The 60,948-nt window shown below is 38.3% G+C and overlaps 1 protein-coding gene across 2 annotated transcripts; it reads right to left on the reverse strand.

The window, feature by feature from the left end:
• Positions 1–30,195: 30,195 nt before the first annotated feature.
• On the reverse strand, positions 30,196–60,467 carry UPRT (uracil phosphoribosyltransferase homolog). 2 transcript variants are annotated; one of them, XM_070365887.1, is made up of 8 exons: positions 59,964–60,467; positions 42,823–42,873; positions 42,669–42,711; positions 38,478–38,547; positions 37,097–37,159; positions 34,952–35,113; positions 34,173–34,271; positions 30,196–31,391 (listed from the first exon to the last, which is right to left on the reverse strand). In XM_070365887.1, exons 1-8 carry the CDS (start codon positions 60,338–60,340, stop codon positions 31,285–31,287), a joined length of 972 nt encoding a protein of 323 aa, XP_070221988.1. In that variant the 5' UTR covers positions 60,341–60,467; the 3' UTR covers positions 30,196–31,284. The 2 variants fall into 2 exon arrangements, with proteins under 2 accessions (XP_070221988.1, XP_014332929.1); XM_014477443.2 differs by lacking the exon at positions 42,823–42,873.
• Positions 60,468–60,948: the final 481 nt, after the last annotated feature.

Raw genomic sequence — 60,948 nt, forward strand, 5'->3', positions numbered from 1 at the left:
TATACCTGAAAAAGAATTCAGAATACTGATAGTAAAAAATGACCCCAAATATTGAAAACAAAATGGAGTTACAGATAAATAGTATGGGGACAAGGATGGAGAAGATGCAACTTAAGTTTAACAAAGACCTAGAAGAAAAAAAAAAAGAGTCAATCAATATTGCAGTATTGATTGACTGCAATAACTGAGATCAAAAGAAACTGGAGAGAGCCAAAGGTAGAATAACTGAGGCAGAAGACAGGATAAGTGAGGTGGAAGATAAAGGGTAGAAATAAATGAAGGAGAGAGGAAAAAGGAAAAAAGAATTAAAAGAAATGAGGACAACCTCAGGGACCCCTGGGACAATGTTAAACACCCCACCATTCGAATCATAGGAGTCCCAGAAGAAGAAGACAAAAAGAAAGGCCATGAGAAAATACTTGAGGAGATAATAGTTGAAAACTTCCTTAAAATGGGGAAGGAAATAGTCACCCAAGTCCAAGAAACCCAGAGAATCCCAAACAGGATAAACCCAAGGTGAAACACCCAAGACACATATTAATCAAATTAACAAAGATCAAACACAAAGAACAAATATTAAAAACAACAAGGGAAAAACAAAAAATAACACACAAGGGGATTCCCATAAGGATAACAGCTGATCTTTCAATAGAAACTCTTCAGGCCAGAAAGGAATGGCAGGACATACTTAAAGGGATGAAAGAGAAAATCTACAGCCCAGATTACTGTACCCAGAAAGGATATCATTCAAATATGAAGGAGAAATCAAAAGCTTTACAGACAAGCAAAAGCTGAGAGAATTCAGCACCACCAAACCAGCTCTCCAACAAATACTAAAGGATATTCTCTAGACAGGAAACACAGAAAAGGTTTATGAATGCAAGCCCAAAACAACAAAGTAAATGGCAACTGGATCATACTTAGCAATAATTACCTTAAATGTAAATGGGTTAAATGCCCCAACCAAAAGACAAAGACTGGCTGAATGGATACAAAAACAAGACCCTTATATATGTTGTCTACAAGAGACCCACCTCAAACCTAGGGACACATACAGACTGAAAGTGAAGGGCAGGAAAAAGATATTTCATGCAAATGGAGACCAAAAGAAAGCAGGAGTAACAATACTCATATCAGACAAAATAGACTTTGAAATAAAGGCCGTGAAAAGAGACAAAGAAGGATGCTACATAATGATCAAAGGATCAATCCAAGAAGATATAACAATTATAAATATATATGCACCCAACATAGGAGCACCACAATATGTAACACAAATGCTAACAAGTATAAAAGGGGAAATTAACAGTAACACAATAATAGTTGGAGACTTTAATACCCCACTCACACCTATGGATAGATCAACTAAACAGAAAATTAACAAGGAAGCACAAACTTTAAATGATACAATGGACCAGTTAGACCTAATTGATATCTATAGGTCATTTCACCCTAAAATAATGAATTTTACCTTTTTCTCAAGTGCATACAGAACCTTCTCCAGGATAGATCACATCTTGGGGCATAAAATTAGCCTTGGTAAATTCAGAAAAAATGAAATCATTCCAACCGTCTTTTCTGATCACAATGCAGTAAGATTAGATGTCAACTACAGGAAAAAATTATTAAAAATACAAACATATGGAGGCTAAACAACATGATTCTAAATAACGAACAAATCACGGAAGAAATACAAATATGCATATAAACAAATGAAAATGAAAACACAACAACCCCAAACCTAAGGGATACAGTAAAAGCAGTGTGAAGAGGAAGGTTCATAGCAATACAAGCCTACCTCAAGAAACTGGAGAAAAATCAAATAAATAACCTAACTCTACACCTAAAGCAACTAGAAAAAGAAGAAATGAAGCACCCCAGGGTTAGTAAAAGAAAAGAAATAATAAAAATTAGGGCAGAAATAAATGCAAAAGAAACAAAGGAGACTATAGATAAAATCAACAAAGCTAAAAGCTGCTTCTTTGAGAAGATAAATAAAATTGACAAGCCATTAGCCAGACTCAACAAGAAAAAAAGGGAGTAGAATCAAATCAACAAAATTAGAAATGAAAATGGAGAAATCAAAACAGACAACACACAAATATAAAGGAGCATAAGAGACTACTATCAGCAGCTATATGCCAATAAAATCCACAACATGGAAGAAATGGACAAATTCTTAGAAAAGTATAACTTTCCAAAACTGAACCAGGAAGAAATACAAAGTCTTAACAGACCTATCACAAGCACAGAAATCGAAACTGTAATCAGAAATCTTCCAAACTAACAAATTACAGAACCAGATGGCTTCACAGCTGAATTCTACCAAAAATCTAGAGAAGAGCTAACATCTATCTTACTCAAACTCTTCCATTACTGTAATACCAAAACGCAGACAAAGATGCCACACAAAAAAGAGAACTACAGGCCAATATCACTGATGAACATAGATGCAAAAATCCTTAACAAAATACTAGCAAACAGAATCCACCAACATATTTAAAAGATCAAACATCATGACCAAGTGGGCTTTATCCCAGGGATGCAAAGATTCCTCAATATTCACAAATCAATCAATGTGATACACAACATTAACAAATTGAAAGATAAAAACCATATGGTTGTCTCAATAGATGCAGAGAAAGCCTTTGTCAGAATTCAATATCCATTTATGATAAAAAAAAAAAAACCCCATAAAGCAGGCATAGAAGGAACATACCTCAACATATTAAAAGCCATATATGATAAACCCACAGCAAACATTATCCTCAATGGTAAAAATTGAAAGCATTTCCCTAAAGTCAGGAACAAGACAAGGATGCACACTCTCACCACTACTATTCAACATAGTTTTGGAAGTTTTAGGCACAGCAATCAGAGAAGAAAAAGAAATAAAAGGAATCCAGGTTGGAAAAAAAGAAGTAAAACTCTCAGTTTGAAGATGACATGATCCTCTACATAGAAAACCCTAAAGACTCCACCAGGAAATTACTAGAGCTAATCAATGAATATAGTAAAGTTGCAGGATATAAAATTAACACACAGAAATCCCTTGCATCCCTATAAACCAACAAAGAGAAAACAGAAAGAGAAATTAAGGAAACAATTCCATTCACCATTGCAATGAAAAGAATAAAATACTTAGGAATATATCTACCTAAAGAAACAAAAGACCTATATATAAAAAACTATAAAACACTGGTGAAAGAAATCAAAGAGGACTCAAATAGATGGAGAAATATACCATGTTCATGGGTTGGAAGAATCAATACAGTGAAAATCAGTATACTACACAAAGCAATCTATAGATTCAATGCAATCCCTATCAAGCTACCAATGGTATTTTTCAGAGAACTAGAACAAATAATTTCATAATTTGTATGGAAATACAAAAAACCTCAAATAGCCAAAGCAATCTTGAGAAAGAAGAATGGAACTGGAGGAATCAAACTGCCTGATTTCAGGCTATACTACAAAGCTACAGTCATCAAGACAGTATGAGACTGGCACAAAGACAGAAACAGATCAATGGAACAAAATAGAAAGCCCAGAGATAAATCCACACACCTATGAACACCTTATCTTTGACAAAGGAGGCAAGAATACACAATGGAGAAAAGACAATCTCATTAACAAGTGGGGGAACCACTTGTAGAAGAATGAAACTAGAACACTTTCTGACACCATACACAGAAATAAAATCAAAATAGATTAAAGATCTAAACATAAGACCAGAAACTATAAAATTCCTAGAGGAAAACATAGGCAATACACTCTCTGATGTAAATCACAGCAGGATCCTCTAAGACCCACCTCCCAGAGTAATGGAAATAAAAGCAAAAATAAGCAAATGGGACCTAATTTAAAAAAGCTTTTGCACAACGAAGGAAACTATAAGCAAGGTGAAAAGACAGCCTTCAGAATGGGAGAAAATAATAGCAAATGAAGCAACTGACAAAGAATTAATCTCAAAAATATAAAAGCAACTCCTGCAGCTCTATTCCAGAAAAATAAGTGACCCAATCAAAAAATGGGCCAAAGAACTAAACAGACATTTCTCCAAAGAAGACATACAAATGGCTAACAAACACATGAAAAGATGCTCAACATCACTCCTTATCAGAGAAATGCAAATCAAAACCACAATGAGGTACCATCTCATGCCAGTCAGAATGGCTGCTAACAAAAAGTCTACAAACAATAAATGCTGGAGTGGGTGCAGAGATAAAGGAACCCTCTTACACTGTTGTTGGGAGTGCAAACTAGTACAGCCACTATGGAGAATAGTGTGGAGATTCCTTAAGAAAACTGGAAATAGAACGGCCATATGACCCAGCAATCCCACTGCTAGGCATACACACTGAGGAAACCAGAATTGAAAAAGACATGTGTACCCCCATATTCATCACCACACTGTTTAGAATAGCCAGGACATGGGTGCAACCTAGATGTCCTACAAATGGATAGGAAAGCTGTGGTACATGTACACAATGGAATATTACTCAGCTACTAAAAAGAATGCATTTGAATCAGTTCTAATGAGGTGGATGAAACTGGAGCCTATTATACAGAGCGAAGTAAGTCAGAAAGAAAAACACCAATACAGTATACTAACGCATATATATGGAATTTAGAAAGATGGCAATGATGACCCTATATGCAAGGCAGCAAAAGAGACACAGATGTAAAGAACAGCCTTTTGGATTATGTTGGAGAAGGCGAGGGTGGGATGATTTGAGAGAATAGCATTGAAACATGTATATTATCATATGTGAAATAGATTACCAGTCCAGGTTCAATGCATGAAACAGGGTGCTCACGGCTGGTGCACTGGGATAACCCTGAGGGATGGGATGGGGAGGGAGGTGGGAGGGTGGGTCAGGATGGGGAGCACATGTACGCCCATGGCTGATTTGTGTGAATGTATGGTAAAAGCCACCACAATATTGTAAAGTAATTAGCCTCCAATTAAAATAAATTAAAAAAAAAAACTCAACATTCAAAAAATAAAGAACATGGCATCTGGTCCCATCACTTCATGGCAAATAGATGAGGAAACAATGGAAACAATGACAGGCTTTATCTTCTTGGGCTCCAAAATCACTGCAGATGGTGACTGCAGTCATGAAATTAAAAGACCTTTACCTCTTGGAAGAAAAGTTATGGCCAACCTAGACAATATATTAAAAAGCAGAGAGGTTACTTTGCCAACAAAGGTCTGTCTAGTCAAACCTATGGTTTTTCCAGTAGTCATGTATGTATGTGAAAGTTGGACCGTAAAGAAAGCTGAGTGCTGAGGAATTGATGGTTTTGAACTGTGGTGTTGGAGAAGACTCTTGAGAGTCCCTTGGACAGCAAGGAGATCAAACCAGTCAATCCTAAAGGAAATCAGTCCTGAATATTCATTGGAAGGACTGATGCTGAAGCTGAAGCTCCAATACTTTGGCCACCAAAAGACGCTGCTGGGAAAGATTGAAGGCAGGAGGAGAAGACGACAGAGGATGAAATGGTTGGATGACATCATTGACTCGATGGATATGAGTTTGAGCAAGCTCCAGAAGTTGTTGACGGACAGGGAAGCCTGGGATGCTGCAGTCCATGGGGTTGCAAAGAGTCGGACATGACTGAGTGAATGAACTGAACTGAACTGATGTCTTCTTTGGGGAAATGTCTATTTATGTCTTCCATCCATTTTTGACTGGGTTTGTTGGGGGTTTTTTTTGTTTGTTTGTTTTTTTATATTGAGTTTTATGAGATGTTTATTCTGGATATTAACCCTTTATTGGACATATCATTTACAAATATTTCCTCCCGTTTAATAGGTTGCCTCCTTGACTTGCTTTATGCAGCCAGAAACACAAAAATCACCCTGCAGCCTCTGGCCTGGAATACATATGACTGTGGAAGGGAGGTGAGGTCAAATACTCTGGATTCCCCTCCCCCTTCCTTATTACTTTGTGGTCAAAGCAGGGACTTAAGTACCCTTTTGGTAGCCAGCTGGTACTTGTTTTTACATGGTAGGTTAGACTTTATGTTTAGGGTGTTTTCATTTGGAAAGGCCCTCTTTGTCCAGCCTGGCATTCCAGTGTCGATCAGGTTCACTATCCCCAGGGCCTTTCATGGAGCCCTTAGGAAGTCTGAGAACGTTTTACAAGTTCCCAGAGTTTAGGGGTTGATTTGCTAACTGTAGTAGAGGCGAAATTGCTAAGGAACCATCCTTGGTGTGAACCTTCACTGATAGGCAGATGCTGAGGAAAATAGGCTGGGGCTTTTTTATACCGTTACTCTTTGGGTATTTCTAGGAATGAACTCGAGCGACTTCACTTCACTTCAGGAATGAACTCTGGAGGTTGAATAGAAGAAGAAAAGGGTTTTTTTGTTGTTTTTTGGGGGTTTTTTTGTTTGTTTGTCTTTAAGAAGAAAGAAATCTTTTATTTCCTAGGTGCAGCCCAAGTTGGGCTATTTGAGCCAGCACAGACTGGCAATGCCATTTTTCCTTTGTGGATGGGGATGTTGAGCTAAAATTACTTTTTTCTGCAACACTTGTTAATTTTTCATTTTTTAAAAAAATTATGCAAATGTGTATGTATATATATATTTAATTGTTTTTTTCAAGAGACACTCTTTATTAGATGTGACCCTCCATCCTAGGTGCTGTTGGAGACATTGTTTTGCTGTTAGTTGGGTTAAAGGGTTAACCCTGCATAAATTTCAGTTCAATTCAGTTCAGTTGCTCAGTCATGTCTGACTCTTTGTGACCCCATGGACTGCAGCATGCCAGGCTTCCCTGTTCATCACCAACTCCCAGAGCTTGCTCAAACTCATGTCCATTAAGTTGGTGATATCCAACCATCTCATCCTCTGTCATTCCCTTCTCCTCCTGCCTTCAATCTTTCCCTCCTGCCTTCTCTTTTCTAAGGAGTCAGTTCTTCACATCAGGTGGCCAAATTATTGGAGCTTCAGCTTCAGCATCAGTCCTTCCAATGAATATTCAGAACTGATTTCCTTTAGGATTGACTGGCTTGATCTCCCTGCTGTCCAAGGGACTCTCGAGTCTTTTCCAACACCACAGTTCAAAACTATCAATTGTTCAGTGCTCAGCTTTCTTTATGGTCCAACTCTCACATCTATATATGACTACTGGAAAAACCATAGCATTGACTAGATGAATCTTTTTTGGCAAAGTAATGTCTCTGCTTTTTAATATGCTGCCTAGGTATGTCATAGCTTTTCTTCCAAGGAACAAGTGTCTTTTAATTTCATGACTGCAGTCACCATCTGCAGTGATATTGGAACCCAAGAAAAGAAAGTCTCTCATTGTTTACATTGTTTCCCCATCTATTTGCAATGATGTGATGGGGCCAAATGCCATGATATTAGTTTTTTGAATGTTGAGTTTTAAGCCAGCTTTTTGACTCTCCTCTTTCACTTTCATCAAGAGGTGCTTGAGTTCCTCTTCACTTTCTGCCATTAGGGTGGTGTCATCTGCATATCTAAGGCTATTGATATTTCTCCTGGCAATCTTGATTCCAGTTTGTGCTTCATCCAGCCCGGCATTTTGCATGATGTACTCTGCATATAAATTAAATAAGAAAGGTGACAATATACAGCCTTGTCGTATTCCTTTCCCAATTTGAACCCAATCCATTGTTTCATGTCTAGTTCTACCTGTTGCTTCTTGACCTGCATATAGATTTCTCAGGAGGCAGGTAAGATTAGTAAGTTTGGTAATAGATTTTTGAAGGTTAAAAAAAATTGGCAGAAGATCTGTATAGGAAATTTTTCCCAAGAAGACATGCAGATTAGCAAATGGTACATGAAAATATGTTCTACACAATTATTTATTAGTGAAACACAAATCAATACCACAATGAGATTTTACCTCATTCTATTAGAATGTAGGAAAGTGGTCAAAATGTACAAACTTCCTGTTTAAGTTGAATAAGTACAAGAGATGTCATGTAAAACATGATGCCTCTAGTTAACACTGATTTATGATATAGAGGAAACTTAAGAGAATAAATTCTAAGAGTTTCATCACAAGGAGAATTTTTTTCGTTTCTTTTTGCTGTATCTATATGAGATGACACAGATGACCTATGTTAACTAAACCTATTGTGGTAATCATTTCACAATATATGTAAATCAAACCATCATGTTGTATATATTAAACATATAGAGTTATGCATGTAAATTATTTCTCAAAATAGGAATAAAATAAGAAATGAAAGCCATTACCATCAACTTTATAGAAATTTAAAGGATTATAAGAGACTACTATGAAGAACTGTACACCAACTAATCAGATAACCTAGATAAAATGGACACATTCCTAGAAACACAAAAATTATCTTCACTGTATTAGAAATTCTAGCCAGAGCAATTAGACAAGAAAAAGAAATAAAAGTCATGATTTCCCTGTGCTTTCAATGCATGGTGTGCAGTTTTGATCCCTGGTCAGAGAAATAAGATCCCACATGCCAGGCAGGGTGACCAAAAAAGAAAAGAAATAAAAATCATTCAAGCTGGAATGTAAAAAGTAAAACTCCCCATATTTATAGATAACAGTATCCTGTATAGAGAAAACTGCAAAGAATCCATAGGAAAGCCACAAAAGCTAATAAATAATTTTAATGAAGATGTAGGGTACAAGAACAATACATACAAATAAGTTTGGTTTAAATAAATCAGCAGTTAATAATCTGAAAAAAGAAATAAATAGAGCAATTCCATTTATAATGCATCTAAAAGAATAATGAGGAGTAAATTTAACCTAGGAGATGAAAGACTTGTATACTGAAAAACTATAAAACACTACTGATAGAAATAAAGAAAACCTAAATAAATGAAGAGACATCAAGTTTTTACTGACAGAAATACTTAATATTGTCAAGACATTCATACTACTCAAAACAATCTATAGATTTAATACAATTTCTAGCAATATTTGAACAGCTTAATTGGTAGATATGGAATATTGATCCTCAAATTCATATGGAATTGCAAAGGGCCCCAAATAGCCAAAATAATCTTTAAAAAAGCAGAACAAATTAAGAAGACACACACTTCTTAATATCAAACCTTACTACTAAGCTACAGTAATCAAAACAGTGACAGCATGATGCTAACATAAGGACTGACCTATAGACAGTGCAATAGAAATGTTCAGTCACCATGTCATGTCAAACTCTTTGTGACCCCATGGACTGCAGCATGCCAGGCATCCCTGTCTCTCACCATGTCCCTGAGTTTGCCCAAGTTCATGCCCATTGGATCAGTGCTGCTATCCAACCATCTCATCCTCTGTTGCCCTTTTCTCCTTCTGCTTTGAATCTTTCCCAGAATCAGGGACTTTTCCAATAGAAATGAGAAGCCAGAAATAAACCCATATGCCTATGGTCAGTTGATTTTTCACAAGTGTGTTAAGTCCATTAAATGAGAGGAGGGGCCATGTCCTGTGGCAGAGTGTTGCTCTCTGTCAGGAGAGTGACATGCCATGTTCTTGGACCTGAAGGCATGGATTGATCATCAAGCGAGGGTTCTTGGTTTCATGATGAAGGAAAGAATCCTAGAGCCAGACAAAGAAAAGTTAAGAGAAGAGGAAACAGGTCTAAAAATACAAAGAGGAGATTGGTTCAAGATGACAGAGTAGAAGGACATGTATTCATCTTTTCCTGTGAGAACACCAAAACTGTAACTAGCTACTGAAAAACCATCAACAGGAGGACACTGGAACCCATGAAAAAAGATACCTGACATCCAAGGACAAAGGAGAAGCTACAGTAGGATAGCAGGAGGTGTGCAATCACAAAGGTATTCCATGCAAATAGAATTCATAAGAAAGCTGGAGTAACAAAACTCATTTCATACAAAATAGACTTTAAAACAAAGATTATTATAAGAGACAAAGAAGGACACTACATAATGATCAAGGGCTCAATCTAAGAAGCAGATATTACAATTATAAATATATATTCACCCAATATAGGAGCACCTCGATATGTAAGGCAAATACTAACACACATAAAGAGAGAATCAATCCAGTAATACAATAATAGTGGGGGAAGTTAATACTCCACTTTTATCAACGGACAGATCATCCAGATAGACAACTAATATGGAAACACAGGCCTTAAATGACACTTTAGATGAATTGGACTATACATTCTTCTCAAGTGCACACAGAACATTCTCCAGGATTGGCCACATGCTGGACCACAAGGCAAGTCTTGATAAATTTAAGAAAATTGAAATTATATCAAACATCTTTTCTGATCACAATGCTATGCAATTAGAAATAAACAACAAGAAAAAAACTCTAAAAAACACAAATACGTGGTGGCTAAACAATATGCTATTCAACAACCATTGGATCACTGAAGAAATAAAAAAGGAAATAAAAAATACCTAGAGACAAATGAAAACCAAGACACACACACACACAAAAAAAAACCAAGACACAATGGTCCAAAACTTATGGGACGAAGCAAAAGCAATTATAAGAGGAAATTTAATAGTAATACAATCTTACCTCAAGAAACAAGAAATAATCTCAGATAAACAAGCCAATCTTACACCTGAAGCAATGAAAGAAGGACAAACAAGACTGAAAGTTAGTAGAAGGAAGGAAATCATAAATATCAGAGCATAAATAAATGAAATAGAGACAAAGAAAACAATTCCAAAGATCAATGATACTAAAAGCTGGATCTTTGAAAAGATAAACAAAATTGATAAACCTTTAATCAGACTCACAAAGAAGAAATGTGAGAGTACTCAAATCAATAAAATTAGAAATGAAAAAGGAGACGTTACAACTGACTCCACAGAAATACCAAGAATCAGAGACTACGATAAATAACTGTATGCCAATAAAATGGATACTCTGAAAGAAATGGACAAATTCTTAGAAAGGTAGTCTCCCTAGAGTGAACCAGGAAGAAATAGAAAATATGAACAGACCAATCCCAAGCACTGAAATTGAAATTGTGATTAAAAACATCCCAACAAATGAATGGGGGTATAGCTTAGTGGCAGATTACATGCTTAGCATGTATGAAGCCCTGGGTTAGGTCCCCAGTACTTCCATCTTTATGAGCTTCCTTGATGGCTCAGATGGTAAAGAATCTTCCTGCAATATAAGAGACCTGGGTTTGATCCCATGGAGATGGGAATGGCTACCTGCTCCAGTATTCTTGCCTGGAGAAGTTTATGGACAGAGGAGCCTGGTGGGCTACAGTCTGTGGAGTCACAAAGAGTCAGACATGACTGACTGACTAACACAACAAATGAAAAGTCCAGGACTTCACAGCATCGCAGGTCAATTTTATCAAATATTTAAAGAATAGTTATATCCTTCTGAAATAGTTCCAAAAAATTGAAGAGGAAGGAAGATTTCCAAATTCATTTTATGAGGCCACCATCACCCCGATGCAAAGCACTGACTCATTGGAAAAGACACTGATGCTGGGAAAGATTGAAGGCAGGAGGAGAAGGGAATGACAGGATGAGATGGTTGGATTGCATCACTGACTTGATGGACGTGAGTTTGAGCAAGCTCCGGGAGTTGGTAATGGACAAGGAAGCCTGGTGTGCTGCAGTCCATGGGGTCACAAAGAGTCAGACATGATTGACTGACTGAACTGAACTTGAGAAGATAAACAAAACTGACAAACGATTATCCAGACTCATCAAGTAAAAATGGGGAAGACTCAAATCAATAAAATTGGAAATGAGTATTGAGAAGCTACAACATACCTCATGGAAATACAAAGGATAATAAGAGACTACTACAAGCAACTATATGCCAATAAAATTGACAACCTGGAAGAAATGGACAAATTCTTAGAAAAGTACAACCTTCCATGACTGAAACAGACAGAAATAGAAAATATGAACAGACCAAACATTAATGCTGACATCAAAATTGTGATAAAAAATCGTCCAACAAACAAAAGTCCAAGGCCAGATGGTTTCACAGGTTAATTTTACCAAATGTTTAGAGAAGAGCTAATGCCTATCCTGCTCAAACTCTTCCAGAAAATTGTAGAGAAAGGAAAACTCCTAAACTCATTTTACTAGATCTCTATCATCCTGATACCAAAATGAGACAGAGATATCACACTCAAAAAAGAAAATTACAGGCCAGTATCACTGATGAACATATATACAAAAATCCTCAACAAAATTCTAGCAAGTAGACTCCAATAACACATTAAAATGATCAGACACCATGATCAAGTTGGTTTTATCCCAGGGATCAAGGATTCTTCAATATATGCAAATCAATCAATGTGATACACCATATTAACAAATTGGAACATAAAAACCATATGATCATCTCAATAGATGCAGAGAAAGCTTTCAACAAAATTCAACACCCATTTATGATAAAAACTCTCCTAAAGTAGGCATAGAAGGAACCTACTTCAACATACTAAAGGCCATATACAACAACAAACCGATAGCAAACCTTATTCTCAATGGTGAAAAACTTAAAGCATTTCCTCTAAGATCCACAATAAGAAAAGAGTGCCCAGTCACCACCATTATCCCACATAGTTTTGGAAGTCCTAGCCATGGGAATCAGAGGGAGAAAAAAGAAATAAAAACAATCCAGATTGGAAAAGAAGTAAAATCTATTTGCACATGACATGATCCTCTACATAGAAAACCCTAATGATGCCCCAAGAAAATTACTAATCAATTAATATAGTAAAATCAAAAGATATAAAATTAATACACAGAAATCCTTTGCATTCCTATACACTAACAATAAAAAATCAGAAGGAGAAATCAACAATCCCATTTATCATTGCAACAAAAAGAATAAAATCCCTAGGAGTAAATCCACCTAAAGAGACAAAAGATCTGTATGCAGAAAAGTACAAGATAATGATGAAAGAAATAAAAGATGACACAAACAGATGGAGAGATAGACCATGATCTTGGAGAAAATCAATACTTGGAGAATCAATATTGTGAAATGACTATACTATCCAAAACAATCTACATTTTCAGTGCAACCCCTATCAAACTAGCAATGCCATTTTTCACAGAACTAAAAGAAAAAGTTTCGCAATTTGCATGGAGACACAAAAGACCCCAAAGAGCCAAAGCAATCTTGAGAAAGAAAAATGGACCTGGAGGAATCAACCTTTCTGATTTCAGACTATACTGAAAGGCCATAGTCATCAAGATAGTATGGTACTGGCAGAAAAATCAGAAATATAGACCAATGGAACAAGATACAAAGCCCATAGATAAACTCAAATCCACAGGGGCACCTTTTATTTGACAAAGGAGGCAAACATGTACAATGGAGAAAACACAGTCTCTTCAATGAGTGGTGCTAGGAAAACTGGACAGCTACATGTAAAACAATGAAACTAGAACACTTCTGAACACCATACACAAAAATAAACTTAAGATGGATTAAAGACTTATATGTAAGACCAGAAACTGTAAAGCTCTTAGAGGAAAACATAGGCAATACACTCTGACAAATCACAGCAAGATCTTTTTTGATCACCTCCTAGAGTAATGGAAATAAAAACAATTTTTTTTTAAAGTGGGACCTAAATATACTTTAAAACTTCTGCAAAGGAAACAATAAACAAGATTGAAAGACAACCCTCAGAATTGGATAAAATAATTGCAAATGAAACAACTGAAAAACAGTTCATAAAGCTCAAAATCAGAAAAACAAAAAGCCCAATCAAAAAATGGCAGAAGACCTAAACAGACATTTCTCCAAAGAAGACATACAGACGGCCAACAAACACATGAAGATGCTCAGCCACCACCAAGTATTAGAGAAATGCAAATCAAAAGTACAATGATGTATCACCTCACACAATTCAGAATGGCCATCATCAAAAAATCTACAAATAAATGCTGGAGAGGATGTGGAGAAAATGAACCTTCTTAAACTGTTGATGGGAATATAAACTGATGCAGACATTATGGAGAACAATATGGAGATTCTGTAAAAAACGAAAAATAAATCTACTATGTGACCCAGAAATACCACTACTGGGCTATACCCTGAGAAAATAACAATTCTAAAAAACACATGTACCCCAATGTTCATGCAGTACTATTTACAATAGCCAGGACATAGTGGCTACCTAGCCTGTCCAAAGAAAGGCAATGCCACAGAAGTCTTAAACTACTGCACAAATGCACTCATTTCACATGCTAGTAAAGTAATGCTCAAAATTCTCCAAGCCAGCTTCAACAGTACATGAACCATGAACTTCCCCTTCAATCTGGATTTGGAAAAGGCAGAGGAACCAGAGACAAATTGCCAACATCCATTGGATCATCGAGAAAGCAAGAGAGTTCCAGAAAAACATCTACTTCTGCTTTACTGACTATGCCAAAGCCTTTGACTGTGTGGACCACAACAAACTGTGGAAATTCTTAAAGAAATGGGAATACCAGACCACCTGACCTGCCTCTTGAGAAATCTGTATGTAGGTCAGGAACCAAAAGTTAATACTGGACATGGAACCACAGACTGGTTCCAAATAGGGAAAGGAGTACGTCCAGGCTGAATATTGTCACCCTGCTTATTTAACTTATATGCAGAGTACATCATGAGAAATGCTGAGCTGGATGAATCACAAGCTGGAATCAAACTTGTCGGGAGAAATATCAATAACCTCAGATATGCAAATGACACCACCCTTATGGCAAAATCGAAGAAGAACTAGAGAGCCTCTTGATGAAAGTGAAAGAGGAGAGTGAAAAAGTTGGGTTAAAACTCAACATTCAGAAAACTAAGATCATGGCATCCGGTCCCATCACTTCATGGCAAGTAGATGGGGAAACTGTGGAAACAGTGACAGACTTTATTTTGGAGGGCTCAAAAATCACTGCAGATGGTGACTGCAGTGGTGAAATTAAAAGACGCTTGCTCCTTAGAAGAAAAGCTATGACCAACCTAGGCAGTATATTAAAAAGCAGAGATATTACTTTACCAACAAAAGTCCATCCAGTCAAATCTATGGTTTTTCCAGTGGTCATGTATGGATGTGGGAGTTGGACTACAAAGAAAACCGAGCACTGAAGAACTGATGGTTTTGAACTGTGATGTTGGAGAAGACTCGAGAGTCCCTTGGATGACTGCAAGGAGATCCAACCAGTCCATCTTAAAGGAAATCAGTGCTGAATATTCATCGGAAGGACTGATGCTGAAGCTGAAATTCCAATACTCTGGCCACCTAATGTGAAGAACTGACTCACTGGAAAAGACCCTGATGCTGGGAAAGATTGAAGGCAGAAGAAAGGGACAACAGAGGCTGAGATGGTTGAATGGCATCACCGATTCAATGGACATGAGTTTGAGTAAACTCTGGGAGTTGGTGATGGACAGGGAGGCCTGGCGTGCTGCAGTCCATGTGGTCGCAAAGAGTTGGACACGACTGAGCAACTAAACTGACTGACTGAAACTGTCCATTGACAGATGAATGAATAAACATGTGGTACATATATACAATGGAATATTGCTCAGCCATAAAAAATAATGAATTTGAGTCAGTTCTAGTGAGGTGGATGATCCTAGAGCCTGTTATAAAAAGTGATATATGTCAGAAAGAGAAGAGCAAATATCATATATTAACATTATATATAGAATCTAGAAAAATGGTACTGATGAACCTACTTGCAGGGAAGGAATGGAGATGCAGACATAGAGAAAGAACTTGTGGACACAGAGGGGGAAGGAGAGAGTGGGGCAAATGGAGAAAGTAGCATCAACATATTAATATATACAGTATAAAACAGATAGCTGTTGAGAAGTTTCGATATAACACAGGGTGACAAGCCAGGTGCTCTGTGATCACCTAGAGGGATCATGGGATGGAGGCAGGAGAGGCAGGCTCAAGAGGGAGGTGATATATGTATAATTATGGCTGATTCGCATTGTTGTACAGCAGAAGCCAACACAACATTGTAAAGCAATTTTTGTCCAGTTATAAAATAAGCTTTAAAAATGGGCAAAGAACATGTGTACACCCGTGGTAGATTCATGTTGATGTATGGCAAAACCAATACAATATTGTAAAGTAATTAACCTCCAATTAAAATAAATAAATTTATATTTTTAAAAAAAGAAAAAAAATTGACCTTTATTCTGAGAATGAAGTAAAAATCAAAAAAAATTTTAAAAATTAAAATGGGCAAAGAACTAAAATAGACAGTTCTGCAAAGAAGATTCCAAATGGACAATAAGCACAGGAGAAAATGATCAAAATCTTTAGTCATCAGGATAATTTAAATAAAAACTACAAAGAGGTATTACTTCATATCCATTAGTGTATCTATTATGTATGTAATTACAAGTGTTAGTGAGAATGTAGAGAAAGTAGAGGAGAAGGCACTGGCGACCCACTTCAATACTCTTGCCTGGAAAATCCCATGGATGGAGGAGCCTGGTAGGCTGCAGTCCATGGGATGGTGAAGAGTCGGACATGACTGAGCGACTTCACTTTCACTTTTCACTTTCATGCACTGGAGAAGGAAATGGCAACCCACTCCAGTATTCTTGCCTGGAGAATCCCAGGGACAGGGGAGCCTGGTGGGCTGCTGTCTCTGGGGTGGCACAGAGTCAGACATGACTGAAGTGACTTGGCAGCAGCAGCAGCAGAGAAAGTAGAACTATTGTACATTGCTATTGAAAATGTAAAGTGGTACAGCTGCTGTGAAAAAATTTACCAACTTCTCAGAAAGCTAAACACAGAATTACCATGACCCAGCAATTCCATCCCCACATACATACTAAAAATTGAAAACAGAGACTCAGATACTTATATGTTAATGCTCATTGCAGCTTTATCACAATACCTGAAAGGCAGAAACAACCCAAGTGTCCATCATCAGATGAATAAACAAATATTAGTATATACATACAATGGAATATCATTCTGCCTTAGAGGAATGACTTTCTGATACATGCTAAAATATGAGTGAACCTTGAAAAATTATGCATGCCAGACACAAAAGCATATATACTATATGACTCCACTTAACATGAAATATCTAGATTCAGCAAATTCATAGAGAGAGAAAGAAGATATAAGGACACCAGGGTATGGAGTGAGAGGAGAATGGGAAACCATTGCTTAATGGTTAGAGAGTTTCTGTTCCAGACAATAAAAAATGAAATAAATAGTGGTATGGTTGTACAACACTGTAAATATAATTAATGCCACTGACATGTGTACTTAAAATTATTAAAATGGCAAATTTTACATTATGTGTATTTTACCATGAAAAATAAAAACAGAGAAAAACATTCTTGGATAAATAAGAAATGAGAGAATATGATGCTAGAAGCTCTGCCTAATAAGAAATATGATAGAAGTTTCTTTGGTATGAAAATAAGTAACCTCAGGCCACTAATTCAAATTCACACACACAAAGAGTATCAGTAAAGCATATATTGATTCATAATATAATTATAAATGAATATATAAATGCACATTTCTTTCCTTTTTGCTTTAATAAAAGCAATTGTCCAAAATAATCTGCATATAATGTAACATATAATACTATCATATACTAGGAGGGAGCAAAGCCATATCAGAGTAAGGAAATGATACAAGATAGTTAAGTTGAATCTACACAAAATAATGGGGAAAAAAGAAATGATAAATAGGAAGGTTAATATAACAAACTCTATGACTATACTTTTGTTCTTTTCTAAGTTTCTTTAAAAGACATAAAATTATACAAAGCAGAGGAACCCCATGAGATCAAATTGCCAACATCCATTGGATCATTGAAAAAGCAATGATCTTTTTCCAGATGTAGATGTTCCAGTAATGTTCCAGAAAAACATCTACTTCTGCTTTATTGCCTATGCCAAAGCCTTTGATTGTGTGGATCACAACAAACTGTGGAAAATTTTTAAAGAGATGGGAATACCATGCCACCTTACCTGCCTCCTGAGAAATATGTATGCAGGTCAAAAAGCAACAGTTAGAATCTGACATGAAACAGTGGACTGGTTTCAAACTGGGAAAGGAGTACGTCAAGGCTGTATATTGTTACCCTGCTTATTTAACTTATATGCAAAATACATCAAGCGAAATAACAGGCTGGATGAAGCACAAGCTGGAATCAACATTGTTGGGAGAAATATCAATAACCTCAGATACGCAGATGACACCACCTTTATGGCAGAAACTGAAGAACTAAAGAGCCTCTTGATGAAAGTAAAAGAGGAGAGTGAAAAAGTTGTCTTCCTTCAAAAAAAAAAAAAAAAAACTCAACCTTCAAAAAACAAAGATCCTAGCATCCAGTCCCATCACTTCATGGCAAATAGATGGGGAAATAATGGAAACAGTGAGAGACTTTATTTTGGGGGGCTCCAAAATCACTGCAGATGATGACTGCAACCATGAAATTAAAAGACGCTTGCTCCTTGGAAGAAAAGTTATGACCAACCTAGACAGCATGTTAAAAAGCAGTGACATTACTTTGCAGACAAAGATCCATCAAGTGAAAGGTATGGCTTTTCCAGTAGTCATGTATGGATGTTAGAGTTGGACTATAAAGAAAGCTGAGTGCCAAAGAATTGATGCTTTTGAACTGTGGTGTTGGAGAAGACTCTTGACAATCCCTTGGACTGCAAGGAGATCCAACCAGTCCGTCCTAAAAGAAACCAGTCCTGAATATTCATTGGAAGGACTGATGCTGAAGCTGAAACTCCAATACTTTGGCCACCTGACGCAAAAAACTGACTCACTGGAGAAGACCCTGATGCTGGGAAAGACTGAAGGTTGGAGGAGAAGGGGATGACAGAGGATGAGATGGTTGGATGGTATCACCAATTCAATGGACATGAGTTTGAGGAAGCTCTGGGAGTTGGTGATGGGCAAAGGAAGCCTGGGGTGCTATAGTCCATGCGGTCTCAGAGTCAGATACAACTGAGCGACTGAACTGAACTGAATTATAACAATGAACTGTTGGGTTTGTAACATTTAGATGTAATACACATATAACAATAACAAAGAAGGGGAAGAAAGAATAGAGCTATACAGGAGTAACATTTCTGTTATTGGAATTAAGTCAGTATGAATCTAAACTAGATTCTGGTAAACTGAGATGTATATGGTAAGCCCTGCAGTCTAAAGTAACCAATAAGTAAATAACTCAAAAATATAGTGAACAATAACTAAAGTGTGATATTATAAAACTTAATACAAAAGAAAGTAGGGAAGGGAGAATGGAGGCACAAGAAAGATACACAACATACAGAAATGAAAAAGTAAAATGGCAGACATAAACTCAAGTACATCAATAATAATATTAAATGTGAATGAATTAATCAATACAATCAAAAGGCAGAAATAAAATGGATAAAATAATATCTAACTACATGACGTTTATAGCAGAGAGTTTAGATTCAAAAATAAAAGTAGGCTGAAAGTAAAGATAAATCATGCAAAGAGCAGAGAGGGTGGGACAAATTAAGAGAGTAGCATTGATATATATACATTACCATGTGTAAAATAGGTAGTAGGAAACTGCTATATAACACAGTGAACACAGTTCAGTGCTGTGATGACCTAGAGAGGAGGGATGGGGGTGTGGTGGGAAGGAGGCTCAGCAGGGGGTAATATATGTATACACATGGCCGATTCACATTGTTGTATGGCAAAAACCTGCATAACATTGTAAAGCAATTATCCTCCAATTAAAAAAACAGAGTATGGGAAAATAGGAGTATTTGTTCCTTGAGAGATCAACTTGTGTCATTAAGTGGTGAGTGGGAACAGACTCAAAGAAAGAAAATTATATCTGTCCATATTGTATGCATTAATTTGTACAATAAACTAATAAAGATGTATTTTAAAATTATGCAGAAAAAAGAATAAAGTCCAAAACTTTCCTTACAATATACATGTAAATCGACTGAAAAATGGATTATATATAATTACATTTATATCAAATGTTCGGCATCAGTTAAGTTCAGTTGCTCAGTCGTGTCCAACTCTTTGCGACCCCATGAAGCATGCCAGGCCTCCCTGTCCATCACCAACTCTCGGAGTTCACCCAAACTCATGTCCATCGAGTCGGTGATGCCATCCAGCCATCTCATCCTCTGTCATCCCCTTCTCCTCCTGCCCCCAATCCCTCCCAGCATCAGAGTCTTTTCCAATGAGTCAACTCTTCGCATCAGGTGGCCAAAGTACTGGAGTTTCAGCTTTAGCATCATTCCTTCCAAAGAAATCCCAGGGCTGATCTCTTTCAGAATGGACTGGTTGGATCTCCTTGCAGTCCAAGGGACTCTCAAGAATCTTCTCCAACACCACAGTTCAAAAGCATCAGTTCTTCCGCACTCAGCTTTCTTCACAGTCCAACTTTCACATCCATACATGACTATTGGAAAAACCATAGCCTTGACTAGATGGACCTTTGTTGACAAAGTAATGTCTCTGCTTTTGAATATGCTATCTAGGTTGGTCATAACTTTCCTTCTAAGGAGTAAGCATCTTTTAATTTCATGGCTGAAATGTTCAGCATAGGCCAATCCAAAAAAGTAAGAAGTAGTTTAGTGGTTTCTAGGGACTGGTGGAAGGAAAATAGAGTGACTACTAATAAATACAGGATTTCATATTAGGTTGATGAAAATGTTCTGGCATTAGATTGTGGTGGTTGCTCAATTTTATGAATATACTAAAAACCATTGAATTAAATGTTTTAAGGGTTATTTCATGGTATGTGAATTATTTCTCAATAAAAAGTTGGCAGAAGACAAAGGCATGAAATCTTACATACATTTATGAATGTGTGCTCATGTGCCAACATGAAGGCAACCAAAGAATTACTCCCCGCTAGACTCCTCTACTTTTGTAGGGAATCTATGGAAGTAAGAGTAGGGAGGATACTGTAAAACTATACAACCCTTCCCCACATCACTTCAACTTTCCTTTTTCCTACTTAATCCAGTGATTTCAGGACCAGGACTACAGTAGTACTTGCCAGAACCATGATGATCCCTAAGCAAGAAACTCTTGTTTAAACCTTCAAAACTATATGCCAGAATTTATCAGGCCCTTTTGGGATAGATTATACTTTTGAGAGAGTCAATTCCTAGGCAGGTTGATAAGAAGTCTAGAGGTCCCCAAGGAGAGAGGGGTCTGGAATTCTCAAGGAGGAGGAAAGGGCAAACTTTTTTTCTCACTCTACCTTCTTATAGACTGTCTTAGTCACATAAAATGTTTATTTTTTTTTTTCCTTTAAGCCTGGAACTGATGATTATACAACAAACAACTCAGTTTAAACTCTGTACTAGGGATTCTATAACAACAATGTATCCTGCTCGAGGACAGTTTCTCCTTTCTGAAAACCTTCTGACTAATCCTATCTTAGAATGTATATTACATTGGGTCTGGGAATGGGTCTGGTAGGATCTTTCTATTGTTAAATTCTAATCCTGTTGTCCTAAAATGTAAATTGTGGGAGTGGGTCTGGTAAAATTTTTACAACCTTGAGACATTCTTTAGATTAATTGTAATAACCAATTTAAAAAAGTATATAACTCCCTTGCTAACACTAGCAAAGGAGGCACTCTCCATCCCCCTTGTGATGTTTATGTCAGAAGCTTTCTCTGTCCCTTTTCTTACTTTAATAAAACTCTGCTACACAAAAGCTGTTGAGTGATCAAGCCTGATCCCTGGTCCTGAAGCTAAATCTTCTTCAGAGATCACGAATCCGACACCATTCACCATAACCTATCACTTTCAACCCCCTACTGCAAAACTGGAATTGACAATGACTGCAGCTGTATTGCCTAGTGGCCAAGATAGCCCACTAGTTCTTTATCTGTGTAACCCTACTCTGTATGAATGGAAATGGACTGAAAGGAAAGCATTTGCTAGACTTACTGTTGTTGCTAGCAATTTGAACCAACACTATCACTGAATCTAACCTTCCTTCCAAAGATGGGAAGGTTTGGTTTAAAATCAATAACAAATACACTGGGACGACCCAGAGGGATGGTATGGGGAAGGAGGAGGGAGGAGGGTTCAGGATGGGGAGCACATGTATACCTGTGATGGATTCATTTTGATATTTGCAAAACTAATACAATTATGTAAAGTTTAAAAATAAAATAAAATGAAAAAAAAATAAAAATAAAATCAATAACAAATACAAAGAAGGAAAAAATAGCAACTGAAGGTAAAAGAATGAATAAATGGCTTAATGGAACAAGAGGGGTCCAACATTACACTGGTTCTTCAAGAGAGGTTCAGAGGAAGAGAAAAATATTTATGCACACAGACTGGTATAATTATACAGATGCCTGACACAGGATGAAGCTGTATATGTGCCCAGACCAGTCCCATTTTGGACCTTAACATGGTTAAATAGAAGCCTGCAAGTGTGAATGGTATTACTCTGAGAGACATTCTGGTCATGTGCTATGATGATGAACAAGATCAACTGTTAATGGCTGAATGGAACTCTATTAATGTACCATTATCTTTTGATTTATAAACAATATCATTTAGGAAGAAACTTCTAATAATTATGCTCTACTAAACTATCAAATCATGCACCATACAGCTACTGGAAAACTGATCATTGTGTTGACTGTAAGCTTTGGTCACCTAATATTTATGTTCCTGGCTATTATGGAGAGAATATGCATGAGAATATGCTGCATGCCTATGATGCTAAAATGTGCTGTGCATATCCTAGTTTCTGTGGGTGTAAAGCTACTAAATAAAATAGAAACAATGGGTTTTTGATAGGAATAAGGTAGTAGGCATCGTAGTGTTAGCTTGTGTCCCCACAGGAAATGACCCTACCTTGAGGCAAGGAGGGCTTGGGGAGGCCTTTATGGCATACTTGGAAAAGGAAATGGCAACCACTCCAGTACTTTTGCCAAGAAAATCCCATGAACAGAGGAGCCTGGTAGGCTACAGTCCATGGGGTTGTGAAGAGTCAGACACGACTGAGCGACTTCACTTTCACTTTTCACTTTCATGCATTGGAGAAGGAAATGGCAACCCACTCCAGTATTCTTGCCTGGAGAGTCCCAGGGACAGAGGAGCCAGTGGGCTGCCATCTATGGGGTCGCACAGAGTCGGACATGACTGAAGTGACTTAGCAGCAGAAGCAGAGTAAATTACATCTAGGTGTAACTACTATCCATATAACCTTAGTAAGAAGGACCCAACACTTTCGGGTACAAAATGTGTATCCTAGTCACACTCAGGCAATTAGTATACAACGGCAACAACATGCCTGGTAGACTGTTCCATAAGATAGCAGACATTGGTCATGATATAGAAGAGAGCTGTAGGAGAGACAGGTGCCAGTTTAAGCATCAAAAGACAAACTCATCTCATTTTTAATGAGTGGCAAACAGAAGAAAAAGTTGTGTTAGTGAGAACAGACTAATCAGCAGTGATACTCTTTCAGAAGAAAAGAAAAGAATGGGAATCAGCGTGGGGAGATGATGGAGCTTTAGTGAACTAGAGCGGGCAGATTCAATGAATAGCGCTGTGCAATGCTAGGCCTCAAGGTTGGGAAAAGCCTTGCACTCTAATCCTCAACAGGGTCTCTTGACAATTTAAAAACAGACTGAGCCTGAATCAGCAATGGGTCATTGACTCCAGCTAGGGCACATTTCTGGAAACATTTTAGACCTTCAGACTTATGGAAGTTCTCTGGGGGCAAAGAGTTATTTGCATTGATGTAACTCTGCTACCCTTCATCCCAAGAATGGATCAAAATAAGATATACCCTGTAGTGTAGTTATAGCAGGAATCAGAACTATACCGAATCACACTCTTCTACTTGCTGTAAGAAAGAGATAGGCCACGCTACACAACAGCACACAATGGAGACAGTCTCAGTAAAATCATGGGAACTACAAAGAGATGACTAGCTTTGTTTCCATATTAGGGACAAAATTCATATGTTGACCCTAACCTCCAGTAACTCAGAATGTGACTGTATAGGAGACAGGGCCTCTAAAGAGGTGATTAAGTTAAAATCAGGCCATTAGCATAGCCCTTCCCAAGTGGCACTAGTGGTAAAGATGTAAGAGATGTGGGTTCGACCTCTGGGTCAGGAAGGTCCTCTGGAGGTGGGCATGGCAACCCACTCCAGTATTTTTGCCTGGAGAATCCTATAAACAGAGGAGCCTGGTGGGCTACAGTCCATAGTGTCTCAAAGTGTCAGACATGACTGAAGCAACTTAGCATGTATGTATTATGACTGGCATCCTTATAAGAAATGAGAGCATGCAAGTGGAGACATGGGATGTGTACACACAGAGGAAAGACCATGTGAGGATAGAGGAGGCAGCTATCTGCAAGCCAAGAAGAGTCCTCAGAAGAAACTAAACCTGCCAACACCTTTATCTTGGACTTCTAGACTACAGAACTAAGAAAATAAATTTCTACTGTTTAAGTCACTCAGTCTATGGTATTTTGTTATGGCAACACTAGCAAATTAATACACATATAACTTAGAACCTGGAAATTACCAAAATCCTGGCCAGTTGCAACAATCAGTTCAGTTCAGTTCAGTCACTCAGTCATGTCCGACTCTGCAACCCCATGAATCGCAGCACACCAGGCCTCCCTATCCATCACCAACTCCCGGAGTTCCATCGAGTCAGTAATGCCATCCAGCCATCTCATCCTCTGTCATCCCCTTCTCCTCCTGCCCCCAATCCCTCCCAGCATCAGAGTCTTTTCCAATGAGTCAACTCTTCGCATGAGGTGGCCAAAGTACTGGAGTTTCAGCTTTAGCATCATTCCTTCCAAAGAAATCCCAGGGCTGATCTCCTTCAGAATGGACTGGTTGGATCTCCTTGCAGTCCATGGGACTCTCAAGAGTCTTCTCCAAACAATAGTCACACATAATAACATCTTGTAAGTGGATAAAGGCCAGTTATGCTGGAAAGTATAATAGATAACCTCTCTGATTTTTACTGGCATGTGGAAAGAAACAAAACTGGACTATAACCATAGTGTGAAAGAGTTTAATATTAGCATTGCTGGTAAGATTCTATTACCTCATACAAATATTGATAAGTTTATGTATTGGGAAATTAAATTAAAGACTCCTTAGAATGTGGTATCAATGGAAACTGGTTGGTGTTAAAAGGAACTAGATGTAGTTAACATCAGTTAATTAATGTGATTCAATGAAGTTAATTAATGTGATTCTACACAAGTTTATCATAAGGTACAAATAACTATCAGCCAAAGACAAAGTAATACAAAAATATGGAGATGTATATAATGGTTTTATAGGATGGACTAGTTGTTTCTTCATGTCTATCAGTACCTCCATGCTGGGCATATTCATGTTAATATATTACTGTATATTTTATATAAATGCTATACTAAATACAGGTACTAAGAAAAATACCATCATTTTCCTGTAAGTGAGCCAAAGATCAAAAGGGCAAATTTTGCAGGAAAGAGTTAACTTAGCAGGTCTTAGGTGCTCAAAATTTGCACACTCCCTAAAGAGTTTATTTTCATTAAAGGCTCTTGTCCAACTACTAGGAATTGAGCTCTTAGAATGTTTTAACTCATAGAACTGTTTCTGTACACTCGGAGCTTTGAAACACACTATACCAATATGTCTAGGTGGTCTGTGTAAGTAATGTGATTTACGGTGAACATTTGCTTTCCTTAGGTGATCTGTTTTGCAAACTGATCAATCATGCAGGCACTGGGTACCTATGTGACCAAATCCCAATTAAAAACTCTGGAGTCTTAAGCAAATGAACTTCCCTGGTAGACTACACTTTGCACACATTATTCCATCTATAGATAGAGGAATTAAGTGTATCCTGTGCAGTTCTACCAGAAGAGGACTCTTGGAAGCCTGTACCTGATTTTCTTCAGACTTTATCCCATGCACCTTGATGATTGTGCTTCATATTCTTTTGCTGTAATAAATCATAAACATAATGAATTCTGATTCCTAATGAGTTCTGCAAGTGGTCTGGGGGATCCTTGACATAAGCACACATCAGTTCAGTTCAGCATAGAAATACCCAATTAACATAAAAGAAAGTAGTAATGGAGGAATAGACAAACAAAATAAGATATATAACACATATAGAAAACAAATAGCAAAATGGCAGATGTAAACCCTACTGGCACCCCACTCCAGTACTCTTGCCTGGAAAATCCCATGGACGGAGGAGCCTGGTAGGCTGCAGTCCATGGGGTCGCTAAAAGTTGGACACAACTGGGTGACTTCACTTTCACTTTTCACTTTCATGCACTGGAGGAGGAAATGGCAACCCACTCCAGTGTTCTTGCCTGGAGAATCCCAGGGACGGTGGGGCCTAGAGGGCTTCCGTCTATGGAGTCGCACAGAGTTGGACACGACTGAAGTAACTTAGCAGCAGCAGCAGCAAACCCTGCTTTATTACTAATTGCATTAAATATAAATGGAAGAATAACAGCAGATGATTAATAACATGCAAGAAAGATGGTGAAGCAACATCTTCATGCTACTGAAAGAAAAAAAAAAAAAAAACTGCCAACCTAAAATTCCACACTGGCGAAATATCTTTCAAAGCAGAGGTGAAGGAACTCCCCTTGGCCATCCAATGGTTAAAATGCCACACTTCCACTGCAGCAGGACATAGATTAGATCCCTGGTTGGTGAAGTAAGATCCTGCATGCTGCATGGCACAGCCAAAGAGTGAAAACAAAAAAAAAGCAGAGGTGAAATGAAGACTTTCTCAAACACCCAAAAGCTGAAAGACTCTCTTACTAGGAGACCTGCACTATAAGAAATATTAAAGGAAGTCTTTTGTGTAGAAAGAAAAATAATATGTGAAACCTGAATCTATACAAATAAATGGAAAGCACCCAATATGGATAAATTAAAATGACTTTTCCCCTTATTTCTTCTTACATAGTTTTAAAAGATAACTGTTGAGAGCAAAAAATAATAATAACACATTGCAGAGTTGAACATATGTAGAAGCAAAATGTATGACAATAACAGCACAAAGGCTGGGGAAGGGGGAATGGAAGCATTTTAAGTTCTGAAAGGTGAAATAGATTGTGATAAGTTAAAGGTATATATACTATAAACCCTAAAGAAACCACTAAAAAAGCATTATATCTAATAAACCATTAAAAAAGACAAAATAGAATCATAAATATTCAATTAATCCAAAGAAGGTCAAAAAGAAGACAAAGCAAATAAAGAACAAATGGGACTTAACAGAAGGCAAATAGCAAAATGGCAGATTAAAACCAAGCATATCAATAATCATGTTAATTAAAATGATCTAAACACACCAATTAAAAAAGAGATTGTTGAACTGGATTACAGAAAGAAAGATCTAACACCAGGCTTCCTGAAGGGTTAAATATAAAAACACAATAAGTTAAAAGTAAAAGAATGAGAAAAAATATACCATATATATATATATATATACCATATACTATCAAAAGAAAGCTGGAATGTTTATATTAATAACAGCCAAGTAGATTTCAGAACAAAGAATATTACCATGGATAAAAGGAGACATTTCATAATGACAGAGTGTCAATCCATCAAGAGGACAAAACAATCTCAAAAGTTCATGCACTTAACAACATAGCTTCAAAACATATGAAGGAAAAACTGATAGAATTGAAAAGAGAAACAGATGAATCCAAAATTTGTCCGAGATTTCAACACCACCTCTCAATAATTGATGGAAGGAATAGACAGAAAATTTGTAAATAAATCAAAGACCTGAGCAACACTCAATCAACATAACCTAATTGACATTTATAGAACACTCCATGCAACAACAGTCGTTATACACATACTTCTAAAGCACACAGGGAAGATTTACCAAGAGAGACTATATTATGAGCCATAAAACAAATAATTTAAAATTGAAAAGGATTCAAATCATATGAAATGTATTCTCTGAATTAAATTAGGAGTCAATATTGAAAAGGAATCTAGAAAATCCAATAAATATTTGAAAATTATATAGCACATTTCTAAACAGCCTTAGGTCAAAGAAATCAAAAGGGAAATGAAAAAGTATTTTGACCCAAATGAAATGAAAACACATTTCAAAATTTGTGGGGTGTAACTAAACCAGTATGTATAGGGAAATTTGTACCATTAAATGCTTACATAAGAAGAAATGTCTGAAAAAAAAAAGGAATGTCTGAAATCAAGTTGTGGCCATCAGACCAGCAACATGGGTATCACCAAGGAATTCACATATGCAAGTCCTTGGGCCCTACTTCAGACCTACTGAACCAGAAACTCCAGGCGTGAGGCCCAGCCATCTGTGGCCCTCCAAGTGATTCTGCAGGACGTTCAACTTTTGAGAAACACTGATGTATACTGCTTCTTGTTTTTATTGTGTTAGGATTTCTTCAACACGGAGTCTACAGTTTATACTGTGGTAAAGTTCATGTCATTAAAAACAATATAGTTTTGGATAGTCTGCTAATTTTTTGTCATTTAGAAATCTTCCTGGATTCAAAGAGTCCTGGCAAGTGATTGTGCTGTGCTTAGTCATTCAGTTGTATCCAACTCTTTGCAACCCCAAGGACTTCTCTATCATGGGGATTCTGCAAGCAAGAATACTGGAGTGGGTTGCCATGCCTTCTCAACCCAGGGATTGAACCCGGGTCTCCCGCATTACAGGTGGATTCTTTACCGTCAAGCCACCAGGGAAGCCACCAGGCAAGTGATTAATTCTACAAATAATGCTTCATTTGTTAAAATGATCCAAACTTCAGAAGACATAGTTACAACTGTTTTTGAAATCTCCAGGGGAAATGTAACACCACTGAACAATTCCTACTGCCTATAGTAGGAATTCTCTTCATGTGGGAACCAAATATAATCAATTACCAATCATGCATAGTGAAGAAAAGGAATAAAGACATATTAAATTTAAATAGCTGATAATATAAAATTAATTTGCTTGAAATATGGTTTTATAACTATACTCAAATATGAATTTGTCTCATGTTCTAGAAAGTCACTTCTAACAAAATATTGAAACCCTAATATAAGCACTACCTCAGAAGCACTGATGCCTACAGTGGTAGACATCATCTTTCCAACTAATTCAATGCATCAACCTAAAGAAGATCTGGTCTCTATCTAAATTTGCTGACTCACATCTTTCCTGGGATAAGGAGAGAAAGATTTTGGTTTCAATTTGCTTCAGTTACAGCTTCTGCTAATCAGGACAAAAGGAAATCCACATTGTATCAAAATATTTAACTGACAAGTATAGATGATAAGAATATGAAAGCAACATTTGCCTTGGAAGAATTGTAATATGGGTAATCTATTAATCTTGGTTTGTTATGACAGTATTCAAAAATAAAGGGAAAAATATAGTGAAGTGCTTCTAGACTCCAAAGGGAAAATGTAATCCATCCTATACCAGTTTTTCTTCCTTTTCCCAAATCTTTGCTGCCTTCTATCAGCTTTGGTTTTCTGTGAGTATGGTTTCAGTGTGTCTGCCCTCTGATGCCCTCTGGCAACACCTACCATCTTACTTGGGTTTCTCTTACCTTGGACGTGGGGTATTTCTTCACGGCTACTCCAGCAAAGCGCAGCCACTGCTCCTTACCTTGGACGAGGGGTATCTCCTCACCACCGCCCTTCCTGACTTCCAACATGGGATAGCGCCTCTAGGCCCTCCTGCGCCCGCGCAGCCACCACTCCTTGGACATGGGGTTGGTCCTCCCGGCCGCCGCCCCTGACCTCGGATGTGGGGTAGTTCCTCTCGGCCTCCGCCTCTGACCTCGGACTTGGGTAGCTCTTCTCTGCCGTTCCTGCGCCATTGCAGCCTGGCACTCTCGGCCGCTGCCCCTTACCTCGGACGTGGGGTAACTCCTCTTGGCCACCGCCCTTCGGGCATGGGTTCCCTCGGCTTCTGCCCCTGAGCTCGGACTGGGGTAGCTCCTCTCGGCCACGCTGAGTGCGCGCTGGTCACAGCTGCCGTCGCGCTTAGTGCTGAGATTCATGGGGTGGCCAAGAGTCGGACACGACTGAGCGACTGAAGTGAACTGAACTGATCTGCTTTGGTTCTTTTTAAGAAACTGCCTGCTACTCTTTTCGGTTTTTTTTGTTTGTTTGTTTTAAACAGAAGCCACAACAGCTGCCTATGGGACTATGGGAGTATAATTAATCAAGTAATCAACCAGCCACCACTGTTAAAGTGTTTTAATATCAATGTAAAATGAGATCAGGATTCTACAAGCAAGTTTCAGAATGTGAACAGCGATTTCTAAGATGATTTCTCTTCTTTTCAGGAGCCTAATATAAACACATATAAATCTTAGGATTTTTTTAATATCAAGTATTTTTCTCATTTTAATACAACTATAATTGACAAACATGCAAAATAACTAAGCTCCAAATCAAAGACTTTTAGTAGAAACATCCAAGTGAAAAATGAAGCATTTTAATTTACTTATTGGCCATAAACTCAGCAAGAAACCATCTTTCCTCCCATATCTCAGAAAAACCACCACCAACTAATTTATTTCTAGTGCATCAATACCATTAACACTATTTAGCCCTCCTTTGTCAGCATCCAGATATCCCTGGTTCAAACTAAGTAAATTAATGTCACAGTTCCAGTGCTGGAAATGCCCTACTATCCTCTTCACTGCATTACACTGACAAGGCACCTACCAACAATGCATAGGGTAGGAAACGAGCCACGAAGAACATAATGGCTTAACTGAAGAGTGCCAATTGAGTGAGGATATTAGTGGAAATGTAAAATTCTAGGAGGTATTCTTTTTTCATTCTCTCCAAGTTACCAACATGTATAGTACCACAAAGTAAAGAGTAGGGGAAGGTAACAACAGCCACATACATGAAATCTCCCTAGAACTAAAAGCAAACTAAACAAAATGCAAACTATAGTGGGCCAATGAACTGACTTCCATTTGGGTTTTATTTGTGGCTGCAAGCAACCTCTAAACTGAGATTCATAAATTAGGGAACAGTTTCAATGCACTGAGGAATCAGCAATTTGTATAAGAGCATTATTAAAGCATTTTCAGAGTTGTATGTGCTTCATTGTTGAATTTGGTACCAACAGTCAAGAAATAACTAAATAATAATAAAAAAACTCAAGTATTTCCTTTTTACTATACCTACTTCCAAACATTATAAAGTATCTTTAACACAATTTTCTATGTCATCCCTTAAGTGAATTAGCCAAACAGGTAGAAACTCAAAACATAACTGTAATATTACACAGAAGAATAATTTTCCTTCAATAACTTAGTCTGTTCCAAAGTATTTCTGTCCGAAATGTGTAGGTGCAACAGGATGAACTTCAGTAGTTAAAATTGTGATCTCCGGAAACTCTTGAATGATTGATTTGGCACCTTCAAAAATAAAAGAAAAATTGTCATTATGGTGGGATTTTTTTTAATAACATTACCTAGAATTCAGTAATTTTATGGTCAGTCAATAGGTCTACTACTGACAGAAGACAGAGAGCAATAACCTTTGGACAAACAGTTAGACTTGGTTAATCTCTTATTTATATAATTTCTGATACCTGAAAAGTTTTTATAGTAGTCAGACTATGTTTCCACCCATTCACTAATAAATTCTTAGAATCAAACTGTTTTGTATTCAATACATGAAAAATATATTCAGTTATAGCAACTTTTCCCCTAATGAGTCATTTGTTTTATTTTAAAGGCAGCTGATAGAGAGAATACAGTCCTTCTGGAAACAGGATCATACATTAGATGATGGTTTCTCAATTGGAACACGTTGAAACAAGTGCAAAGACTTTTTTATTATATCACAGAAAGCTACTTTTTGAGAATTTATAACTCTAGCCTGGGCGGGGAGGAGGTGGAGGAGGAAAAGACAGGGACTAGCTTGGATCCCAGTCAAACTAAAAAGCCATAGCAAGGATGCTACAGAGGAAGATTTTTTCATCTATAATGTCAAAGAATGAGTATCCTATTCTACTAACGCATATCTATGGAATTTAGAAAAATGGTAACAATAACCCTGTATGCGAGACAGCAAAAGAGACACAGATGTATAGAACAGTCTTTTGGACTCTGTGGGAGAGGGCGAGGGTGGAATGATTTGGGAGAGTGGCATTGAAACATGTAAATTATCATATGTGAAACGAATCACCAGTGCAGGTTCGTTGCATGATACAGGGTGCTCGGGGCTGGTGTACTGGGATGACCCAGAGGGATGGGATGGGGAGGGAGGTGGGAGGGGGGTTCAGGATGGGGAACACATGTACACCCATGGTGGATTCATGTCATTGTATGGCAAAACCAATACAATATTATAAAGTTAAAAAATTTTTAAAAAAAATTTAAAAAAAGAACTAACACAGTTACTTTTCTACTCCCAAAGACAGAAAACCCAATAATTATTTGGTGATCTCAAAATTTACAATGCTACCTCTGTTATATAGACAGATGACCAAGCAAATCAGCCTTTGTAACCATCAACATTTGAACTACAGGTAATTTTTCATTATGAAACAGCAAAATAATCAATGGCCTACTAAGTGTGACTCTCTCAAGTGGTTTTTCTGTAGCCTCTTCATGGTTGACTGAGATACGGAACCTTTGGAAATGAGGAAATGCTCTAACTAGAAGCAACACATTTCTCTTATGAAACAAATACAAATTCACTGTAGAACATTTGGAAAATAAAAAAAAGCTTAAAAAATAACATAAGTCACTTAGAATTCCACCACCCTAAGACAACCACTATTAATTTAAAATAAAAATTGAATTAGTATTGTGCATCTGTCTAGCCTCTCATGTTGAGGAAAGACTTATTAGGTTTCATGTTAAACCCAAGTCAGATTTTGGTAGTCATAATAATTTGTATTAGTCATCTCTAAATTTGGTGATGACATTTTATCCTATTCTAATGCTGTTGTGTTTCTGTTGTTTTGACTGACCAAATTTTTTTATTGTTGCAATGATGTCAAAACGTATCAAATTTTACATTTTAAATATGTGATATATTGTATGTCTATTATATCTCAATAAAGTTGCTAAAAATAGATTGATCAAACGTGAGGAAAACTGTAAGCAGGTCCTGGATATGACCTTCGTATATGCAAGGCTAAAGTCACTCCTTTTCTAACTCTTAAAAAAGTCTGCAGCCTAACTCATTGTTCTGAAAGTCAACAGAAGATTGTGGTGATGGCTGAGTGGTCAGCCTCACTAAAGCTATCGTTCATTCTGCTTTTACATTTAGATTTTCTGACATCATTAAATATTTTTTCAAAAACACGATTTAACAGTTTTATATTACATACAGTTGATCCTTGAACAACATGGAGCCTAATCCACATATAACTTATAGTCAGCCCTCTGTATCTGTAGTTCCTCTACATACATGAATTCAACCAACCATGGATTGTGTTGTACTGAAAAATATCCACATATAAGTGGATCCACGCAGTTCAAACCCACATTGTTCAAGGGTCAACTGTATATTTATTTAACTATTTCCAAGTAAGTCACTTATATACTTTCAAATTTTTTCTTACATGAAAATGATAGTCTCTTCAATGACTATCCTAAACACTGAATTTCTACATGCCTTTATGATTTTTTTTTAGGATACTTTCATAATTGTCTTATGGCAAAGAAACCCAGTGTCTTAAATTAGGCTTACCTCTCTCAGTAAATGAAGAACACAAGTTCTTTCATCATGCCCTTTGAGCAGAAGTCTAAGTTTAAAAACTTCTGCTCTTTGCTTCATACTACAAAGCTTACTTCAGAAAGACCACAGGGCTAGCTAGAACCTTGATTTTCTTGCTGTTTGAGAGCATTTCTCAGGCTCAGGTGGGAAGCCAGAGAAATAGGGACCTTTCAGCCACCAGCAAGCTCTACTCAAACACGGCCACCATGAAAACAACTGCAATTCCCTTCAGTGTGGTTAGTTCATACTTTTCCATTTGAATTTGAACATTAGAGTGGTTGAATGGTGTAAAGTATTACAACTAAGCTTAGAGATGACAAACACAGGTTATAATTATCAAAATTCAGTTAGGAATTAATGTGAAAGCAAATGAACTTTTCTTCAGGATGAATGGTTGGACAGATGCACACTTAACCACTCCATGACCATCCAGAGCCCCAGATGCTGCCTCTTGTTGAACTCACCATGAGGAGTGGAGAACAGACTGAGTAGGATAATAACACTAGGTTGAACTCCATGTTCTATGAGAACCTTTACAGCTTCAATTACAGTATTTCCAGTACCTGAAATCAAATGAAAATCAAATGCATTGGAAACTTTAACATTCATCTCAAAATACCTTTGAAGTTGCTTCAAAGTAAAAGCAGTTTAGTAATCTAACATAAGATACTCCTAGATAAAGCTTCATTTGAAGATGCCCATTTTTTATAAATGATGTTATTTTCAACAACAGACATAACCCATGTACTTTTCAGCTTTCAAATGCACAAGCCCTAAATTCATTCAGTATTTGAGATATCAAATGTAATACCCACCTGCTACCCCCAACTCTAGGATCTGAGCAAGCATAGGAAAAGACTAGAATAGGAGAAAAAAATATTACCTCCAAAGAGAATAAATCCTTGAGAAAACCATTGCTATACTCTGAGCTAGAAAAGGGACATATTTTAATATATATTCCGTGTTCTATATATTTTGCCTCATTAAATATTTTGCTTCAATCTGTTAATCTTAAAATAGAAGCTTTTTGGAGCTAATAAAGTTTGACTAATGTGTATTTTCTTATTACACAATAAAAATTCCCCAGAGAACTGCCCAGGGCAACTTCAAATCCAACTGAGAAAAACAAAAAAAGAACACATTTAGAAACAGTTTCATTTTTAAAGAAGGGTACCTAGAAGGTAGGCACTAAGCTGAATTTTAACCCTAATCAAAGGTTACAAATTAAATGCAAACAACTCACTGAGAATTGGATACATCAGAAGGACTTTTCTTCTGTAAATGTCTGGGGGGAACTTGGCATAATATACTTTGGCTCTTTGTGTCTCCTCATCACTCTGAATCAGGATCTTTCCAATTCGTATGGATCTACAGCAGTCTCGTAAACCTTGTTCCATGGCCTCACCTTGAAGTAGGAAATAAAAAAGAAAGAGTGATTAAGAGTAGATAGAGTGAAAGTCTGAGAATAAGCCAAAGAAGAGCTTGTGACTATTATTAACACAATAAAGACACTGTCAAAATGGAGCAATTCTTCTTAAGCTAATAGCTTCCACTTCTGATAAAATATGATTTTATACTTAGTTCAGGTCAATGAAACTAGGTTAAGGGCTGGTCAACGAAACTAGGATAAGCTAACTTTACTGCTGGCTTACAAGTTTTAGAGTTGTCATGCTTCCATGATTACAGGTAATAAAGTGTTTAAGCTGCTCTCTGAACTTTTCTATATCAGGAACATTTTAATTCTACTATTTTAAGGACACTGTATTACTTTCATCAGACAAAAATATAAAATATTATGGAAGAATGAGGGCTGTAGACCAAAGGCTCTCCATTTAGATCAAGCTGACATCAAGAGATATCATGTAGCCCCAGCAATGACTTCAGTGGCAGAGGCTTGGCTGGTAAACAGTGAAAAAGTAATATGCTGTTCCTTCTTCCCCCAGGGATCCAAACCAAAACCACCACTATCCCCTTGGTTTCTGAAGGTAAAGCTATTTTTGAGTCTGAATTCATTTAAGGAAGTGTTTGCTAAAAGTCAATCATTCTCACATCATCTTCAAGATTTCAGGCCACATCAAAATTCTTCTTGTACAGTTATTTACTTAATATTTTTCTTTAAATTAATTATTTTTGTTTACATTTAAGAGGAAACTGTATATCACTAGTGAAAATATAAAAAGTTTCTTTCTAATAGATATGGAAATAAACCAAGAGCTACTAAAGTTAAAAACACCCTCTCTATGCATCACCCCAAGGTCGTCTGGTATACACTAGGGGTGCAAGGACCATGCTGTTGCCTTTAGGGCAGAAGCTGGACTAAAACAGAAGAAATTGTGCCTTAAATGTCCATCTCCATTGTCTTTACCAGTTTTAAAAGGTTGAACAGCATTGTTCTGAAAATCCTATCATTACTTAAAAGCTACTTTCTATTTTAAAAAAAGGAGCTTAAAGCTCCTATTTTATTTGAGATATCCAGTTGTTCACAAACAGAACTTCATAGCCAGAGAAGCAATGGGAATGTTTATATGTGAAAAAAGAAAAATCCGGGGACTTTCTTGGTGGTCCAGAGATTAAGACTGCACACTCCCAGTGCAGGGGGCATGGGTTCAGTCCCTGGCAGGGCAACTAAGATCCCATATGCACAAGGTTCAGCCAAAGGGAAAAAAATCCATCTGTTTCCAATGCAAGCAAGTGGGGATTCTACCATACCCTGGATCTTGTACAAAGAATAATTAATGAATTAAGTTGCTGAATGGAAATAATCATCCCCATGTAACAGGTATAGGTCCTAGTTATAGGCATGTGATTTTGCTGCACAAAGGTTAATTTACAAGGGCAATTGGTTGGACTCAAACACAAACACAATAGACTAGCAATTGGAAATACTTAGAGTTAATCACAGTTAAGTTCTTTTGCCTACATAATCACATACTCAGCAAACATAAAACTAAAAATATTAAACAAGCCATTCAGTCCAGCTCCTGACAGGGTAGGACTGTTCCTCACAAAAGAAATTTAAAAACCAGAACAAAGATTTTCTCTAGTCGAGTGCTCAAAGTTCTACAGGTCTGAATTTGTGCTATTACATACTCCATCAATCTTCAAGCTTCCCTATTCTCTCCAAGATAGTATCATTACATCCTCCTATTCTTCCACTCTCCTCTGAATTTTTCGAAGCTGGCTTGCCCATGGGGACACACCACTAGGGAAGATGCTCTGCAATTAAAATTAGCCGAACTCGGCAATACATGGGCCATGATTCAAAGGCACTATGAGGATAGACAACACAGGTGGTGAGATTTAAGCTCAGGAGACAAGCCTGCCTCTCAGAAAACAGCAACTGTATCTAAGAATGCAGAGAGACAAAGTCACACATACACAAACCTACCGCTTCTCATTATGCTGACCCCACAATTTCCCTTTTCAAATTTCACGCCTTCATACTTGTACCCTGTTGGGGAATAAAACCAAATAATTTATCTTTCATCATTGGAGCAACTATTTATTTAACAAAGTATCTATGGTTTAAAGTAGATGGGCACAGAACAACTCTTGTCCAAACACACTGTATAACATCTTAGGTTCCCTGTGAAACCAATAGGAAGAGTCATGATTTTTCATAGTTAATTCTTCATAAGAAGCCTGTGGGAATAATTGGGAGAGGTAGACTTCATCGAGCAGGAATAAGCCTTATGATAATTACATACACATTTCTTAAATTGAATTTAGAGGAGAATTGTTGCATTCCAAGAATGTTGCTGCTGCTGCTGCTATGTCGCTTCAGTCGTGTCCAACTCTGTGTGACCCCATAGACAGCAGCCCACCAGGGTCCTCTGTCCCTGGGATTCTCCAGGCAAGAATACTGGAGTGGGTTGCCATTTCCTCCTCCAATGCATGAAAGTGAAGTCGCTCAGTCGTGCCTGACTCTTAGTGACCCCATGGACTGGAGCCTACCAGGCTCCTCCATCCATGGGATTTTCCAGGCAAGAGTACTGGAGTGGGGTGCCATTGCCTTCTCTGTCCAAGAATGCTAGAAACCCCATAAATTCAAACTAGGAGCCTGCTGTGAGCCACAGCAGAGAACCTCCTTATTCCTGTCCACTTTTATTAACCTGCATTCTGTGTTTAAAAGCAGAAGAGAAAGACTGAAGTAATTATCAAGACACATTCATGCCTTGATCTCAGACTGAATTTGTATCAATTTTGATGCAGCAAGGTTAATCCCTAATTTTCACAAAATCAACCTTTGGATATAACAGTTTCCATTATTTAATAAAGAACCATATCAGAATTTCAAATCCCTAAAATAGGGATCCTTGACTGTTCTCTGTTAGAGCAGAACAAATCTAAATACTCTTCTCCAATCCTCATCGTTTTTATTTTCTTTTTTACTTTTCTTTTTTACCTGGAGCTTCCATTGCTAAACCACCCCACACATTTGTTAACACCAGCATCTTCCCCACAAAGGTGAAGGTAAGCTGACAGCAATTCTTAGCTCTGGTCCCAATGTGCCATCATCAAAGGTAACATCCGAATGTTGAAGAATATTTATTAACCTTTAACTTAAACTGACAAACAAGCTATGAACAAAAGTCATTCACATAAATTTCTTTACTAAATGTCCCCAAATTTAATAAGTTGTTTAAAAGAACAGCTCCATGCAGATGGCTCATTTTGCATACTGATTTACTCAGACTGCTTTCTTCTCATTTTCCCCCAATTCCACCACAGAATTTTTATGAGAATATGAGAGTAACAGCCCTGATTACCTGTTGGAGTGGTCACCATGCATTCTTCATATGGCAGCTGATTCAATCCCTCTTCCACAACAAGTCTGATCTAGAGAGTCAAAGGAAGAATAATTTGAGAATTTGCTAAGAATCTCCTGTTAGCTGTTAGCCTCAGGAGTTTAACACCGGGCAAAAGTCAGCAACATACTAGGCAAGGATTTAACTTACAGTAGTAGGAAGGGCCGGAGAAGGCAATGGCACCCCACTCCAGTACTCTTGCCTGGAAAATCCCACGGACAAAGGAGCCTGGTGGACTGCAGTCCATGGGGTCGCGAAGAGTCGGACATGACTGAGAGACTTCCCTTTCACTTTTCACTTTCATGCATTGGAGAAGGAAATGGCAACCCACTCCAGTGTTCTTGCCTGGAGAATCCCAGGGACCGGGGAGCCTGGTGGGCTGCCATCTATGGGGTCGCACAGAGTTGGATATGACTGAAGCGACTTAGCAGTAGCAGTAGGAAGGGCGACCCTCTCATGTGTTAGATTCAGTTCAGTTCAGTTCAGTCTCTCAGTCGTGTCCTACTCTTTGTGACCCCATGGACTGCAGCATGCCAGGCCTCTCTGTCCATCACCAACTCCCGGAGTTTACTCAAACTCATGTCCATTGAGTCGGAGATGTCATCCACCATATCATCCTCTGTTGTTCCCTTCTCCTCCCACCTTCAATCTTTCCCAGCATCAGGGTCTTTTCAAATGAGTCAGCTCTTCTCATCAGGTGGCCAAAGTATTGGAATTTCTGCTTCAGCATCAGTCCTTCCAATGAATATTCAGGACTGGTTTCCTTTAGGATGGACTGGTTGGATCTCCTTGCAGTCCAGGGGACTCTCAAGAGTCTTCTCCAACACCACAGTTCAAAAGCATCAATTCTTCGGCACTCAGACTTCTTTATAGTCCAACTCTTACATCCACACATGACTACTAGAAAAACCATAGCTTTGACTAGATGGACCTTTGTTGGCAAAGTAACGTCTCTGCTTTCTAATATGCTGTCTAGGTTGGTCATAACTTTCCTTCCAAGGAGCAAGCGTCTCTTAATTTCATGGCTGCAGTCGCCATCTGCAGTGATTTTGGAGCCCAAAAAAATAGTCTCTCACTGTTTCCAGTTTCCCTATCTATTTGCCATGAAGTGATGGGACCAGATGCCATGATCTGAGCCTTCTGAATGTTGAGTTTTAAGCCAACTTTTTCACTCTCCTCTTTCACTTTCATCAAGAGGCTCTTTAGTTCCTCTTTGCTTTCTACCATAAGGGTGGTGTCATCTGCATATCTGAGGTTATTGATATTTCTCCCAGCAATCTTGATTCCAGCTTATGCTTCATCCAGCCCAGAATTTTGCATGATATACTCCGCATATAAATTAAATAAGCAGGGTGACAATATACAGCCCTGACATATTCCTTTCCTGATTTGGAACCAGTCTGTTGTTCCATGTCCAGTTCTAACTGTTGTTTCTTGACTTGCATACAGATTTCTCAGGAGGTAGGTCAAGTGGTCTGGTATTCCCATCCCTTGAAGAATTTTCCACATTTTTTTGTGATCCACACAGTCAAAGGCTTTGGCATAGTCAATAAAGCAGAAGTAGATGTTTTTCTGGACCTGTTAGATTTTCTGTTAGATTCAGAGATAGAACCAAATGTCAGGCTGCTTGCTGCTAGGTATCCAACCTTGGTGAGGCACGTGATTGTCACTAAAAGTCTCAAGTATGCCTTCTGATTATCATTCAGTTAGTCCAGGCTATATTATGAGAAATGCAAAACCACAGCAAGTGCAAGAGTCATGGCTGGAACACTTGGACATAATATACTTCTGGTAACTGGAAATAGTGCCCACTGGGAACTGCTTTGCCTTATTTAGTCTTTGAAATTGTTAAGTTGGATGCTTTTTAACAAAGGCCCACCATGATGCGAAATAAATCCTGAATTTCGTAGGAGGAAATAAATGAGTGGATGGAACTGAACCAATTTACTGAGCTTGAAGTAGGATACAGTTGAATGTATTAGGACTTCCCAGCTTAAAGAAAAAAGGCTCCTAATGATCTTAATGTGTACAGAGCAAAGAATCCATCAGAACTACAAGGAATATCCTCCAAAACCCATCAGATATTCCTATGAACATCCAGAGGCCACTACAAAAAAAGGCAGTGCTGAGTCTGTAGAGCACATTTTCTCCAATCAGTATTACATTACTGATTAAGAACAGCAAGGAGAAATGTCAAGCCCTATGCTCTGTTATCACAACAAAACACCCTGCTGCTGTTAAAATGATAAATGTTAAATGGGCTGCACTGTGTCAACCTGGAGTACCAGAGGGTCCAGGAACCTCATGAATACTGTGTGTGTGTGTGTGTGCATACTCACCTCTAGCCACCACCATCTGTAGAGATTAATGTTTCTTATGAGCAAAGTACAAAGAAAGATGAGGATCATTTTCTTTGAAGAGCCTTATTTTCCTTCTAGTAATACTCCTCCAAAGAGTCTTACCACCTGCCCATCTCCTCCAACTTTGGGACAAGAATTAGTGTGTCCAAGATTTACAGGAGAGCATAAACCAGAAGAAGGGTTTAACCTCTTCTCAAGAGTTAAAATTCAAAATCTGAGTGCCAGGAAAGCCAATCCTGACAAAGTCAGGACAGAATTAATGTCAACTATAACAGGACCCTTGTGCTAGAAGAGACAGTATACTAGAAATCCCCATCATCAGAAACCTCAACAGCTCCAGTCCCTACCACAACCACAACTGACCTTCCACACCCCGCACCCCCAATATCAGGACCTTCAAATCTAACTTCAGAGAACAGAGAGGTCCAAAATTACCATCCACTCAGGTGAATTTTGCCCCGGGTCCTTATTATCTCATTTGACTAAGATATAATGCCTGCCCTTTCAAGCAAGCATTTGATAATAACCATGATCTTAATTCCTATGTTCTATAGGAAAATGGCACAAGGAGAGCAAAAGGAAGAAAGAGAGAGAAATCATTTTCTATCAGTGAACACCAAGATCTCTGTTTCCCCCCACAGCAGCCACTGACACAACTGTCTTGAACCCTTTGGTTTGATAAAAGCAAAAAGAATAACCTATCACTCCAAGAATGTCAACTACATTTATCTTGATGCAATCCAAGGATTTTTACTGCCCCTGGAAGCTCAAACAGAAGTGGCCTTTGAACCAAGAATACATAAAAGTCAAAAGTAGAATATGTGCTGTCTATACTCTTTTTGAATAAAGACTTCCCTAGGAAAAATGCAAATGAAGAGTTTCATACCTCCCCCTATACAACATCATCACATTCCCTTTAATAATCTATCTTCTACTATCTAGTATCTGGTTATAACTATAAGCTTAATAAGTCACTTTTCTTTCTTTCCCAGACTAAACAATGAGAATAGTATTTATACTGTAAACCACACAAGATCAGGGACCATGTCTTTATGCTTTACCACTGAATCTCCTCCCACCTACAACACAGTCTGGCACAGTGTCTGACTCACATGAGTTCAATGTATATTTCACGAAGTGATGAATACTAGGAACCACAGTAGAACATCTGTCAACCTCATTCCAAGCACGAAACAAACTTAGATATACACACAAGAAGTAAACAGGGCTTACCTAAGACAGCCCAGTTTGGCCTGAGATCCTCTCAGATGACACTAGATAAACAGAATTGGGCTTGGTCAATTCTTAACAGGAATTCCCTACGTGTAGACAGTATCCACATGTGAAGATACTACAGAAAATAAGAGGCAAGATAGATATCCATCCCCATGTAAACTATAAGATAGCTATTAGCTTTTGTGCATTCTATGGACACCACAAGGGTAACTACTAGGTCTCTTTACATCTTTGGTTTCCTTTTAATTTACTTCACTTCACTGACCTAAGAAGAGGTACTTAAGACTGAGGATCAAGTTACCAAGATCCACTTGAAAAGTAGTGGTACATCAGAACTATAGACAGTGAGTTCGTAGACAATGATTTGAGGTGAATGGAATTGAGGCAGAGTTTTAATGAAAGAGTAGAAACAACACTTGCAAAGTCTAGCAAGATGTTACTTGGTACCATCTCTCTCAACCTCAGAATGTTCTCAAACAAAAAGCCCCTTGGGCTACTATGATTGTAACACTAGGAACAACAATGAAATGAAGATTGAAAACCTCCATCCACCTACCAAACGATCCGCAGAAAACATGAAGTCCCCTCTACTGGCTGTCCTAAAAAAAAAAGTACAAGTTTTAGTCTAGATTAGAGCTTTAAAGTGAAATATTACTTAACATATATACAGTAACACAGATATTAAAACCTATTACATGATAAAAGCTTACCTGTAATAGACTATTATTGAGACATGATATTTTTCACTAGGATACAGGAACCTAAATGGAATGACTTGATATTATTGAAAATGCTCATCTGATATCATTAGAGACAGAAATTGAAAAGATCATGTAGTCTCCCACTGAACTGCTCAAGTATATACTCTTCAACCAGGAGATGAACAAGTTCCTCCTGGAAAATGGCAGCATATCCAGAGCTTAAGTTAAGAAAAAAAAATTGCAGTAAGAAAACCAGGTTCTCCCCATTCTCACGCACCATTCATCCCAATTTAAAATGCTTATTACCAACATAAGTAACCATCTACTTTGCCTCTAATTCTTTCTGGAATGAGAACTGTACAAACAAGTTAATCCTCTATTTTTGTTATTGCTTCCAAGAACACATAACCTAATTAACAAGACCTCTTTTGCAAACTATTGATAAATTGTTCCATTTTTCAATCAAATAGCTTATTCCATAGATCTTTCTACCAATTTCCTGTACAATTCCTTCTGGTCAGTATTTTCAAATCCTGAGGTACCCAAGTAACAATAACCCAAGGTTGCACCCACCCACAAACTGTTAAAACAGCCAAAAGGGAAATGTTATAAGGCTGACATTTTTTTCTTTTGTAAAAATGTATTATTGTTCCTTCGCCTTCTCTCATGTAACTTAAATGATCTGACTGATTTACAGTTTATATACGTAATAATCCCCATCTGCCTGCCCATTGCATACCTAAAATATTCCCCAACATAGCATCAAAATGGCATATGCGAGCATATATCATCTCAGTATACCATTAATCACAACTCTTTTTCAAGCTGCATTTATTTCTCTGACAGGAAAAAGCAATGAAATATCCCTTACACAAATGGAGTTAGGTTTCTTAGAGTAACCACAGTTCTTTCATTATTACAGATACTAACTCTCTAAAATATAGCAAGAATATACATCTAGGTCTGTATTCTTTATATATAAATACTCCCTAAACTCAGAAAACTCTATCCACATGACTATACACAGAGAGCTCATTTAAAACAGGCTTTAGGGGCTCCCCTGGTGGCCCAGTGGTAAAGAACTGCCTGCCAGTGCAGGAAACACCAGTTCAGTCCCTGATCCAGGAAGATCCCACATGTAGTGGAGTAACTAAGCCCATGTGCCACAACTATTGAGCCTGTGCTCCAGAGCCCAGCAGCCACAACTACTAAGCCAATGTGCCACAACTACTGAAGCCCACACACCCTAGAGCGCATGCTCCACAACAAGAGAAGCCACTGTAATGAGAAACCCCCACATGGCAGCTACAGAGTAGCCTCCACTCACTGCAACTAGAAAAAAGCCTACATAGCAACGAAGACCCAGCACAACCAAAATAAATAAATAAATAAAACAGGCTTTATTTTATGTATTGCAGTTTTCAAATGAAAATATACTATTACATCAGCACCTTTCATTTCTATAATAAGTCTTCACAACATGCTTGTCAAAGAAGTAAAAGTCAGTGAACCACACACACACACAAAAGAAAATACTGAAGACTACTACCCTGTTTGGTAGACCTACATAAACTTGTCTAAACAGCCAGAACACAGTTTTTCAATAAGGTAGGAAAGTCTGGATTCTTTAAGAAAAGTCTTAAAAAAATATCCAGTAATATATTTTGAGAACACACCTGAAATACTTGTCTTTAATTTCTGATCAGTTACACATAAATATATTACAAAGAAAAGTTATATTAGGTTAAGAGATTGGAGTTGTTCAAATTCATTATTTTACTTTAGAATGAAACATTTTAACATCTTCACATTCTCCTTAAAAATATCAGCTTCAGTTGACAACTTTTGCATGATAAACATTTCGCTACATTCCAAAAAAAGTACACGATGTGAGAACCTAATAAGAACTATCATCTCTTGATAGTTATTTAACTTCCAGTAAAACTCAGTCATCCCACTATAAACAGTAATTACTAACCTATACACTGCTGTTTTTGACAGACTTCAGACTCATTCCATTCACTTTGAATCAATTTAGAAATTAAAGTAAAGCTAGAATACAGTAAATTGGTTGCATTTTGAACAAAACCCACAGTGTTCTTCAATATCCACATCTAAATCCTTTACATTGTTAACACCAGAGTTTCATTAAGCAGATATTTCCTGTTAGATAAATCAAGTTGCATATAATCTCTAGGCCTCTACTTTAGACCCAACACCGGACTAAAGTATGTGTTAATAAAGATGTTTTAATGTAAACCAGATCCCAGGTCTTATTCACTCCATATACTTGGTTTCAAATCATAACTCTATTCACCTCTGTCTCAAAACCATTCTTTAAAAAAATCTGTGATACTGTAAACAAAGTTTTGAGAGACATTTTAATCATTTTGTATCTGATAACTTTCCCAAATAAAATCTAATACAAGATCATCACAAAACAACAAACACACTGACACACACCCCTGGATTATTGTATAATATATTCAAATATTTAAACAGTGATATCCAGGCGCTCATAATTCAAAGCACAGAAATCTAATTAATGTTGAGTACCTTTTAAGTTGTGTGAACTCCAAATAGGATTAATAATGCAGACCTAACCATATCTGACCGGAGAAGGCAATGGCAATGCACTCCAGTACTCTTGCCTGGAAAATCCCATGGACGGAGGAGCCTGGTAGGCTGCAGTCCATGGGGTCGCTAAGAGTCGGACACGACTGAGCGACTTCCCTTTCACTTTTCACTTTCATGCATTGGAGAAGGAAATGGCAACCCACTCCGGTGTTCTTGCCTGGAGAATCCCAGGGACGGGGGAGCCTGGTGGGCTGCCGGCTACGGGGTCGCACAGAGTTGGACACAACTGAAAAGACTTAGCAGCAACAACCATATCTGAGAAAAGTGCCAACTTATCCTGACACTTTGCCCAACAAAAGTGCCACACATCTGTAGTAACAAAATGAAAGCCAAAGATACCATTAAAATATATATATTTCACAGTGAAACAACAAAAGAATGAGAATCACGCCAGAAACCATATCCTCACTTCAATGTGGATTTGGCAAATCGGACTCTTCCCTACTTAAGACAGTGTATAAAGCACTTTAAAGTTTCCAGGGAAGCTACAGTAATTGAATATAGTTTAAAACATGGACATCTCAAAGCAGACCCAAACCAAGATGAAATCAGGAGAAATCTCTGACCTTTCTTTCAAAATGGGCCAATAGGTATTTACTTATCATCCACAATATATGGAATTATGAGAGGAATGTTTTATAATATGAAAAAATTAAGACTTCAAGTAGAGATCTTCTCCTCTCTTCTTACTAGACCTCACTACTACTACTAACTACTTTGCTCTTGCTGCTACTACTACTACTACCACTACCACCACCACTAGAGGAATTCTCTAGTATTTTGGAAGACATCCTTTCCTGGGGCAATTACAACTTCAATTTCTAGAGCAGAAACTGCCATTTGATCACTACATGCTACTTATCTATTCAAAATAAACTTGAAAACCTCACCTCTTGATAAGAAAAATAATTTTAATAACTGTACACACACGCACAAGCATACAGATTTATTTACAAGCATTTACTTAAATGGTCCAAAAGTAACAACAGGTAACAGTAATATACATATATTATTCCCTTTCCCACAGATCATCATTTGTTAAAAGCTTCCTTGGTGCTAAGTATTAAGCACTTTTGATACATTATCTGATCTAATCCTCATATAATCTTAACAAGTAGAGTCTGCTATTATCAATACCACTTTTTTAGTAATGAAAGTAGAGAGGCTTACAGAGATGAAGAATTCCAAGGTTCTCCCCAGCCTGAAGCTAAGTCCCTGAATAAAGCTATTATCTATATTTTGCTATAATAAGGGAATGTTTACTAAAAAGTAACCAGTTTTTAGGTGTATTTTAATGATATTTATCTCCCTGTGAATCAGATGGGCATTTACATACAATGCAAATAATGAAATAAAGATTCTGGCAGGCAAATCATTAAAATGTTCCTTTTTAAGATGGAGAAGCTACTATTATAATGCGGCTTGTAAAGAGTTTATTGTTGTTGTTGTTCAGTCGCTCAGTCATGTCCAACTCTTCACAACCCCATGGACTGCAGCACACCAGGCTTCCCTGCCCTTCACCATCTCCCGGAGCTTGCTCAAACTCATATCCATTGAATCAGAGATGCTATCCAACCATCTCATCCTCTGTCATCCCCTTCTACTGCCTTCAATCTTTCCCAGCATCAGGGTCTTTTCTAGCTGGTTCTTTGCATCAGGTGGCCAAAGTATTGGTTTCAGTTTCAGCATCAGTCCTTCTAATGAATATTCAGGATTGATTTCCTTTAGGATTGACTGGTTTGATCTCCTTACAGTCCAAGGGACTCACAAGAGTATTCTCCAACATCACAGTTCAAAAGCATCAATTTTTCAGCACTCAGCCTTCTTTATAGTCCAACTCTCACATTCATACATGACTACTGGAAAACCATAGCTTTAACCAGACAGACCTTTGTCAGCAAAGTAATGTCTGCATTTTAATATGCTGTCCAGCTTAGTCATAGCTTTCCTTCCAAGGAGTATGAGTCCTTTAATGTCATGGCTGCAGTCACCATCTGCAGTGATTTTGGAGCCCCCCAAAAAATAACATTTGTCACTGTTTCCATTGTTTCCCCATCTCCTTTCCATGAAGTGATGGGACCGGATGCCATGATCTTTGTTTTCTGAATGCTGAGTTTTAAGCCAGCCAGCTTTTTCACTCTCCTCAAGAGGCTCTTTAGTTCTTAGATTTATGCCATAAGTGTGGTGTCATCTGCATATGAGGTTATTGATACTTCTCCTGGCAATCCTGATTTCAGCTTGTGCTTCATCCAGCCTGGCATTTCACATGATGTACTCTGCATATAAGTTAAATAAGCAGGGTGACATTATACAGCCTTGACATACTCCTTTCCCAATTTGGAATCAGTCCATTGTTCCATGTCCGGTTCTAATAGTTGCTTCTTGACCTGCATACAGGTTTTGCAGGAGGCAGGTAAGGTCCCATCTCTTTAAGAATTTTCCAATTTGTTGTGATCCACACAGTCAAAGGCTTTAGCACAGTCAATGAGGCAGAAGTAGATGTTTTTCTGGAATTCTCTTGCTTTTTCTATGATCCAACAGATGTTGGCAGTTCGACCTCTAGTTCCTCTGCCTTTTCTAACTGCAGCTTGAACATCTGGAAGTTCTCGATTCATGTACTATTGAAGCCTGGCTTGGAGAATTTTGAGCATTGCTATGTTAGCATGTGAAGTGAGTGCAATTTTGTGGTAGTTTGAACACTCTTTGGCATTGCCCTTCTTTGTGAATATAAAGGATATACAATTAAGGTTAATACAAGAATACACCTTATTCAAATGATTAAATTAAAACCTGTGACTCATAACTTAAAAGACAATTTAATTTAAATCAAACCCCGTAAATACAAAAAAAGATTCAAAATAAGTAAAAAAAATAAATCAAACCCTAGAAGTATTGAATTAGGTACTATTTTTGAAAATGAGGATTATACACAAGGATTGCCTTTAGCATTTGCTGTGGGAGAAGTTAAGTCTGGGCATAAAGTTGCCACATTTAGCAAATAAAAATACAGGACACCCAGCTAAATTTGTATTTCAGAAGTGTGTCACATACAGTGTTTAGGATATATTTATACTAAGAAAAAGTATTCACTGTTTATCTGAACTCAAATTTAACTGGGAGTCCTGTATTTACCGAGCAACCTAAGCTAAGGAGGAAGAACAAATTCGGACTCAGTTTTAGCCCAATATGATCTTGTTTGTTTTTGTTTAAGCAACAGGTTAAAGGGAAGTAAAAATAGAAGCTTTTCTGGCAAGTTTAAACCAAAAAACTGTTTCACTAAGAGTTAATGTTTAGTGGAAGATCCAAAAAACATAAGCTCTACTTCCATGGTGGTTGTGGTAGTTTAGTCACCAAATCATGTCCCACTCTTGCAACCCCATGGACTATAACCTGGTAGGCTCCTCTGTCCATGGGGATTCTCCAGGCAAGAATACTGGAGTGGGTTGCCATGCCCTCTTCCAGGGGATCTTCCCAACCCAGGGATCAAATCTTCGCTCCTACACTGCAGGTAGATTCTTTACCACTGAGCCATCAGGAAGAGCAAGCTCTACTACCATAGCTACTTTTTTATGTTATCATTCAAAAAGAATAGCTCCAATGTTTGTCATGGTATGCAGATGATTTAGAAATTATTTTCCTCCTCCTCCCTTCCCCCTCAAAAACAAAACAAAACAACAACAACAACAAAAAAACCCAGTCTTGGAGCAAACCTAATCTGATGTGAAAAACAAAAACAAAAAATAGTTTTTAGAGTGCTACCTGCCAAATACAAGTCATCAGGACCACAGCTCTTTAGAGCCTTAAGAATCTCATAAAACAGTGGCATTATTTATTCACACCTCAAGGCAGAGTTCAATGCAAACATTTGAGATCAGGTAGAAAAATAAGTTGTTCAGTAGCTCAGTTGTGTCCGACTCTTTGTGACGCCATGAACTGCAGCACACTAGGCTTCCCTGTCCTTCACTATTTCCCGGAGTTCGTTCAAACTCATGTCCATTGAGCTGGTGATGCCATCCAACCATCTCATCCTCTGTCATCCCCTTCTCCTCCTGCCTTCTATCTTTCCCAGCATCAGTCTTTTCCAGCATTGGAAAATACAACAGAGACATGTATAAAGAAGCAACATCCTCACTCCTGGCCTTAAGCCAGTTAGAAAATTCACACAGAAAACCAAAATCATGTCCATGATTTAAATAACTTGTAGGTCACAGTGTTTTCTGTGATTGACTTTTTGGTTTTGTACAAGTTGAAGGGGTTCTGAGATTTCTCCAGTCTCAGGGTGATGGCAGGCCAGGCTCTCTAGGCTGGCTCTGTGCAATTTAGAATCCCTGGTTCAGCCTATACCCCACAACCAAAACCAGCGAAATCACAATACGAGGGAGAATAGCCATTCTCCCATGGTCAGTGGCCCAGACTGAGTACAGCACAAACACATGTGGTATCTTAAAAGCTACAAGCACTCAGATTCCACCCAACTACTATTCAACTCTAAGGATGGGTTCCAAAAAAAAAAAAGACTCCCCAAGCAATTCAAATGAACAGCATTGGTTAAGAACATTACCAAGACAAATGACTCAAATCACATCAAGCTGCCTTCATATTATGGCTGCACAGGATGTTCATCCATCCTGAGGTTAACGGTCTTCCCATCAGGTGACTAAAAAAGTCCACAAGGCTGAATGCGCTCCTTCTTTAATGCTATTTCATGGACTAAAATAAGATTGTTCAACTTTCACCCAAGCTGCCTGCTGCCATGGCAAAATCCCTTTGAGGGCAAATATACAGGAAACATGCAATAGTTCATGAAACAGCTTTACTTTAATGTTTCAGGAGACGAAAACCAACAACAACAACAACGGCAGTGCAGGGGGTGATCTTTTCAATACACTGCACTGCCTTATATATGAAGTCATCAACTATGTTCAAGCGAACTGTGCATTACACTCAGATTTTGCTGCGTTTAATATATAAAGGAGGCAGAAAGGGAAGGATGTGTGGTTTAAATCCATTGCAGCAACAAAAACTGTAAATGAAGCAGTTGTTTCTTTCTGAGTTCACCAGTGACACCTGTGTGACTGAGTAAATTATCTGATCATTTGATATTTAGATTACTGGATACTCAGAAAACCATTTCTTTGAAATTCAATAATACAACCAACATATTATGTTGCAAATATTGTGCAGTTCAAAAAAATAAACACATTTAAAATCAGTGCAATGTTCTCAACATTACCTGCTTTATGTATTTACAACATGCAGTCCTCTTATTCAACTCCATTTCTTCATGCCAAAGTCAATTTAGAAAGCAATTCCTTCAGTAAATAGATACTAAGGACCAGGAACAATAAAAGGAATAACAAGTACTCCAACGGCTTCCATCATGAGACAGTTCCATAGTGCATATACATAATGTCACATCAAAATAGAGAAGAGCATAAGGGTCCAAGGAAGACAGACTGTGATAGGTACGATAACTATAGCCATGTAAATATAGCTGCTTTAACCACCAGCACTCTACACCAGTCCCCCAAAGGGGATGAAACAACAGATCCTCTTTGTGTGAGAGGATACCAATTTTTGAAGATAAAGGAACAGAGGCCTCTATTAACAAACAGATTTGAGTAACAAAAACAAAACTAAGTGTCTCCATTCTAAATAACTAAACATTGATCCAGTTCAGTTCAGACGCTCAGTCGTGTCCAACTCTTTATGATCCCACAGACTGCAGCATGACAGGCTTCCATGTCAATTAGTTATCAAAATTAGCATCAATTGGTTATCAAAAATTGTAGTGAGTTTTTCTATTCTGTATCATAGCAGGATAAAAATTATCTAGGCTCTCTCCGTGTTTTTTTTTTTTTTTAATAAGAATGTGAGTTCTATATTTTGGAGATTAATCCCTTGTTGATTGCTTTGTTGAAAATATTTTCTCCCATTCTGGTTGTCTTTCATTTTGTTTATGGTTACCTTTGCTGTACGAAAGTTTTTTCTTGTAATTTATTTTTTAATTGAAGGATAATTGCTTTACAGAATTTTGTTGGTTTCCACCAAACATCAACATGAATCAGCCATATGTTCCCCCCCTCTTGAACCTCCCTCCCATCTCCCCCCTCATCCCACCCTTCTAGGTTGTTACAGACCCCCTGTTCCAGTTTCCTGAGTCATACAGCAAATTCCCATTGGCTATATATTTTACATATGGTAATGTAAGTTTCCATGTTATTGTCTCTATACATCCCACCCTCTTCTTCCTCCCCTGCCTCCATGTTCATAAGTCTGTTCTCTATGTCTGTGTCTCCATCACTGCCCTGCAAATAATTTCATCAGTACCAAGACCTAAATATAAGACCAGAAACTATGAAACTCTTAGAGGAAAACATTGGCAGAACACTCAATGACATAAATCAAAGCAAGATCCTCTAGGACCCACCACCTAGAGTAATGGAAATGAAAACAAAAATAAATAAGTGGGACCTAATTAAACTTAAAAGCTTTTGCACAACAAAGGAAACTGTAAACAAGATGAAAAGACAACCCACAGAATGGGAGAAAATAATAGCAAATGAAACAACTGACAAAAGATTAATTTCCAAAATATATAAGCAGTTCATACAAGCCAATAACAGAAAAACAAACAACCCAATCAAAAAGTGGGAAAAGAACCTTAACAGACATTTCTCCAAAGACACACAGATGGCTAACAAACACATGAAAAGATGCTCAACATCACTCATTATTAGAGAAATGCTAATCAAAACTACAATGAGATATCACCTCATACAGGTCAGAATGGCCATTATTAAAAAGTCTACAAACAGTATATCCTGGAGAGGGTGTGGAGAAAACCGAACTCTCTCGCACTGTTGGTGGGAATGTAAATTGATATAGCCACCATGGAAGAAGGTATGGAGATTCCTAAAAAAAAAAAAAAAAAAAAACACTAGGAAAAAAACCCATCATTAGTTAGTTCAGTCACTCAGTCGTGTCCGACTCTTTGTGACCCCATGGACTGCAGCATGCCAGGCCTCCCTGTTCACCACCAACTCCCAGAGTTTACTCCAACTCACATCCATTGAGTCGGTGATGCCATCCAATGATCTCATCCTCTGTCGTCCCCTTCTCCTCCCGCCTTCAATCTTTCCCAGAATCAGGGTCTTTTCAAATGATTCAGCTCTTCTCATCAGGTGGCCAAAGTACTGGAGTTTCAGTTTCAGTCCTTCCAGTGAATATTCAGGACTGATTTCCTTTAGGATGGACTGGTTGGATCTCCTTGTAGTGCAAGGGACTCTCAAGAGTCTTTTCAACATCACAGTTCAAAAGCATCAATTCTTCCGTACTCAACTTTCTTTATAGTCCAACTCTCACATCCCTACATGACTAATGGGAAAACCATAGCCTTAACTAGATGGACCTTTGTTGGCAAAGTAATGTCTCTGCTTTTGAATATGCTGTCTAGGTTGATCATAACTTTTCTTCCAAGGAGTAAGCGTCTTTTAATTTCAAGGCTGCAGTCACCATCTGCAGTAATACTGGAGCTCAAAAAAATAAAGTCTGCCACAGTTTCCACTGATTCTCCATCTATTTGCCATGAAGTGATGGGACCAGATGCCATGGTCTTTGTTTTCAGAAAGTTGAGCTTTAAGCCAACTTTTTCACTCTCCACTTTCACTTCCATCAAGAGGCTTTTTAGTTCCTCTTCACTTTCTGCCATAAGGGTGGTGTCATCTGCATATCTGAGGTTATTGATATTTCTCCCGGCAATCTTGATTTCAGCTTGTGCTTCATCCAGCCCAGTATTTCGTGTGATGTACTCTGTATATAAGTTAAATAAGCACAGTGACAATATACAGCCTCGACGTACTCTTTTTCCTATTTGGAACCAGTCTGTTGTTCCATGTCCAGTTCTAACTGTTGCTTCCTGACCTGCATACAGGTTCCTCAAGAGGCAGATCAGGTGGTCTAGTATTCCCATCTCTTTCAGAATTTTCCACAGTTTATTGTGATTCACACAGTCAAAGGCTTTGGCATAGTCAATAAAGCAGAAATAGATGATTTTCTGGAACTCTCTTGCTTTTTCGATGATCCAGCAGATCTTGGCAATTTGATCTCTGGTTCCTCTGCCTTTTCTAAAACTAGTTTGAACATCTGGAAGTTCACAGTTCATGTATTGTTGAAGCCTGGCTTGGAGAATTTTGAGCATTACTTTACTAGCATGTGAGATGAGTGCAATTGTGCAGTAGTGTGAGCATTCTTTGGCATTGCCTTTCTTTGGGATTGGAATGAAAACTGACCTTTTCCAGTCCTGTGGCCACTGCTGAGTTTTCCAAATTTGCTGGCATATTGAGTGCAGCACTTTCACAGCATCATCTTTAGGATTTGAAATAGCTCAACTGGAATTCCATCACCTCCACTAGCTTTGTTTGTAGTGATGCTTCCTAAGGCCCACTTGACTTTGCATCCCAGGATGTCTGGCTCTAGGTCAGTGATCACACCATCATGATTATCTGGGTCGTGAAGACCTTTTTTGTACAGTTCTTCTGTGTATTCTTGCCACCTCTTCTTAATATCTTCTGCTTCTGTTAGGTCCATACCATTTCTGTCCTTTACTGAGCCCATATAACCCATCAACCAACTCCTAGGCATATACTCTAAGGAAACCAAAATTGAAAAAAACACATGTACCCCAATGTTCACTGCAGCGCTATTTACAATAGCTAGAACATGGAAGCAACCTAGATGTCCATCGACAGATGAATGGATAAAGAAGCTGTGGTACATATATACAATGGAATATTACTCAGCCATAAAAAGGTATGCATTTGAGTCAGTTCTAATGAGGTAGATGTACCTAGAGCCTATTATACAGAGTGAAGTAAGTTGGAAAGAGAAAGATAAATATTGTATATTAATGTACATGGAATGTAGAGAGATGATACTGATGAAAGTATTTGCAGGGAAGCAATGGAAACACAGACATAGTGCTTTTTTTTTTTAATTCTTTTAACTGAAGGAAAATTGCTTTACAGATATGCAAAGCTTTCAAATTCAATTAAGTGTCATTTGTTTATTTTTGTTTTTATTTTCATTACTTAAAGAGATGGGTCAAAAAAGATCTTGCTGCGTAACTTAGAGTGTTCTGCCTATATTTTCCTATAAGAGTTTCACAGTGTCCAGCCTTACATTTAGGTCTTTAAGCTATTTTGAGTTTATTTTTGTGCATGGTGTTATGGAGTATTCTAATTTCATTCTTTTACATGGAGCAGTAGAGTTTTGCTAGCACCACTTACTGAAAAAACTGTCTTTTCTCCACTGCATAATCTTGCCTCCTTTGTCACAGGTTACTTGACCATTGGTGCATGAGTTTTTCTCTGCACTTTCTATTCTGTTCCATTGATCTATATTTCTGTTTTTGTACCAGAACCATACTGCCTTGATTACTGTAGCTTTGATTATTTGCAAAGCAGAAATAGAGACACAGATGTAGAGAACAAACTTATCAATACCAACTGGGGAAGGGAGGGTGGGAGAAAGTGGGAGACTGGGATTGACATTTATACACTACTGTGTACAAAAGTAGGAAGTCAAGAAACACCTGGAGTAACAGGTAAATTTGGCCTTGGAATATGGAATGAAGCAGGGCAAAGACTAATAGAGTTTTGCCCAGAAAATGCAATGATCATAACAAACACCCTCTTCCAACAATACAAGAGAAGACTCCACACATGGACATCACCAGATGGCCAACACCAAAATCACACTGATTATATTCTTTGCAGCCAAAGATGGAGAAGCTCTATACAGTCAGCAAAAACAAGACCAGGAGATGACTATGGCTTAGATCATGAACTCCTTATTGCCAAATTCAGACTTAAATTGAAGAAAGTAGAGAAAACCACTAGACCATTCAGGTATGACCTAAATCAAATCCCTTATGATCATACAGTGGAAGTGAGAAATAGATTTAAGGCCCTAGATCTGATAGAGTGCCCGATGAACTATGGAATGAGGTTCGTGACACTGTACAGGACACAGGGATCAAGACCATCCCCGTGGAAAAGAAATGCAAAAAAGCAAAATGGCTGTCTGGGGAGGCCTTACAAATAGCTGTGAAAAGAAGATAAGCAAAAAGCAAAGGAGCAAAGGAAAGATATAAGCATCTGAATGCAGAGTTCCAAAGAATAGCAAGAGACAAGAATGCCTTCTTCAGCAATCAATGCAAAGAAATAGAGGTAAACAACAGAATGGGAAAGACTACAGATCTCTTCAAGAAAATCAGAGATACCAAAGGAACATTTCATGCAAAGATGGGCACAATAAAGGACAGAAATGGTATGGACCTAACAGAAGCAGAAGATATTAAGAAGAGGTGGCAAGAATACACAGAAGAACTGTACAAAAAAGATCTTCACGACCCAGATAATCACGATGGTGTGATCACTGACCTAGAGCCAGACATCCTGGAATGTGAAGTCAAGTGGGCCTTAGAAAGCATCACTACGAACAAAGCTAGTGGAGGTGATGGAATTCCAGTTGAGCTATTTCAAATCCTGGAAGATGATGCTGTGAAAGTGCTGCACTCAATATGCCAGCAAATTTGGAAAACTCAGCAGTGGCCACAGGACTGGAAAAGGTACATTTTCATTCCAATCCCAAAGAAAGGCAATGGTAAAGAATGCTCAAACTACCGCACGATTGCACTCATCTCACACGCTAGTAAAGTAATGCTCAAAATTCTCCAAGCCAGGCTTCAGCAATACGTGAACCGTGAACTTCCAGATGTTCAAGCTGGTTTTAGAACAGGCAGAGGAACCAGAGATCAAATTGCCAACATCTGCTGGATCATGGAAAAAGCAAGAGAGTTCCAGGAAAACATTTCTTTCTGCTTTATTGACTATGCCAAAGCCTTTGACTGTGTGGATCACAAGAAATTGTGGAAAATTCTGAAAGAGATGGGAATACCAGACCACCTGATCTGCCTCTTGAGAAACCTGTATGCAGGTCAGGAAGTAACAATCACAACTGGACACGGAACAACAGACTGGTTCCAAATAGGAAAAGAAGTACGTCAAGGCTATATATTGTCACCCTGCTTATTTAACTTATATGCAGAGTACATCATGAGAAATGCTGGGCTGGAAGAAACACAAGCTGGAATCAAGATTGCCGGGAGAAATATCAATCACCTCAGATATGCAGATGACACCACCCTTATGGCAGAAAGTGAAGAGGAACTCAAAAAGCCTCTTGATGAAAGTGAAAGTAGAAAGTGAAAAAGTTGGCTTAAAGCTCAACATTCAGAAAACGAAGATCATGGCATCTGGTCCCATCACTTCATGGGAAATAGATGGGGAAACAGTGGAAACAGTGTCAGACTTTATTTTTTGGGGCTCCAAAATCACTGCAGATGGTGACTGCAGCCATGAAATTAAAAGACGCTTACTCCTTGGGAGGAAAGTTATGACCAACCTAGATAGCATATTCAAAAGCAGAGGCATTACTTTGCCAAAAAAGGTTCGTCTAGTCAAGGCTATGGTTTTTCCTGTGGTCATGTATGGATGTGAGAGTTGGACTGTGAAGAAGGCTGAGCACCAAAGAATTGATGCCTTTGAACTGTGGTGTTGGAGAAGACTCTTGAGAGTCCCTTGGACTGCAAGGAGATCCAACCAGTCCATTCTGAAGGAGATCAGCCCTGGGATTTCTTTGGAAGGAACGATGCTAAAGCTGAAACTCCAGTACTTTGGCCACCTCATGCGAAGTGTTGACTCATTGGAAAAGACTCTGATGCTGGGAGGGATTGGGGGCAGGAGGAGAAGGGGACGACAGAGGATGATATGGCTGGATGGCATCACCGACTTGATGGACGTGAGTTTGAGTGAACTCCGGGAGATGGTGATGGACAGGGAGGCCTGGCGTGCTGCGATTCATGGGGTCCCAAAGAGTTGGACACGACTGAGCGACTGAACTGAACTGATGTACAAAATAGATAATTAATGAGAACCTACTATGTAGCACAGGCAACTCTACTCAATGCTCTGTGGTGACCTAAATAGGAAGAAAAACTAAAAAAAAAAGGGGATATAAGTATATGTATAACTGACTCATTTTGTGGTACAGTAGAAACTAGCACAACATTGTAAAGCAATTACACTCCAACAAAAAGTTTTTAAAAAGAATGTGAATTCTACACACAGTTAAATTCCTTTTACTGTTTCCTAATAGCTAAAAAAACCAGCACTTATGCAATCTGAACCATGCACAAATCTAAACATCAAGGCTTAAAATGCCTCAAATGCACATAGCTCTTCAGAATTTATAATAAATGTTCATAGACAGTATCTTGCTTTAGCCTCCTTGGAGTTTCATGAGATATTATGAACTTACTCATTTTACAAATAATAAAGCTGAAGCACAGAGATGCTAAGCATCTTTCCCTAAGATTACTCTGGATCCTGCTGTCTCCCTCCAAATTTCAGAAGAAAAAAAAAAAAAAGATTTTGCTTATGCCCAGGTTTACTATACCACCCAGGCTTTTCTGAGTAACGAAATAAAATCAGGTATTGATACTGTCATATAGTCATATATGAATACTGAATGCCATGACCTCTCCAAGTTTTATAAAAATTGTGAAATCTGATGAAAGCAAAGGAATCCTCATCCCATAAAAAGACATGTGCAAATGTTCATAGTAGCATTATTCATATTAGCCAGAAAATGGAAACCAAACCACCCAAATGTCCATCACCTGATGAATGGATACACAAAATGTGGTATATCCATAATAGTGAAATATTACTTAGTCAAAAAAGAAATAGTGTACATTTCATGTAAATGGAATCATACAACATGTGGCCTTTTGTGACTAGTTTCTTTTGACTAAGTAATATTTCACTATTATGGATATACCACATTTTATGTATCCATTCATCAGGTGATGGACATTTGGGTGGTTTGGTTTCCATTTTTTGGCTAATATGAATAATGTCCAGAATAGGCACACCAGTAGAGACAAAGTAGTTTAGCGATTGTCTAGGGCTCTTGGTAGGTTGGAGGGAAATGGGGAGTGACTGCTCATGGGTATGGGCTTTCTTACTGAGGTGATAAAAACGTTCTAAAATTTAATGTGGTGATGGTTACAAAGCAATGAACACACTTTAAATCCATTGGATTGTACACTTTAAAAGGTGTACTGTGTGTACATAAATATAGCTCAATAAAGATGTTATTTTTAAAAAATTACAAACAGACATACAAATAACATTTGCCAGATAATTTCTGAAGGTTTGCTAAAGCCCTGAAGCCCATCTACAGGTGCAACACAAGGTCCAAGACACAAGGTCAGTAACTCTTGCTCTACAGAAACAAGAATCATCCTATTTTCTTTTTTACAGATAAGTTTTATTTCAGTTCCCACTACCACAACTGCCAAATCTATGCCTCCTACTTTTTAAGATCACTACTTTATTAGTTCACAAGACCACAATTTTCAACACTGATTAATTAAAAACCCTTAAATAGTACTTTCACAAATATAACTTTAAGAGCTACAAAGAACTTTTAGTAATTGAGTGACAATTGCTTGAAAGACATAGCTGGAATTCAAACATATAAAAGATAAAATTTCTGCCCTCAAGTAGCTTAAAATTGAATAAGTGAGATAAAAGTAAAACAACAGCATACAAAACAGATGGTGAATCTTGCATTAAAAAGGAAAGATTAGCAAGGAAGAATGATTGAAGGAAAGCTTCTTGGCAGAGGTAGACATTTAATGTTGAAGAATAGGTAGGATTTGAACACACAGAGGAAAAGTAAAGAGAATTCCAGGTGCGAGCAGAAGTTGGGATGTTGTTTCAGAACTGTTCCTAGGAACCATGAAGAAGGGCCTTAATGTCCATCTAAGTATCCTGACTTTATTTGGTAGGCTCAGAGAAATCAAAGAAGGCTGCTGAGTAGGGCAGTTAGTTAATCAAAGCAGTATATTAAGAAGATTAATTGTTCAGTAATTCGGGGGAACATGTAGAAGAAAGAAAAACTGGAGACAAGGAAACAATTTGGGAATCTGTTAAACGTTATGAAGTGAAAGAGCTACGCTATCTGCCCTGTATCTGTTCAACGTAGTAAACCCATAACCCAGAAATTGTTGCTGCCCACGTGAAGAGGCACAGAGCAGATAGCACGTTCACCTGATTCGAATGACTGAGGAATCAGTCATTCAGTCATTCGAACGAATGAATGAGGAATCAGTCATTCGAATGACTGAGGAATGACTCGAGATAAAGAGGAAACCGAAGGTTACCTAAAATGCTTCCTCCCTACACAAAGCGACGTTAAGCACCAGTACTGGGAAAGAGAGTAGAAGGCCTGTGTCACGTGACACCGCCCCTCAAAGAAAAGGCCCTGCCCAGATCCCAACAGACCAGCTTCCCAACGCCAAGAACCTTAGCCAATTTCACTTCCAATCCCTGCCCACCCCCGCGAGACCCTCCACCTCCCCTACCCCTTCCGCTCTGGCTTACTTGTCCCTGATGATAGTCTGCAGCTCCCGGATCTGATCATTCATCGGCAGAAGCTTAAGCTGGGCCCCGATCTGCCGGGAGATTTCGCAGTCCCCTAGGAGGGAATCGCTGGCTGGAGCGTCATAGTTGCCAGTGCCACCGTTGTTTTCTGAGTTGAAGGTGGCGCCGCCGGAGGCCTGAGGGTCCAGCTCAGCCGGTACGCTAGAATGGGCGTGCCCGCTGAGGAGAGTCAGCGTGGCCGCGGAATCGCTGTTTCCCCCAGGGTGGGCCAGGATCAGGTCTCCAGCTTGCTGCGGCTCAGGGTTTTGGGTCGAGGCAGAGTTTACTTGCTGATTGTGACAGGGCATGGAGTCCGGACACCGTAACTCCGTGGCCATACACCAGGCCCCGGGCTGCCCCCGCAGCTACCGATCCCTACGGATAAAGAAGAGCAGGGAGAAACGGACAAAGCTCCTGTGCTCTCCCAGACGTCCCGCCTCCTAGCAACCTCTAACCCCCCTCTGCCCTCTCACCCCCTGGCTTCCGCCGCTTCCCTTTTACGCTACGTCAAGGCCCCGCCCACACCAGACGTAAGGGCCCGCTTAAACACATGATTGGCTTTGCTCCCTGCCGCTCTGCAGCTCACCACTCGTTAACCCTTTGCGTTACCCTGGCTGCTTGACAGAACCTGACAGACGGGTGAGGCTAGGGATGCTTGGTTCTCGGGTCTTCCAGGAGCCCATAGGGATGCCATGCAGAATTTAAGTGAGTGATAGAACCAGGAAAGAACTAGGAGTGGAGGGTGATAAAATGGTGATACACAGAGGCCCACGTTTTCAGAATTTGTGTCTTGCCAGAAAAGTTAAACTTAAGGAACTACTGTAATCTACTGGGCTTCCCTCACGGCGCAGACAGTAAAGCGTCTGCCTGCAATGCGGGAGACCCGAGTTCAATTCCTGGGTCGGGAAGATCCCCTGGAGAAGGAAATGGCAATCCACTCCAGCAC

This window comes from Bos mutus, chromosome X (genome assembly GCF_027580195.1).
Source record: "Bos mutus isolate GX-2022 chromosome X, NWIPB_WYAK_1.1, whole genome shotgun sequence".
NCBI lineage: Eukaryota > Metazoa > Chordata > Mammalia > Artiodactyla > Bovidae > Bos > Bos mutus.

Bases quoted from the DNA above. Each gene is read 5' to 3' on its own strand.
- UPRT (XM_070365887.1), bottom strand. From the start codon at position 60,340: ATGGCCACGGAGTTACGGTGTCCGGACTCCATGCCCTGTCACAATCAG. The intron at 38,548-42,668 runs GTAGGTGGATGG...TTGACTCTCTAG, and splicing joins TGTTTTCTGCGGATCGTTTG to ATCAGACTTGTTGTGGAAGA. The intron at 35,114-37,096 runs GTAGGTTTGTGT...TCCTACTTCAAG, and splicing joins GGTCAGCATAATGAGAAGCG to GTGAGGCCATGGAACAAGGT.